This window comes from Mustela putorius, unplaced genomic scaffold (genome assembly GCF_011764305.1).
Source record: "Mustela putorius furo isolate JIRA1106 unplaced genomic scaffold, ASM1176430v1.1 tig00003914_pilon_pilon_pilon, whole genome shotgun sequence".
Classification (NCBI taxonomy): domain Eukaryota; kingdom Metazoa; phylum Chordata; class Mammalia; order Carnivora; family Mustelidae; genus Mustela; species Mustela putorius.
In genome coordinates, this window is record NW_025422061.1 from 63,597 (window position 1) to 135,685 (window position 72,089).

Consider the following 72,089-nt stretch of genomic DNA (forward strand, 5'->3'; position numbering starts at 1 on the left):
TTTCTGCCTGCTGGGGACCTGCGGCTAGTTGGTTCCTTCCTTTGGCTCTCACTGTGAGTGATTCTGGATCTTGGGAGAGAGTATCTTTGCACCCCCTTAGGGAACCCATCTTATACCCAAGTGCGGTCATTCCATAGTGCCAAAAATCCATAAAATTAAAATTTTTCACCCAGATGGAAGGAAGCAAATTGAAACTCTTATGCTGGATAGGTTGGATCAACATAGGATTTCATTTCATGTAAATACAAGTCTGTGAGTCATTGAGAGCAACTTTCCTCACAAATCTGAACAGAACTGTAAATGCAGATCTTTCAGCAATTCAACCTTCCCCTATTCCTTTTCCCAATCTCACAACTTCTCCTGCTTATCAAAGGGGGATTATAAAAGATTGACTTTTTTTCTCATTAAAGTTATGCATCTTATTGTATCTTTGAAATATAAAACCAACCTACAGATGCCCAAGCCTGAGGGAAAATTAGAAATTTTATTTTATTTTTTTTTAAGATTATTTATTTATTTATTTGACAGAGATAAATCACAAGTAGATGTAGAGGCAGGCAGAGAGAGAGAGAGAGAGAGAGAGAGAGAGAAGCAGGATCCTTGCCGAGCAGAGAGCCCGATGCAGGACTCGATCCCAGGACCCTGAGATCATGACCTGAGCTGAAGGCAGCGGCTTAACCCACTGAGCCACCCAGGTGCCCCAAAATTAGAAATTTTAGATAAAGTCTTAGTCTTCCAAATATTTTTGGTAAACTAAAACTTTAATGTTTTAGCGAGTTAGGTCAATGGTTAAATGAAATTACTTTCATTAAATATCTAGATCTTTACTAGTAAGATAATACTAAGTTATTAGTACATGAACATGAGTTTATCTCCTTATTGCAAAGAACCTGGGCTTGTTTATAAATTCATTGTGTGCTTTCCTGAAAGATTGTTTAATAAAGAAACACATATTTCAGCAAATTATGGAATGCATTCATAAATTTCAAAACCTAAATAATACTTGTTCACAGTGCACAACTGCTTTAAGAATGAATGTTTCCAAGAGTTAAGAATTATAAGTAATGTAATGAAGGCTACTGAAAATAATAAGAAAAAACAACTCAGAATGCAAAGACGGTAAGATGTGTGTTTTTCATAAGTAAATGAATGAGAAATGGGATTGTTTCCCCCCTAAGGGAAAAAAGAAAGAAATTTTGTTTTACAGCAAAGCTGGTTACCTAAAGAGGGTAAACTCAGGACACAAATCTGGATGTAAAAGAAAAAGTTGTAAAGCCTTCTAAAAAAGGAATGTTTGGAAAGGAATGATATGAGTGGTCAGAATGGTCTAAGATTGGAATGAAGAATTTTTCAATTAAAAGTAATCTGGTAAAATAGCAGAATTTGGGCTGCCTGGATGCTCTGTGGCTTAAGTCTCTACCTTCAGCTTGGGTCGTGATCTCAAGGTCCTGGGATTAAGACGCACATCGGGCTCCCTGCTGTACGGGAAGCCTGCTTCCTCCTCCATCTCTCTCTCTCTCCCTTTCTGCCTGCTTGTGATCTCTCTCTGTCAAATAAATAAAATCTTAAAAAATCAGAATTTGGTTTTCCTTCCTGAAGAGAATGAAGGATTTTGTGTTTTGTTTTGTTTTTAATTTTCTTTGGAGTATTAGCCCTCTTAAGTCTCTTTGACCTGGAACATCCTAAAGGATTTGCTAAATTAATTTAGCTTATTTGATATGTTAAATTACATGGGAACCACTATTAAATAAAACTTCCTACTAAGTTTTTTTTTTTTTTTCTATTATAGTTGTAAGATTGTGGCACATGTAAATAAGGTCCATTCCAGTTCAACAAAACATGGCTCCTCATTGCCAGACGCAGGCCATCCTGATGTCCTTGTAACATGGCACCTGTTTCCTTCTGAATCAGAGAGAAGAAGGTGGGTAAATAATGGGAGTGTTTTAAAGAAAGAGTCAGGTTAAGGGAAAACCAAGACAACAACTTGGTTCTTCCCAGATACCTGGCAAACCCCATTTTTCTTCTTCTTTTTTTTTCCATTCCTGCACCCACAATTGGGCATTTAAGATGATTCAAATGATAAATGGGCATCAGTGGGAAGCCTTATAAAACAGTAAAAACAAACAAACAAACAAAAGAAAACCTGTTGGGAGACAAGATGGCGGGGGAGAAGGATGAGGTGCCTTTTCAGCCGGTACCCCAAAGTGAGCTGATTACCTACTAAAGAACTCCATTCACCCATGAAATCAGCCTGAGATCATAATTATACACGTATGGATATCTACCAGAACAGAAGACGCCAATGAGCAGGTAGAGCGGAGTGGGAACGGCGGACTGATATTGGAAGAGAAACAAAAGGGGGAGGCAGCCACCAGAGGCGACCGGTTGGAAAGTAATACCCCAATACCAGCAAGAGTGCCCTTCCTCTAGGGACCAGTATTAACTTGGAGACTGGTTGAAAGCACTCCAAAAGAGCAAAGGATCCTGTGTGTGTGGGGGGGGGGGGATTGTGGGAATCAGGGTGGCTAGGGCCAGAGGCTTAAGTCCCCGGTCCCAGGACGGCCTCCCAGGTGCTGAGGCAGAAAGAGTGTGGCAGAGAGAGCAGGTCTTGGTCCCTAAGCAGCCAGCGTGCCCGAGAATGCATGGGTTCTGGCTCCTGTGAGGGGATGGGAGCCACGCAGGTGGGCAGAACATGGGAGCCCTACTACAAAGCCTGAGATAAGCGGGCACGTCCCTCATGCTCCCCTGAGAGTTACAAAGGCCCGGTCGGCGCTCTTTGACCCGTGCTATTTTTTCCAAAGCCTAAGCCGCACACCCCAAACTCTCCCATGACAGAGGTGCGCAAAAGCCCAGCCTGGTGCTCTCGGACCTGCACCCTGTTCTCAGTGCCTAAGACGGTGTGTGACCCATAGCTGCCCCTGAAAGAGGCGCATGCAAGCCGGGCACTCTTAGACCCAGCAACACCAGGCATTCCCAGCCTGGACCAGCGGGAAAATCTCAGTGTGCAATTGCTGCTTGGAACCTCTCTGGCAGTCGGGAGTTCCCAGACAGCCGCCACTGCTTGGCTTTGAGTACAAGCAAAAGATCCTGCGTCCCCAGGAACTGTGACTTGGAACCTGCTCTGCCAGCGTCCAAGGGGGAACTTATTTAGGCTCTGCACCCAGACTGAGGCTTTTCTCTGAGAGGGAGATCAGGGCGTGGTTTGTTTTCCTCTAAAACTACAAAAATCATCAAAGGTGGTCAAGGTGAGAGAAAAAAAAAGTGAAAAAACAGAAAAACTGCCAGAGAACAAAAGCCTGAAAAAAACCAGTTTCCTCAGAGCCCACCCCCTTGAGGGGGGTGGGAGGATTTAACTCAGAAAACTTCATTGACTGACCACCTACATAGCAGGCCCCTCCCCCAGAAAACAAACCAAGAAAAAAAAAAAAAAAAAGAGAGAAAAAGAAAAGACTACAAGAGAACAACTGCTACTTCATAGGAAAATTTTATTGCTCACTGTTCCCACTGTTCCGGTTCATTTTTTTTTTTTTTTTTACACATAGGTAATTTTTTTAAACATTTTTACCATCACAGCGAGCTGTCCAGTACATCAAATTCCATAATACCCTTCTAACCTGAACTTTTTGATTCATACAACTAGGTTTTCCTTTTGCATTTTTATATTTTGAATTCCTTTTTTTTTAATTTTAGTTTAGCTTAGACTAGTTTATTCCTTTTTATTTTTATCCTCTACTATTCATATAGAGTTAAACTTCAAAGTAATCCCCTTTCCCCAATAAATACTATCCCTATAGGTAAACCAATTTTTAATCCCCTTTATCTTAGGAAAGTTGAGTCCTTTAACAAAGATATCAAGATACATCCAGGAAGAATCAAAACAAACTTCCTCGCACACACTGAGAATTTATAACCACTCTCCCATCTCCTTCTTCCACCAGTGTTTCTGTATTTTTGTATTTGTCCTGATGGAATATGAATCTTACACTTGCGGTTCTTTTTGACGAGGTTTTCTTTAATTTGCATATATATATATTTTTTTTTCTCTCTTGTCATATACTTGTATCAATCTTTTTGTCTCTTTTTGTTTGTCTACTTCATAAATCTTACCTTGTGGCCCATCTGGGCTGAACCTTCTATTTCATCTTCCCTTTCTATCCTGTCTCTTTCTCTCCTTTTTTTTTTCTCTTTTTCTTTTTCTTTTCTTTTGTCTCTAGTTTGGGTGGGGAATCCTGATTGCTCAGAAGTTTTGCAGGGTGCACCTTGACTGCACCTTGACCAAAATGACTAGGAGGAGGAATTCCCAACAGAAAAAAATACAGAGGATGGAAATTCTGCAACAGAGTTAACGGCTATCAACACAGACAATATGTCGGTAAGAGAATTCAGGCTAACAATTATCCAGGCAATAGCTAGGTTGGAGAAAGCCATGGATGACCAAACGCAATTAATTAGGGCCAAGCTGAAAGTGACCAGACAGGATATTCACAATGTTATGGCAGAGCTGAAAGCTACCAGGGAGGAGGTTCACAATGCTCTCAATGAGTTCCACTCTAATCTAAACTCTCTCAAAGCTAGGGTAACTGAGACAGAAGATAGAATTAGTGATCTGGAGGACAAACAGATAGAGAGAAAGGACCAGGAGGAAGCCTGGAACAAACAGCTTAGAAACCACGAAAACAGAATCAGGGAAATAAATGATGCCATGAGGCATTCCAACATCAGAATTATTTGAATCCCTGAAGGGGAGGAGAAAGAAAGAAGCCTAGAAGATAGAGTGGAACAAGACATTCATGAAAATTTTCCCAATCTCGTGAATGGGAAAATCGCGTTCATGTACTAGAGGCTGAACAGTCTCCACCCAAGATTATACATTCCAAAAAAACTTCATGACACCTGATAGTCAAATTGAGGAATTATAATTGTAGATATAATCTCTTGAAAGCTGCCAGGGCATAGAGGTTCCTTACTTACAGAAAAAATCCCATCAGAATAACTTCAGACCTGTCCACAGAGACCTGGAAAGCCAGAAAAGGCTGGCAAGATATATTCAGGGCACTAAATGAGAAGAACATGCAGCCAATAATACTTTATCCAGCAAGACTGACGTTCAAAATGGATGGAGAGATAAAGAGTTTTTAAGACCGGCAAGGCTTAAAAGACTATGCAACCACAAAGCCGACACTGCAGGAAACATTAAGGGGGGTTCTATAAAAGAGGAAAAATCCCAAGAATAGCATTGAACAGAAATATAGAGACTGTCTACAGAAAGACTTCAAAGGTAACTCGATGTCAATAAAAACGTATCTATCAAGAATCACGCTCAATGTGAATGGCCTAAATGCACCATAAAATGGCACAGGGTTGCAGACTGGATAAAACAACAGGACCCATCCATATGTTGTCTACAAGAGACCCATTTTCAACCTAAAGATACACCCATACTGGAAGGGAAGGGATGGAAAAGCATCTTTCATGTCAATGGACCTCAAAAGAAGACTGGGGTAGCAATACTAATATCAGATAAATTAGATTTTAAACTAAAGACTATAGTCAGAGATACAGAAGGACACTAAATAATCCTTAAATAGATTATCCACCAAGTTATCTAACAATTGTAAATATCTATGCTCCCAATATGGGAGCAGCCAATTACTTAAAATAAACTGTTTATCAAGATAAAGATTCATATTGACATTAATACACTAATCATAGGAGATCTTAACACGCCTCTCTCAGATATAGACAGATCATCAAAGCAGAAAATCAATAACGAAACAAGAGCATTGACTGACACATTGGACCAGATGGACCTCATAGATATATACAGAACATTCCACCCTAACACAACACAATACTCATTTTTCTTAAGTGCACACGGAACCTTCTCCAGAATAGACCACATACTGGGTCACAAATCAGGACTCAACTGAGACGAAAAGACTGAGATTATTCCCTGCATATTCTCAGATCACAATGCTTTGAAACTGGAGCTTAATCACCAGGAAAAGTTCAGAAGGAACGCAAACACCTGGAAGCTAAAGACCACCTTGCTTAAGAATGCTTGGATCAACCAGAAGATCAAAGTAGAACTGAAAAAATTCAGCGAAACCAATGAGAATGAAGACACTTTGGTCCAAAACCTAAGGGATACAGCAAAGGCGGTCCTAAGGGGGAAATAGATAGCCATTCAAGCCTCCCTCAAAAAAAAAAGGAAAAATCCAGACTTCACCAGATGTCTCTACACCTTAAAGAACTGGAGAATCAAGAACAAATCAAACCAACTCCAAACATAAGAAGGGAAATCATCAAGATTAGAGTTGAGATCAATGAGATAGAAACCAGAGATACAGTAGAATGTATGAATGAAACTAGAAGCTGTTTTTTTGAAAGAATCAATAAGATCGATAAAGCACTGGCCACAGTAATCCAAAGGAAAAGAGAGAAACCCAAATCCATAAAATTATGAATGAAAGGGGGGATCACAACTAACACCAGGGAAGTAGAAACAATAAACAGAAGTTATTATCAACACTAATATGCCAATAAGCTTAGAAACCTTGATGAAATGGATGCATTCCTGGAAAACTATATACTCCCAAAATTGAACCAGGAAGCAATCGACAACCTGAATAGACCGATATCTAGAAACGACATTGAAGCAGTGATCAAAAACCTCCCAAAAAACAAGAGCCCAGGACCTGACGGATTCCCTGGGGAATTCTACCAAACTTTCAAAGAAGAAATAACACCTATTCTCCTGAAAATTTTTCAAAAAACTGAAGCAGAAGGAAAACTTCCAGACTCTTTCTATGAAGCCGGCATTACCCTGATCCCCAAATCAGGCAAAGACCCTACCAAAAAGGAGATTTTCAGACCAATATCAATGATGAATATGGATGCTACGATTCTCAACAAGATCCTAGCCAACAGGATTCAATAGCACATTAAAAAGATTATCCACCATGATCAGGTGGTATTCATCCCTGGGATACAAGGATGGTTCAACATTCACAAATCAATCAGTGTGATACAAGGAATTTATATGAGAAGAGAGAAGAACCACATGATACTCTCAATTGATGCAGAAAAAGCATTTGACAAAATCCAGCATCCGTTCTTGATTAAAACGCTTCAAAGTATAGGGATGGAGGGAACATTCCTGAACTTCATCAAATATATCTATGAAAGACCCACAGCAAATATCATCCTCAATAGGTAAAAGCTTGCAGCCTTCCGTTGAGATCAGGAACAAGACAGGGATGCCCACTTTCACCACTCTTGTTCAACATAGTATTAGAAATCCTAGCAACAGCAATCAGACAATAAAGAGAAATAAAAGGTATCCAAATTGGCAATGAAGAAGTCAAACTCTCTCTCTTCCCAGATGACATGATTCTTTATATGGAAAACCCAAAAGACTCCACCCCCAAACTACTAGAACTCATACAGCAATTCAGCAATGTGGCAGGATACAAAGTCAATGTGCAGAAGTCAGTGGCTTTCTTATACACTAACAATGAAAATAGAGAAATGGAAATTAGAGAATCGATTCCATTTACTATAGCACCAAGAACCATAAGATACCTGGGAATAAACCTCACCAAAGAGGTAACCACAGAGGTGTCTGTACTTGAGGAACTACAGAACACTCATGAAAGAAATTGAAGAAGACACAAAAAGATGGAAGACCATTCCATGCTCTTGGATCAGAAGAATAAACATTGTTCAAATGTCTATACTGCCTAGAGCAATCTATACTTTTAATGCCATTCTGATCAAAATTCCACGGTTTTCTTCAAAGAGCTGGAACAAATAATCCAAAAATTTGTATGGAATCAGAAGAGACCCCGAATCGCTAAGGAAATGTTGAAAAACAAAAATAAAGCTGGGGGAATCACGTTACCTGATTTCAAGCTTTATTACAAAACTGTAGTCACCAAGACAGCATGGTACTGGCATAAAAACAGACACATAGACCAGTGGAACAGAGTAGAGAGCCCAGATATGGACCCTCAACTCTATGGGCAAATAATCTTCGACAAAACAGGAAAAAAAAATATACAATGGAAAAAAGACAGTCTCTTCAATAAATGGTGCTGGGAAAACTGGACAGGTATACGTAGAAGAATGAAACTCGACCATTGTCTTACACAATACACAAAGATAAAATCAAAATGGATAAAAGACCTCAACATGAGACAGGAATCTATCAGAATCCTAGAGGAGAACATAGGCAGTAATCTCTTCGATATCAGCCACAGCGACTTCTTTCAAGATATGTCTCCAAAGGCAAAGGAAACAAAAGTGAAAATAAACTTTTGGGACTTCATCAAAATCAAAAGTTTCTGCACAGCAAAGGAAACAGTCAAAGAAACAAAGAAGCAACCCATGGAATGGAGAAGATATTTCAAATGACAGTACAGACAAAAGGTTGATATCCAGGATCTATAATGAACTGCTCAAACTCAACACACACGAAACAGGCAAACATAACAAAAAATGGGCAGAAGATATGAACAGACACTTCTCCAGTGAAGACGTACAAATGGCTATCAGACACATGAAAACGTGTTCATCATCACTAGCCCTCAGGGAGATTCAAATTAAGACCACATTGAGATGTCGCCTTACACCAGTTAGAATGGCCAAAATTAACAAAATATGAAACAACATGTGTTGGAGAGGATGTGGAGAAAGGGGAACCCTCTTCCACTGTTGGTGGGAATGCAAGTTGGTGCAGTCTTTTTGGAGAACAGTGTGGAGATTCCTCAAGAAATTAAAAATAGAACTTCCCTATGACCCTGCCATTGCACTCCTGGGTATTATCCCCAAAGATACAGATGTCATGAAAAGAAGGGCCATCTGTACCCCAATGTTTATAGCAGCTATGGCCACAGTCGCCAAACTATGGAAAGAACCAAGATGCCCTTCAATGGATGAATGGATAAGGAAAATGTGGTCCATATACACTATGGAGTATTACGCCTCCATCAGAAAGGAAGAATACCCAACTTTTTTGTAGCAACATGGACGGGACTGGAAGAGATTATGCTGAGTGAAATAAGTCAAGAAAAGAGAGTCAATTATATGGTTTCACTTATTTGTGGAGCATAACAAATATCATGGAGGACAAGGGGTGTTAGAGAGGAGAAGAGAGTTGGGATAAATTGGAAGGGGAGGTGAACCATTAGAGACTATGGATTCTGAAAACAATCTGAGGGGTTTGAATTTGCGGGGGGAGTGAGAGGTCGGGGTACCAGGTAGTGGGTATTATAGAGGGCACGCATTTCATGGAGCACTGGGTGTGGTGAAAAAATAATCAATACTGTTTTTCTGAAAATAAATTAATTAATTAAAAAAAGAATGAAAACTTGTTTACCCATGGTGTCTAACTTGTCAGGTCCATAATCCTGAACAACCTTTTGTCTCCAGAGTTTTCAGGTCTCATTCCTGTGGACTCCTTGAACACCTGCAGCTGGGTTTATTCCACTGCCTCTTAGTAGGTTATTTCATATACCCTTGTTGCTGTTTCTGTATTTTCTGCATCAGTTAAAGCATTTCCCTGCCAAGAGGCTGATGATTGGACTATGGCAAAGACCCTGTTAAAAAAGGATTTCTCACTTGAGGCACACTTACTGTGATCTCAGGTAACCAGGGCACATATTTCACTGGGCAAATCACAGGAGCCTTTAGGAAATCCTTGCAGACTTAATTGAATTGTTTTGGTGTACAAACTTTTACTGATCCATTGTGTTGCATGCTGGTCTATCCAACTACTGTAAGTCTGCGATGTCCATTGCTCAAGCCTGTCATCAAGAGATTATGGAAGACTTCCTAGATAACAATTAAAAAGATAACAATTAAAAAAAGACTCTCCATCACAGTTTACATCCTGGTGATTAAGTATTTGAGACACATCATTAGAGGAAGACAGTCCTTGAAATCCAGTCAAAGAGGGAATTTAACTAAATCTCCTTCTGTAAAACTCAAAGGTATTGAGCTTCCAGTGCACATCCCATAGCTACAGAAGTCTCCACCTGACATCTGGTCCTACACAGACACTTGGTATATCTGAATCTACTTGGAAGAAAGTGAAATAGCTGACATCTAGGTAGACCATGCTCACCCAAGACAATGGATCAAGACTCCAAGCTTTGAACAAACATTTGATACTTTATCTCTCTTCTCTTTTCTTTTATTCTGCAAATGGCCTGGAAAGGTAACACACTCATATTTATTGTCCAGTTTATTACTACAGCAGTATCCTCTGGAATTTAGAGCAACCTTTTATTCCAGGCTACCAGAAAACTCAACCCTGGTTTGAAAATTACTCAGGCTAAATAAGACATCTCATTGGTTAACTTTCCTACATTCATGATCTGAGTTAGAAGGGAACCAGCAGGAAAAATTGTGTTCCAATATTCATGCCTTTGGCTGGCCTTACTTCCCAGGTTAGGGATAAATGTAGATGGAGTATGATCAAGACCTTTTCCTTCATTCTTTAAATTTTTGAAGAACCCTTTACCAAAGCAATGTCTGCCTAATAAGAATCCTTACACTCTGGCCAAAGGAGTTCTTGAAAAAAAGACAGCCCTTAGTTATCTCTTAGCTGAGAAATGCTGGGTCTGTACTGCAGACAACAGTATGTGCTAAACCCTAATGTACAGTTCCGGGGGAAGTTGAAGCCCAATAACATCAGGTTACTGAGGAAGCCACGTGGCTTAAAAGAGTGATTCCTTCAGCAGGGTCTTTCTTACTCATTTGTTTTTAATTGCTTTGAGTCTTGGAGCACATAGCCTCAAATTTCACTCCAAACATTGGGAATTATCTTGTTTATTTTAATCAATATAATCTGTGGGGTGCTTTATGTTTTATCAAAAGCTCTAAATACAAATACAGAGACACTAACCTGAACACTAATGATCTTTCTAAGACTGGAACATCAGAAAACCAAACAAACAAATGAAAATAAGATCATAACCAGCTCAAAAATTGTAAGACTGCAGTGGTGACCTGTGAGCATCACAAGGATTAATCAGAAAGGTCAAGAACTCTGAATAGTACACTATGGAACAACAAGTACTGTGAGCACTTCAGAGCAGTTGCTGAGAGTGATGTTAAAGCCTTCAATTTTGAGCCCATGTCTCAGTTAATTTGAGAATCTGATCAAAAGTTGGGGTTGTTCAAAAGGAAAGCCACAGGCTCAAAATGCCCTCACATGGCTTAAGGCCCTAAGTTGGTGAGCCAAGTCTTAATAATGACCCAGCTGCAGTTGCAACATCCAGAACTACATAACTTTAGCCAGCCCAGGTGGGAATTTCCTGGTCAGCGCTAGGAAGTCTACTTATTGGCTCCGTATGTTTCCCTTAGGAGGGTGATCTTGCCTAAAACAATGAATTCTTAGCTGATTATGTTTTGTTTTATCCATTGATGTCTTATTTATAAGATTAATTTATTTGCGGGAGGGGTCAGAGGGAGAGGGAGAGTGAAACACAAACAGGCTCTGTGCTGAGCACAGATCCATGTGAAGGGCTGGATCCCAAGACCCTGAGGACAGGACCTGAGCCAAAACCAAGAGTGTGACACTTAGCTGACTTCACAACCCATGTACTCCATCTCACAGGCTATCTTGGAAGTCTTTTCTTTCTTGTGGCCATTTGCAGAGCCCTTCTATCTACTGGATAGGATACTATCCAATTCATTGGTGGATCAATTAATACAGCTTATTAGGTCTTAAAACTTACTGGACTGCATTTGTCTTATTTCACAGATTCTTATTTTGTGCATTTACCTTTGCTTTCCTTTTATATACCATAAACATTTACCTTGGCTTTCACCTGGACTGTGATGAAGATCCCATGAAATTATGTCAGTGAAAATGCTTGCTGTGGAAAACATAACGAGGGTGAATTTGTTCATATACTTAAATTAATGTACATCTTATCCTAAAAGTAACACATCTATGATCACAGAGTCAGCCCCAAGGTTTCAGTTCTACCACTCAGAGAGAGCAAAGCATAAATTTAATATAACCACTGGGCTATGTGTGTTGTTAAGTTTTTATTTTTCTGGTGATCAGAGAAAAATAAAATGGAGTGTTAAGTTCCCCAGTGAACATTATGGTAAGGGAGAAGTTCTGGTTTATGATGAATTTCACTTGACACTTATTTCTGAAATGAGTATCTCCCAAGGTCTTCTAATCAACAAAGCTAATGAGGGCATTTCTGTTCATGCAATTCTACAATGGACATCTAGTGTGGGTTCTTGGGAGCTTTTTTTTTTTTTTTTTTTTTTTTTTTTTAGTTTAGTTTTTGAGAAAAACTTGTTCATATGTATGTACACTATACATGAAAACCCAGAACAGTGAGTGCTTCTGAAGAGAAATAAAACTCATCTTTTCCATGATTTTGACCAGTCTTTGTTGAGAAAGATCACCCAGACACATATACACATTTTATTATGCAAACTGTTCCCTTAATGTCTGTATGTCAATCAATGCATAATGTTAAAACGTTTGTATTCATCTTTCTTTCTTAAAAAGTTTTAATTTTCACTCCAGTTAGTTAACTTGAGATTATATTATTTTCAGGTGCACATTATGATGAATAAAGTCACTGTATGGAAAAGAAGGATACATTAAAAGCACTTTACTTTAGCTCTTTAGGCTATTTTAACACTAAATATAATTATGCTAACATTTTCCTTCTTGGGATTTAACCCCATGCCTATACCTCCAACCCACTTCCAGAACACACCTGCCACCAGTCCATATGCAGAAATTCTCTTAGGGCTGCTCTCCCACTGATGATGTCCAGGGTATGCCAGTGATGTCAGAAAAGGCAGGCAGCCCCTGGGCAGCAGTAGGGTGGTACAGAGGGCCTGCATGGGGGACGCAACAGTGGTGGGGTGGGGGAAGCAGCAGCGGGGAGGGGAGGCAGAAAGCAGAGGGGTGCAGTGAGGCAGCAGGGGCAACGGGGGGGAGCAGCGGGGAAGCAATGTCACTGGGTCATAGGCACAGTGGCATCATGGAGGTGCAGTGGGGTCGCAGTGTTGTTGGCAGGGCACAGTGGGTCAGCAGCAGAGGGGGTGGGTGAAGCAGGACAGTCCTGGAGTGGGGGTTAATGGTGGGAGGGGAAGGACCAGCAGGGCGGCGGTCTCATGGTAGTGGGGCAAGGCAGCAGCAGCAGGGCAACCAAGGAAGGAACAGTTGCCTTGTAATCACTGGCAGCAGCACCAGGGTAGCGGGTTTTGGGTTGGGGAGGGGGGCTGGGTCAGGGTGGTAAGAAGAGGTGAGGTGGAGAGTAGTTGGGGACGTCTGCAGTGGCAATCGGGGGGATATGCAGCGGGACAGCAAGACCCTGCGGTGTGGTAGCTGTGGGGGGTGGCAGCGAAAATCAAGGGCAACTCAGTGGGGCAATCGGGCCATAATGGCATGGGGTAGTAGGCAGGGTCGTGGGACTGCCCAGGCGGGAGGAGGTGGCAGCCAGGTGATGACCCTATGGTAGAGGAGCGGGACCCATATGGGAAATATCAGGGGTCACCAGAGGCAGGTGAGGGACAGCCAGGCGGTAATGGCACAGGGAGCAGTGGAGGGCCCATGATGCGGGAGCTGTGTGACAGCCAAGTGGGGCAGCCCTGCAGTGACTGTTGGGGGTGGGTGGAATCTAGGCAGCAGTAACCAGGAGTGGAGGTGGGACCAGCCTGAAGGTAGCAGCTGTGCATCAGTAGCAGCGGGGCAGGTGTGGAGGGCGGGCCCAGAGTGCACTCCTGGGGGCTAGGCAGCAGCATTTAAGAGGGTGTGGTGGGCGGGCCCAAAGTGCACGTCATGGTGGCGGGGCAGCAGCTGTTAGGAGGGCGTGGTGAGCGGGCCGTCCTGCACTTCAAGGGGGTGGGGCGCCGAAACACTGCAGAGACAGGGGGCACAGGGCAGCGGCAGAGCCACAGCAGCTGAGGTAAGGCAGGCAGGTGGTGTGAGGGGTACAGCAGGGTGGCAGGGGTACATGTGGCAGTAGCAATGTGAGCTGCGTGGGGAAGGGGGGGCAGATATTCAGGGTGGAAGTAGCGTGATAATGCACTTGGCAGTGGGGAGGCAATGGAGCAGGGGGAGGGGAAAGCCGTTAGGCAGTCGTGGCTTGTGGGGGGAGGCGGGACCAGCCAGGCATCAGTGGGACATCAACCTTATGGCACGGTGGGCAGGGCTGCATGGATCTGAGGAGTTGGCAGCCAGGAGACAACACTGAGGAAGGGGTTTGGGATCACAAGGGAGGGGGCAGGATTCATCAGAGGCAGGGATGGGGGCAGGCAGTAGTGGCACTGGGAGGAGCGGGAGCTCTGTGGCACCTGTGGAGGATAGGTGGAATCTAGGCGGCCGCAGAGGGGGTGAGAAGGTGGGAGCAGCCCCAGGCAGCAGTGCAGCAGTAGTTAGGATGCCATGGTGGGCGGGCCCATGGTTCACGTCAAGGGGGCGGAGCAACAGCAGCAGGGAGAGTGTGGTTGGGCGGGCCCATCGTACACGTCAAGGGGGGGGGGCGGGGCGGCAACAGTGAGGCGTGATGGGGGGGCGCATAGTGCACGTCAAGGGGGTGGGGCAGCAGCGGCGGGGTGGGCGTGGTGGGCGCGTCCATCTTGCAGGTCAAGGGGGGGCAGCAACAGTTAGGAGGTTGTTGGTGGGCAGGCCTGTCGTGCACATCAAGGGGACGGGGCATCAAAGTGAGGAGGACTAGGTGGGTGGGCCCATCCTTCAGGTCAAGGGGGCTGGTCAGCAACAGTTAGGAGCCCGTGGTGGGTGGCCCATCCTGCACGTCAATGAGTCGGGGTAGCAGTAGTTAGGAGGGCGGGGTGCATGGGTCCATAATACATATAAAGGGGATGGGCAGCATCAGTGGGGCAGGTGTGGTAGGCGGGCCCATAGTAAACGTAAAGTGGGCAGGGCAGCATCAGTGGGGCAGGCGTGGGGGGCAGGCCCTTTGTGCACGTCAAGGGGGCGGGGCACCAAAGCACAGTAGAGGCTGGGACACAGGGCAACAGTGGAGCCACAGCAGCAGTGGTAAAGAGGGTTGTGTGGGGCATATAGCAGGGTGGCAAGGGTACATGTGTCGGGCAGCAAGATGGTGGCAGCGTGAGGGGGCCAAGGGGATGGGCGTGCAAAGCAGTAATGCGTGTGGCCGGTGAGGCAATGGAACAGGGGGGGGGGGGGGGGGAAGCAGCTACTTGGTCGTGGTGGGTGGAGGAGAGGGACCAGCCTGGCATCAGTGGGGCATCAGTGTCATGGTCTGGTGGGCAAGGCTGCTAAACTCCATGGGGGCAAGGAGGTGGCAGAGAGGCTAGTACAGTCTAACGGTTCTAACTGGCGGGGCCAGTGGGGCAGGGAGTGGGGGTGTCATCAGGCAGCACTGGTACAGGGAGGGGAAGCTTCTTGTGGTAAGGGGAAGCTGCATGACACCCGAGTAGGGCAGCCGTGTGGCACCTGTGGGGGGATGGAATATAGGCGGCAGGGCGGCATAGGGAGTGTGGGACCAGCCCTGAGGCAGCAGCACAGCGACAGCTTGGCTGGTTTATTGGGCCTGCTCATAGTGCATGCCAACAAGGTGGGGCAGTGAAGCACAGCAGAGGCTGTGGGCACAGGACAGAAGTGGCCCAGCAGTAAGGGGGCCTGGGAGGGCACAGCAGGGTGGCAGGGGTGCATTTTTGGGGGGCAGGAAGCTGGCAGTAGCGTGGGGTGTGCTGTACATACTGGGCAGCCAGGAGGCATTGGAGTGGGGGAGGGGAGTAGCTAGGCGGTAGTGTCGCTTGGGCCTGGGCAGGACTAGCTGGATATAAACGGACACCAATATCATGGTGTGGTGGGTCAGGCAGCGAGCAAGGGCCACGCTTTGCTGGGCTTGGTGCATGTCTACAGGGTGGCACCACTGATAGCAGATGCAGCGGGGACCCAGGATAGCAGTGGAAAGGAAATGGTGGTGGTTGTAAGTGGGGGCACTGTGGACGGGGTTGCAGCGTGGTGGGAGCGACTCATGTTGTGGGGGCAGCCTGGTGGTACCAGTGTGGGGAAGGTGGAGTGGGACTCATGGGATGGCAGCAGCGCGGGAACAGGGGTAGAAAATCACGAAGGCTCTGGAGTGGGGGGCAGGGTTCGCACTAGGTAGTAGCTGCAGGAAGGGGTGGCTAGAACAGCACGGGGGCAGCGTGGCAGGTGAGGCAGGCATGCAAGTCAAAGGGCAGGGCTGCATAGGGCTGGGATACGAAGACCAGCAGCAACAGGACACAGGGCAGCAGCAGGACATAGGGCAAGAGTGGGACACAGGATGGCAGCAGATAAGAAGCAGGGTGGCGGTAAGGGGGCAATGATAGTGAAGGCATGGTTTTGGTAGTGGGGGTGTGGGGCACCCAGCAGGGTAGAGGTGCGGGGAGAGCACAGAGGGATGGTAGCAGCAATGTGGTGGGGCAGCAGGACAGTAATGAGCATGCTGGTGGGCAGGATGGGACAGTGTGGCTGCACAGGTGCATGCGGGGTGGCAGGCAGGTGGTGGCGTGGGGAGAAGGGGGGATGGAACCAACTGGGAGGCAGTGGCACAGCAACTGCACAGGAAGGGCATGAAGGGCGGGGTAGGGCCTTAATGCATGTCAGTGGGGACTGGACAGTGAAGGTCAGCAGTGGCCTGGGGCACAGGGCAGAAGCTTAGCAACAGCAGCGGTGGTGATGTGGGCAGAATGAGGGGTGTGCTGCAGACGGCAGGGTCATGAGGCAGGGGCACCCAGGAAGTAGCACTGGGAGAAGGCTGGGATGAGTGGGGGGGCAGCAGCAGGTCAACGGGGAGGGAATCTGGAGGCACTGGAGCAGGGATGGGGGGCCAACAGGCGTTAACATTTCGGGGGTGTTTGGTGGGACTAGCAGGGCAAGAGCATCAGGTTAATATCTGTGTGGGCAGGGCAGGGGCTATCCACAGTTGCGGCAGCAAGGGGACAGTATGCAGTGAAGAAATGGCAGTGGGGGGCAGTGAGACAGCAGTGACTTGAGAAAGGCAGTGACTTAAGGAAGTGCAGTTGGATGGCAGCCAATATGGAGGTGAAGCGGGGAGGGATTTGCCCGGATGTGGTTGGGAGGGACCAGCAGGACAGCAGCTGCCTGGCAATGGCATGGCATGGCTTGGGGGCAGGGGGCGGGGTGGTGGAGATGGGCAGGAACAGCTGGGTGACCACAGTAGCAGTGGTGTTGTTGTTGGAAACACTGGCACCAGACCAGTAGAAGCACTGGAGAGTGGTGCAGCAGGGTGGCAGAGTTCTGGGAGTGCACAAGGGAGTGGTAGGGGCACTGGGGGTGACAGAGCAGGGAATCAGTTGCAGCACACAGGGCAGCAGGGCAGCTATGGTGAGGGTTAGCTGTTGTGTTACAAAGGGGCACTGCTGTGGAGTAGCAGAGTGGAGGGTGGCAGCACTGGTGGCAGTGGCCTGTCAGCCATGGGGGGTGGAAGGGATGGAGGTGGGTGTGTGAGGTGCAGCAGGGTGGCAGTGGGGGGATGGCACAGGGGGGTGGCCATGGTTTGGGGTGTGGGGACCAGCCAGGCAGCAGAAGCACAGATGGGGGGGGCAGTGATTTGGTAGCAGCACTATCAAATGCTTTTTCTCCATATATTGAGATGGTCCTATGATGTTGATCCTTCATTTTGTGAATGCGGCACATTAGTATGATATGTGTGATGATTTTTTTAAAACTTGATACCAGATTTATTTTAAGCTATTAACAAGAAATAATGAATATTTCAGAGGTTATATCTCAAATCTTTGAAAATCATATGAGAGAATAAGTGTGAATAACAGCCTCTTCTCTGTATGGCTTTGTAACACCAATTGCCCCTTCATTTTTTAAAAAATTAAATTAATTTATTTATTTTCAGAAAAACAGTATTCATTATTTTTTCACCACACCCAGTGCTCCATGCAATGCAATCCGTGCCCTCTGTAATACCCACAGCCTAGTACCCCAACCTCCCACCCCCACCACTTCAAACCCCTCAGATTGTTTTACAGAGTCCATGTGTGATGATTTTTATGTCTATGTTCATGAGAGATACTTGTCTGACATTTTCTTGGGGCACACTGGGATGTTTTGATAAGGGCCATGCTGGACTCATAAAATGAGGCAGGGAGCATTCCTTCCTCTTGTTTTTCTGGCAGAGTTGGAGAAGGATTGGTATTTTTTTTTTTTTTTTTCCTGTGGATGATTCATAGAATTCACTGGTGAAACCATGGGGTCCTGGAATTTGCTTGTTGGAAGTTTTTGGTTTCTTATTTAATCTCCCTACTGGTCATTGGTTTGTTCAGAATTTCTGTTTCTTCAAGATTCAGTCTTGGAAAGTTGTATGTTTCTGGGAATGTATCCTTTTCTTTTGGATTATCCAGCTTGTTGGGTTGTAATTGTTCATAAGACTTTCTTATGAGCCTTTACATATCTATGGTATCAGGGAATATCTCTTTCATTTCTGAGGATGAGTCCTCTTTCTTTTTTCTTAGCTTGAGTCTGGCTGGGACTCTGTCAGCTTTGTTCTTTTCAAAGAACCAGCTCTTTGTTGATCTTTCTTCCTTCCTTTCTTTCTTTCTTTCTTTCTTAATATTTCTGTTGACTTTTTAGTCTGTATTTCACTTATTTCAGTTCTGATGTGTTCCTTCCTTTGTTCTACAAACATTGGACTTCATTTGTGCTTTTTATGTTTCCTTGAGTTATCAAGTTAGGTTGTTTATTTGAGATGTTTCTTGTTTCTTGAGTTAGGCCTGTATTATAAACTTCCCTCTTCGAACCACTTTTTTTTTTTTTTTTTAAGTTAGCTCTAAGGGGTGCCTGTGTTAGGGTGTTAGGGCTGCCTGTTAGGCATTGGACTTTGGCTTAGGTCATGAATTTAGGGTCCTGGAATTGAGCACTGCATCAGCTCTCTGGTTAGCATGGGGAGCCACTTTCACCCTCTTCTGCTGCCTGCTACTCCTTCCACTTTGCTCAGTCTCTCTCTCTTTCCCTCTGTGTCAAATAAATAAATGACGTCTTCAAAAACTTAAAACAATCTTTATGCCCAGTGTGGGGTTGAAACTCAAAACCACAAGATCAAGAGTCACAGTGCTTCACTGACTAATCGGGTGCCCCATTTTAGAACCTGTGTTTTACTGCATTCCATAACTTTTGTTTGATTGTATTATTTTTTCATTTCCCTCAAAGTATTTCTGTGTTCCTATTTCAGTTTGCCCATGAATTCAATTGGTTGTTCAGTAGCATGTTGTTTAGTCTCTGTGTTTATGAATTTCCAGTTTTCTTCTTGTAATTGATTTTTCTAGTTCTATGCCACTGTGTTTGGAAAAAATGGTCGATTTGGTTTTCACTCATCATTTGGGAAAATCTTAGGCTTCTGGAGTTTATTGACTTGTCTTGTGGCCTCACATATGACCTATGGTGGAGAATGTTCTAGGTTCACTTGAGAGGAGTGCATTCCATGTGCTGCTTTTGGATGGAGGGTTCTGTGTGTATCTGTCAAGTCCATCTAAGTAACAGGTTGTCTGAGGCTAATGTTTCCTTTGTGATCTTCTGTCTGGATGGTGTATCATTGAGAGAAGTGTGAGGTATTAAAGTTCCCTATGGTATTAGTGCTGATTACTTCTCGTAGGTCTGTTCATATATGCTCTACATATTTAGTTGTTCCACTGCTGGGTGGGTAAATATTTTAAAATATTGCATCATCTTACTGCATTGATTCCATTATCAGTTTCTAGTGCCCTTCATTGGCTCTTGTTACAGTGTCTGGATTTTTTTTTTTCTTTCTCCATTGGACTGAAAAACAGAAGATCATCTGTTAGCTCTGCAGTCATGAGCATAGCACAGCCCTGCTCTAAGTCTGGTTTTCTTTATTTTCCTATATAAATAAAACAATAAATTCTTCTCCCAGGACCATATCCTGACTCCAATAAGAAAGTATGTATAAAAGTGCTTTGTAGACTAGGAGATACTGCCCAATAATGAAAATGATTATGCAACCACCAAATGTTCAAGATTAGACTTTTTAAGACATATTTATTTATTGTAGAGACAGAAAGAGATTGCATGCACAAGCATATGCTAGAGAGAGGAGGGTCAGAGGGAGAGAGGGAATCCTCCAGCAGCGTACCCATTGAGTGTGGAGCCTGGTGTGGGGCTCTCTCCTAGAAGTTGGGAACTTGATTTGAGCCCAAATCAAGAGTCAGCTGCTTAATGACCGTGCCACCCAGATACCCCCAGAATAAGATTTTTAAAAACATTTTTGAGGGCCTACTCTCATATGTATTATTCTAAGTGACCTCTATTTCATTCAAATCTAAAAACTGTTATTAAATTAAAAATAGAAGCTGTTCTAAAAGCAAATATTCATAATATCCTCAGAGGTGGGGAAACAGGCAGAAAATAGGTTAAGAAGGACACTGGGGTGGTTTAGTTGTTGAAGCTTGCCGTTGACTCAGGACATAATCCCAGGTTCCTGGGATCAAACCCCAGTTCAGACTCCCTGCTCAGTGGGGAGTCTTCTTCTCCATCTCCCTCTGTCCCTCCCCCTGCTTATATCCCCCCCTTTCTGTCTCTCAAATAAATAATTAAATTAAAAAGGCAAGTTATTTTCTCAGTGTCATGATAAATATTAGAACTAGATACAGTCCTGAATGTGTTACCCTGAAGAATGTGTTCTTTCTTTTGTACATTTACCAAAAAATACCTAGCCCTCAAAATACCATAGATTAAATTAGTTTCCCCTTTCTCCATACACTGAGTATCGGAAGATGTGACAATTGCAGGACCCTGGCTGTCAGGGTTGGTGGAGTGTGTGACTCTTGATCTCCAGGTTACAAGTTTGAGTCATATTGGGGGTACAGATTACTTAATTGAAAAAAAAAAAAGATGCTAAATTTGGATTTGTTTTCTTTTTTCCTTTTGACACCTTCACCCATTTCTCCCAGCTCCAACCCCAAACTTCTGCCAGACCCCATCTGTTCTGTCTGTGAGCTCACATTTTTGGTTTGGTTTTGTTTTAAAGTTCTACATGTAAGTGATTTCTAGTATTTGTCTTTCTGTCTGGCCTGTTTTATTTAGCATAATGCCTTCAAGGGCCACCATGTTGTAAATCAAAAGATTGCATACTTTATTATGGCTGAGTAGGATTCCACTCAGTTTATCGACCACAGTTTCTTTATTCATTCATCCACTGATGGCATTTAGGTTGTTTCTTTATTTTCACTGTTGTAAATAATCCTGCAGTGTACACAGGGGTGAATATACCTTTGTGAATTAGTAATTTCATTCCCTTCATATAAATACTCAGAAAGGGAAATGCTGGTTCCTTTGGTTGCTCTATTTCCAATTTTTTTGAGGAACTTCCATACTGTTTTCCATAATGGCCATACCCATTTATAGTCCCCATAATGATGGACTAGAGTTTTCCTCTACACCACATCTTTGCCAAAACTTGCTATTTCTCCTGTTTTTGATAGCAGCCCTTCTGACAGGTATGAAGTAGGGCCTCATTATGGTTTGATTTGCATTTCCCTGATGATTAATTATGAGCATCTTTCCATGTTCAAGTAGAACATCTATATGTCTTCTTTAGGATAATGTCTATTTGGAACTTCTCCTGATGCACTAGATAACTTGTGGTGTTTTTGATGTTTTTGGTGCTTTTGTGTGCTTTGTTTTCTTTTGTTTTGTTGTTGAGTGGCATGAGTTCTTTATATTTTGAATAGTAACCCCTTACCCGATATATAATTTACAAATGTTTTACCTTAAGTTACCATTTTATTTTGTTGATGGTTTCCTTTGTTGTTTGGATGTTTTATAGTTACATGTAGGCCCACACTTTGCCTCTTTGTTTATTTTTACTTTTGTGTCCGCTTAAAAGCACCACTACTAAGACCTTTCATCAAGGACCATTCCAAACCCTGGGTTTTCTGCTACAAGTTTTATAGTTCCAGGACTTATATTCAATTGTTTGACACATTTTGAGTTAATTTTTGTGTATGGTGTAAGAGAATGGGGTAGTTTTGTTCTTTTGCATGTGGCTCTCCAGTGTTCCCAGCACCATTGATGAAAGAGACACTTTTCCCCCCCTTGTTTATTCTTAGCTCCTTTGTCATAAGTTCCCAGAACATAGATGTGTGTGTTTAATTTTGGGCTCTCTCCTGTCACCTGGTGATGTGTTTGTCTGTTATTATGACAATGATAGTTTGTTTTGATTACTCTAGCTTTGTCATTAGTCTGAAATGAGCAAGCACGATGCCTTTAGTGTGGTTCTTCTTTCTCTAGATTGTTCTGGTACTCAGAGTCTTTTGTGGAATCATACAAATGTTTAGAAACTTTCTTCTCTTTCTGTGAAAAATGTCCTTAGAATTTTGACATGAATTGTAATGAAACTGTAGATGGCTTAGAGAAGTATGTACATTTTACCATTATTAATTTTTCTCACCCATGAATATGCGGTGTCTCTTGGTTTATGTGTGTTGCCTTCAGTTTCTTTCCTTCCCGTCTTGTCGTTTTCATCATACAAGATTTTACATCTTGGTGAAGTATATTCCTGGGTGTTTCATTCTTTTTCATGTAACTTCAGGTGGGATGATCTTCCTAATTTATTTTCTGATGATTCGTTATTAGCATATAGAAACAGCAGATTTTGGGGTAGTGATATTTTATCCTCCCCCTTTACTGAATTTAGTCATAGTTTGAACAATTTTTCACTGGCTTCTTTTAGGTTTTCCTTATATTCTATATTATCTGCAAATAGTGACCATTTTACTTCTTTCTTTCCACTTTTGATGCCTTCTGATTAACTTCTTGCAAAATTGTTCTACCTTGGATTTTCAATATTGTGTTCAACAAGAGTGGCAAGGAAAGATCGGCAATGTTCTAACTTAGGTGATCTTAGACGAAATAGAAAGAGCAAAAACTTTTCACTATCGGATGTTACATAATCTGTGTGGTTGTCATATATGGCCTTTTAAAAAAAGATTTATTTTATTTTATTTTATTGATTTGATTTAATTTAATTTAATTTTTATTTATTTGATTTATTTATTATTTATTTATTTTAAATTTTTAAAATTAAATTAATTTATTTATTTTCAGAAAAACGGTATTCATTATTTTTGCACCACACCCAGTGCTCCATGCAATCCATGCCCTCTATAATACCACCCCCTGGTACCCCCCACCTCCCACCCTCCTGCCACTTCAAACCCCTCAGTTGTGTTCCAGAGTCCATAGTCTTTCATGATTCACCTCCCCTTCCAATTACCCCAACTCCCTTCTCCTCTCTAACACCCCTTGTCCTCCATGATATTTGTTATGCTCCACAAATAAGTGAAACCATATGATAGTTGACTCTCTCTGCTTGACTTATTTCACTCAGCATAATCTCTTCCAGTCCCGTCCCTGTGATAATCCAGGACCCTGGGATAATGACCTGAGTTTAAGGCAGAGGCTTTAACCCCCTGAGCCACCCAGGCACCCCATATATTTCCTTTTCGGTATTGAGGTATATTCCTGCTCTACACACTGATGATAATTTTGATTGCAAACGGATATTAAAGTATGTCAAATTCTTTCCTGGATCCCAAGATAATCACATCATTTTTATTCTTTATTTTCTTAATATGCTTTGAAAAATGTGTACCTGTAAACCATCATTGCATTCCTGCAAGATCCCACTTGATCATAGTATATGATTTTCTCAGCATATTGGTGAACTTGAGTTGCTAGTATTTTGTTGAACATTTTTGCATCTATGGTCATCAGGGATATTGGACTGTAAGACTCTTGTCTGGGGGGGGTCCTCATTTATTTTTGCATTAGGGTTATGTTTGCCTCAGCAAATGAGTTTAGAAGCTTTCTCTTCTAGTTTTTGGAAAAGTGGGGAACAGAATGATATGAATCCTTCCCTGAATGGCAGAATTTAGCACGAAATGCATCTGGTTCTGGAAGTTGGTTTTTTGGGAGGTTTTAGATTGCTGATATGATGAGTATTTGGTGTTTTATGTAAGTATTGGATCACTAAAGATGAAACTGTTTTCCACATCTTGGTGGTGGAATGGATGGAAGGGAATGAGAGTCATGGGGGCCCAGCACTCAGAGGCTCCATCTGCCACTGTGGCTGTGCCATTCCTCTCAGATGCTGGCAGAGGAGGAGGACATGGCAGAAACACGGCAGCGTGGTGGTGGCAGGGTGGTGGGAATGTTGGGTTCAAGGGGATGATGAGACTGATGCATGGTCCTCCTGTCCCACCCACAGGATATCAGATCATCTACTGCCTAGCCAACAGCAACTCCAGCATGTTCACCACAGTGGAGATGGGTGCCATGGTGGGGCAATACACGGCCACTGAGCTGGCCCCAGAGTCAGCATACATCTTCAGACTGATGATCAAGATGAGGCAGGGCTTGGGGAGCCCCTAGAGGCCAACATCATCACCACTGACAAGCGTGGTAAGGCCACAGGCCCAGGTCCACTGTCCTGGTGACATGGGGGGAGGACAGCTGGGCCCAACTGGGAGCCACAAACTTGCTGGATCCACAGCTTCCTGGGGCAGAGCTTACAGGGGGTGGTGTGTCTACACACCACGATATTTACCATACTGGCAGGAATGTCCCTGGAGAGGAGGTTGTGTAACTGGATCAGGGTGGCTCTGAGTCACCATGTTGGAGGGAGGCTCCCTGAAGCCAGGTGATTTTTCTCTGATGATCAAAATGACATGACCAGCTGAGCCAGGGGTTCCAAAACACGTTTTCTACCAAGCAGTGCTAGGGAGATATGTCTTCATGGATGCTGCTTCTGTTCCAAGCACTGGTGAGGTGCTTATTGTTCATTGTCTTGGTTTCTCCTCACAAAATTATGGGGGATAAAAGGCTGTGAGGCCCAGTTTTATAGAAGATGTGGGGCATAAACAGATTCAGTCATTTTACCAGGGACACAGCTGTTGAGGCAGTGTCTGTGAAGACCCTCCACAGACACTGGCTCCCTGTTCCCACAGCAATCTGCTGTGGATTCCCATATCTGTGAGCCCCTGCTATGTCTTCCAACCTCATTCTGGGATCTGCATCAGTGGGTTCCCTTTCCAGGGCCACCCCAACCACTCTAGGTCTTTTTATGCCACCTGACCTTGGAGGGACCACAGGGATTCCAGCTTAGGCCTGAGTCAGGAAAAATCAGGGACAATATGGAGTGCATAGCAGGCACTGAACCCCCTCTCTGAGGCTGCCAGGAGCCTGGGTGGCTTTCAGGACAGTGTGATGCCTGCCAGTTTCTGTGACACAACCTGCCCTCATGCCTAGATCCCTTAGAGTTCTGGCTTCAGAATGTGTGGTTCAGGGACTGCATCCCTGTTCTCTCCACATCCAGAGAGCAGGCTGTGCATTGGTCTTGCTGATGTCACAGGGTAGCACACACAGGAAGTAGCTTGACCAGGCCTAACACAGGAGTGGAGTTGAGGGGAATATATGGCTCATTTATGTCCTGTGCTCTTGAATGGAGAGCACCATCCATGCCCCAGAGGTATCTTCCTGGACTTTGGAGAAAAATCAAAACAACAAAATGAAAGGATCCATGATACCTTTGGGCCTACTTACCTGCAGAGGTACTCTTGGTCTGTGGCTTGCTCATCAGTGTCAGAGCAGGGCTCTTACTGTAGCACAGGTAGGCTGACAACCAGGCTGACTACAGGGTGTCTGGAAATGTTGCCATCCTGGGAGAAACACATTTTATCACTACTCAAGTGTTGTTTGTGCTGTTGTGCTTAATCCTTCTCTGATTCAACTGCGTACCATGAGAGGCTGAGTGATATGCAAAGCCTGGACTGTAGATTGTGTTGGCTTCCCTATACATCTGTCCCTAGGGGTTATTTGGCTGCTGGGGAGGGGGCTGGGAGCAGGTATTTGGGTCTGATGTGCCTTGCTTCAGAAGTGCCCCCTGAGGTTGAGCAGTAAGGTGGGGGCTGTGGTCCTATCTGTCACTTGGGTCCACATTGGTCACCATGATGGTTGGGTTTATGGGAGTACAGTTCCAGCAAGCCAGAGTCTGTGGATCCTCAACTGCCTATTGACGATCTGTAACCAGGGCCTGGGGCACCAGAGCAGAGCCAGAGTTGCAGGGCCCAGGCATATGCTCATAGGAAAGGACTGGAGTCAGGGAGGGAGGTGGTCAGGCCCATGCAGCCACATCAGACAGCCAGATCACAGGGGGGCTGAAGACTGGCTCTGTACTCTGTGACACATTGGAGCGTTGGCATGTCTCAGGGCAAAAAGCACAAAGCGGGAATTCTGCCATCTCCACAATGCTGAAGTAGAATGTGTGGTGTGGAGCACAGTCAGGCACCTGGGTACAGTGTGTGTGTCTCCTAATCCAGTCTCCTTTTGAATGCCTCGGTCAGCACTTGGGTGTTGGGTGAAGGGAAGCTAGCTAGGGTACAGGAGTTCTTTCTGTGGAGGCTGGCAGGTGGAATGCTGCCTCGTGGCTTGGGTGGGCAGTGGGGATATAGACCAAAATATCCTGATAAGCAGTAAGGCTCAGGCTCTGTGCAAGGGGATTCTTGGAAGCTCCACAGAAGAAGAACCCCATCTGCATGTCCCTTCAGCTCTGCTCCCCCTGCACAAACCTTGGATGGGTGCAAGGAGGGAGTAAGGGTGGGAAGGAGTATATTTGCTCCTTCCACGCCTATGCAGGTTAACATCTTCCAAAGAGACCCATCAATGACATGGATCACAGAGGCTGAGTGGCATGGTGGAGACCAGGAGAGGGTGTGCTGCTCATCCAGGGGAGAAAGGGCTACACCTGCCTGACCATGATGGATACAAAGTGGGCACTGAACAGTTTTGTGGGCCTCAGGCAAGGCGGTGGGATGCATGGTGTCACCATCATCCAGGAAGCCTCCATGAACACTGTTGCAAATCCTTTACAACTCCTCTGGGTTTTTTCCTTGGGAGAAAATTCTAGAAGCAGAACTCTTAGCTCAGAATATATGAGTATGTTTGGCTTGAAGATACAGAAACTCATGGACAGGCCATGCCCTAGGGACTAGGATGCGTGTCTTGTGGCCTCTCTGCTTCCATGCTGATGTCTTGCCTTCAATGTTCAGTGAAAATATATCTCATTAAGCGTGTGTCCACAGGCCTTTCATTACTACTCTACCACTAAATACCTGTGACTTTACACGGTGATGTGTCTCATGAGGTCTTAGTGTCTGATCGTGAAAATCCTCAAACTCAACTGGGTACAGATTTACAGAACTTATGGAAAAGCTGCATTCAAGCCAAACAAGAATTAATAAGGGGGGGGACAGAGTGAGTTGAGGAAGATGAGCCTACCTTTGTTACTCTTCTTTGAAACATTGCTGGTTCTTTAATCTTTCTTCTTCCAGATTGAGGAAAATTGTATCTGAAAGTATCCATGATCTACAGAAATGTGATGAAATATTTCTGTGTGAACAAATGGGAGCATTTAACTTCTCTCCCTCTCTGAACCCTCCATCATTCAGAAACTCTCAGGGAGAATTCTTTCTTCCAAGGTACTTAGGATTATTAGCATAGGTTCATCACAAGTGCCTTTTTCTTGTAACAGGACACCACTGGAAACATTGGTTATTTTACCAGAGGATTGGGTGAAATGTCCAATTTGAGAGTAACGTGTATAAACTCAGATAATGACCAGACAATTTTCAGGAATTTAAGGGTGGCTTTGTGGAGCCCATTGACAATAGAGGCTTCACACCTTGATGTGAAGTTCACACAGTGCCCAGGAGCCTTGCCAGATGAGTTGGAAAAGTTACTTGTTGGCAGCTATAGGAATCTCAGGATATTTGGGGGACCTCACAAAGATAAATCAATCCAAATCGACAGGCATTGCAGTCATGTCTGATGAGAGCATCGTGCTTGGCTTTGGCTTGGACACACTACTGAAAGTTCACTCTAGAGATTCCTCATGAAAAGTTCCAGCACAGCAGGGTTTCAAAATCTGTATGGAATGATCCATCACTATGCCTGCCAGGCTGAGTTAGAATAGATGCTAATAAACCAAGTGTGCTTGCGGCTGCCTTCTTTCATCTAAAAAACCATCCCAAATCCGTTGAATTGAAATCCATCACCTATGTGGACTGGCACCCACTGTCACCACCGCCAGGCATTTCTGTGCCTCACAATGTGTCCTGTGAAGCTCTGAATCTATTTAATTCCCAATCGGGTTTGGGGACCTTACCTTGGAGGCTGGCAGTGTATTCTGTTTGGTAAAATCCTATCTGAACTATAGCCCAAATCCTCCCAGAATCCTCTAGAAGCTGGCTGTTGGAGGGCATGCCTGTTGGGTCAGTAGCATAAACACTGGTTAGGAGTGAAATAATTTTCAATCTCTTAGGTATACTTTACATTCATTTTGGATGGTGATTAGTTGTTGGTTTTTTATTTCTTTTTTTGAGTTCCAGGGTCCATGAGAGGCATGTCTTAGAAATGAAAGACCAGAGGCTCATTTCAGCCAAGTAGAGTTGTGAAAAAAGAAAGACTAACAGAGTCACTCATGTAGAGTAGAAAAGACACTGAGAAGGTAGAGTATATGCATATCTCCTATGGGAGTTCTGTGTCATTGAAGTTACGGGGTAGATTAATGAGAACGCTTGTCAAAAGTGAAAGAAGTTTCAAGGAGAAGTAAGCAACCCTAGGATGGTCATGCAAAATGGAGTTGAAATAGGGTTTCTACAGATCTCCTGTTCGGGTTCTTGGTGAATCAGGAACTTTACTTAGACTCTCGTCACTAGTTGGAAATGGTGAGAGACCTCTGGGCCATCACCTGGCAAACATCCTCCTGCTTGGGACTGGCATCGATATCATGGAACTCCTGGTAGCCAATTTACCATGCATGTATTATTTGAAGGTCTGCCAGAAGCAATGCTAAGTCTTTCACCAATTTCAGGTTCCTGTGGTTTTAGCATATCTGAGCTTGTGCTTTCAGTTGGAAGGGAGGAGCATGCTTTCAGTTTTGTATGACATTGTATCTTCTGGAGTATGGGTCCTGAGACCTCAGCTAAATGCTCTCTCTGTTTTTCACAGGTGGTGCTTCAAGGCTCAGGTGACTTGGCCTCCTTGGCAGCGTCCAATGTATCCAGCCTCTGTCTCTTCAGTGCAGATTCAAGTGCAGCACGTACAGGAGTGTGACCCCTGTCATCTCCCTGATGGAAGTGCATCACAGCAGTAAGTTGTCCTGGTTCTGAAATTTCAGCCTGGGTTGAGGTTCAGGGCTTGACTTGGGTGCCTCTTTTGCTGGCTTCTATCTTTCTTCTGGAGGCAAAGATACCATCTTCTTTTTGATTAAATTGAAGATGTACCCTTAACCAGAATATCTAGAGTTTCTTGCTTGGGGAAAATTATTTAGTGGCACATATGGAGAAGGTTCTGCAAGTCCCTTCTCCAAACAAAACATCTGAACTACAGGTTGCTTCTGTTAGCAGAATCCTGAGTTATTGCAGGGTTATCTTATAAATAGACATTCTCTCCAAAATAAATGTTTTCTGTCAACACATTCTTTTTAGGGCCAGTAAACTAGACTAAAAAATATTGGGCATTTTTACAAATGGATATCTGAGTGGATATGCTTTTTTTTTTTGAGGGGGAGGGGGGAGAGAGAGAGGGAGACACTGAGCAGGCACCGCACGCTTTGTAGAGCATGACACAGGGCTCAATCTCACAACGCTGGGATCATCATCTCAGCAAAAATCAAGAGGGTCAGTGAGAAGGTCACTCACATAGAGTAGAGAAGACATGAGGAGGTAGAGTGTTTGCACATCTCCTGTAGGAATTCCATATCACTGAAGATTCAGGGTAGATGAATTAGAACATATGTATTTTTTTCTCATGTTTTTTTTTTTTTTTTGTTTTGTTTTGTTTTTAATTTATTTTTTTTTATTTTCAGCATAACAGTATTCATTATTTTTGCACCACACCCAGTGCTCCATGCAATCCATGCCCTCTATAATACCCACCATCTGGTACCCCGACCTAAACCCTGCCCCTTCAAAACCCTCGGATTCTTTTTCAGAGTCCAAAGTCTCACATAGTTCAACTCCCCTTCCAATTTCCCCCAACTCACTTCTCCTCTCTATCTCCCGATGTCCTCCATGCTATTTGTTATGCTCCACAAATAAGTGAAACCATATGATAGTTGACTTTCTCTGCTTGACTTTTTTCACTCAACATAAAATCTTCCAGTGCCGTCCATGTTGCTACAAAAGTTGGGTATTCATCCTTTCTGATGGAGGCTCAATACTCCATAGTGGATATTGACCACATCTTCCTTATCCATTCGTCTGTTGAAGGGCATCTTGGTTCTTTTCACAGTTTGGCGACCATGCCCATTGGTGCTATAAACATTGGGGTACAGATGGTTCTTCTTTTCACACTACATCTGTATCTTTGGGGCAAATACCCATTAGTGCATTGGCAGGGTTATAGGGAAGTTCTATTTTTAATTTCCACACTGTTCTCCAAAGAGGCTGCACCAACTTGCATTCCCACCAACAGTGTAAGAGGGTTCCTTCCCCTTTCTCCATATCCCCTCCAAAATATGTTGTTTCCTGTCTTGCTAATTTTGACCATTCTAACTGGTGTAAGGTGAAATCTCAAGGTACTTTTAATTTGAATCTTCCTGATGGCTAGTGATGATGAACATTTTTTCATGTGTCTGATAGTCATTTGTATGTCTTCATTGGAGAAGTGTCTGTTCATACCTTCTACCTATTTTTTAATATGATTGTCTGTTTTTTGTGTGTGTTGAATTTGAGGAGTTCATTATAGATCCTGGATATCAACCTTTTTTCTGTACTGTCATTTTCAAATATCTTCTCCCATTTCATGGGGTGCCTCTTTGTTTTCTTGACTGTTTCCTTTGCTGTGCAGAAGCTTTTGATATTGATGATGTCCAGAAAGTTCAACTTTGCTTTTGTTTCCTTTGCCTTTGGAGACAAATCTTGGGAAAGAAGTTGCTGTGGCTGATATCGAAGAGATTACTGCCTATGTTCTCCTCTAGGATTATGATGGATTCCTTTCTCACTTTGAGGTCTTTTTTCCATTTTTTGAGTTTATCTTTGTGTATGGTGTAAGAGAGTGGTCAAAATTCATTCTTCTACATATAGCTGTCCAGTTTTCCCAGCACCACTTATTGAAGAGACTATTTTCCATGGTATATTTTTTACTGTTTTGTCAAAGATTATTTGCCCATAGACTTGAGGGTCCACATCTGGGCTCTCTACTCTGTTCCACTGGTCTATGTGTCTGTTTTTATGGCAGTACCATGCTGTCTTGCTGACCACAGCTTTGTAATAAAGCTTGAAATCAGGTAACGTGATGCCTCCAGTTTTATTTCTGTTTTTCAACATTTCCTTGGAGATTTGGGGTCTCTTCTGATTCCATACAAATTTCTGGATTATTTGCTCCAGCTCTTGGAAGAATACTGGTGGAATTTTGATCAGAATGGCATTAAAAGTATAGATTGCTCTAAGCAGTATAGACATTTTAACAATGTTTATTCTTCCAATCTAAGAGCATAGAATGGTCTTCCATCTTTTTGTGTCTTCTTCGATTTCCTTCAAAAGTGTTCTGTAGTTCCTCAAGTACAGATCCTTTAACTCTGTGGTTAGGTGTATTCCCAGGTATCTTATGGTTCTTGGTGCTATAGTAAATTGAATCAATTCTCTAATTTCCATTTCTGTATTTTCATTGTTAGTGTATAAGAAAGCCACTGATTACTGCTCATTGACTTTGTATCCTGCCACATTGCTGAATTGCTGTATGAGCTCTAGTAGTTTGGGGGTGGAGTCTTTTGGGTTTTCCATATAAAGAATCATGTCATCTGCGAATAGAGAGAGTTTGACTTCTTCATTGCCAATTTGGATACCTTTTTTTCTCTTTTGTTGTCTGACTGCTGTTGTTAGGACTTCTAATACTATGTTGAACAAGAGTGGTGAATGTGGGCATCCTTGTCGTGTTCTTGATCTCAACAGGAATGCTGCAAGCTTTTTCCCATGGAGGATGATATTTGCTGTGGCTTTTCATAGATATATTTGATGAAGTTCAGGAATGTTCCCTCTATCCCTATACTTTGAAGTGTGTTTTTAATCAGGAATGGATGCTTTTTTTTTCTGCATCAGTTGAGAGGACCATATGGTTCTTCTCTCTTCTCATATTAATTTGTTGTATCACACTGATTGATTTGTGAATGTTGAACCATCCTTGTAGCCCAAGGATGAATCCCACGTGGTCATGGTGGATAATCTTTATAATGTCTTGTTGGATCCTGTTGGCTAGGATATTGTGGAGAATCTTAGCATCCATAGTTATCAGTGATATTGGTCTGAAATTCTCCTTTTTGGTAGGGTCTTTGCCTGGTTTGGGGATCAGGGTAATGCTGGCTTCATAGAAAGAGTCTGGAAGTTTTCCTTCTGCTTCAATTTTTTGAAACAGCTTCAGGAGAATAGGTTTTATTTCTTCTTTGAAAGTTTGGTAGAATTCCCCAGGGAAATCCATCAGGTCCTGAGCTCTTTTTTGGGGGGGGGGGGTGTTTGATCACTGTTTCCATCTCGTTACTAGATATCGGTCTGTTCAGGTTGTCGATTGCTTCCTGGTTCAATTTTGGGAGTTTATAGTTTTCTAGGAATGCATCAATTTCATCTAGGTTGCTAAGCTTTTTGGCATATAATTGTTGATAATAACACCTGATGATTGTTTCTACTTCCTTTGGTGTTGTGATCTCTCCCTTTTCATATAATTTTATGAATTTGGGCTTTCTCTCTTTTCTTTTGTAATAGTGTGGCCAGTGGCTTATTGATCTTTTTGATTCTTTCAAAAAACCAGCTTCTAGTTTCATTGGTACGTATTACTGTATCTCTGGTTTCTACCTCATTGATTGATCTCAGCTCTAATCTTGATTATTCCCCTTCTTATGTGTGGAGTTGCTTTGATTTGTTGTTGATTTTCCAGCTCTTTAAGCTGTAGAGAAATCTTCTGTGTTCTGGATTTTTCAGTTTCTTTGAGGGAGGCTTGGATGGCTATGTATTTCCCCCTTAGGACAGCCTTTGTTGTATCCCATAGGTTTTGGACCGATGTGTCCTCATTCTCATTGGTTTCCATGAATTGTTTCACTTCTTCTTTGATCTCCTGGTTGATCCAATCATTCTTAAGCAAGGTGGACTTTAGTTTCCAGGTTTTTGAGTTCCTTCTGAACTTTTCCTTGTGATTAACTCCAGTTTCAAAACATTGTGATCTGAGAATATGCAGGGAATAATCTAAGTCATTTGGTATCATTTGAGTCCTGATTTGTGACCCAGAATGTGGTCTATTCTGGAGAAGGTTCCATTTGAACTTGATATCAATGAGTATTGTGTTGTTTTAGGGTGGAATATTCTGTATATATCTATGAGGTCCATCTGTCCCAATGTGTCATTCAACACTCTTGTGTCTTTATTGATTTTCTGCTTCGATGATCTGTCTATATCTGAGAGAGGCGTGTTAAGATCTCCTACGATTAGGTATTCATGTCAATATGACTCTTTTTCTTGATTAACAGTATTCTTATGTAATTGGCTGCTCCCATATTGGGGGTATAGATATTTATGATTGTTAGATCATGTTGGTGGATATTCCCTTTAAGGATTATGTAGTGTCCTTCTGTATCTCTGACTAGTCTTTCGTTTAAAATCTAATTTATCAGATATGAGAATGGCTACCCCAGCCTTCTTTTGAGGCCCATTGGCATGAAAGATCCTTCTCCATCCCTTTACGTTCAGTCTGGGTATATCTTTAGGTTAAAAATGGGTCTCTTATAGACAACATATGGTTGGGTCCTGTCGTTTTATCCAATCTGCAGCCCTGTGCCATTTCATGGCGCATTTAAGCCATTCACATTGAGAGTGATTATTGATAGATACGTTTTTAATGAAATCGAGTTACCTTTGACGTCTTTCTTTCTGTAGATCATCTCTATATTTCTATTCAATGCTATTCTTAGGATTTTTTCCTCTTTTATATAACCCCCTTTAATATTTCCTGCAGTGTCGGCTTGGTGGTTGCATAGTCTTTTAATCCTTGCCGGTCTTGGAAACTCTTTATCTCTCCATCCATTTTGAATGTGAGTCTTGCTGGATAAAGTATTCTTGGCTGCATGTTCTTCTCATTTAGTGCTCTGAATATATCTTTCCAGGGTTTTCTGGCTTGCCAGGTCTCTGTGGACAGGTCTGACGTTATTATGATGGGCTTTCCTCTGTAAGTAAGGAGCCTCTTTGCTCTAGCAGCTTTTAAGAGATTATACCTACAATTATATTTCCTCAATTTGACTATCAGTTGTTGTGATGATTTTTTTTGGAATGTATAATCTTGGGTGGAGACTGTTCAGCCTCTAGTACATGAACGCTGGTTCCATTCATGAGATTGGGAAAATTTTCATGTAGAACTTGTTCCATTTTATCTTCTAGAATTCTTTCTTTCTCCTCCCCTTCAGGTATTCCAATAATTCTGATGTTGGAATGTTTCATGGCATCATTTATTTCCCTGATTCTGCTTTCATTGTTTCTAAGCTGTTTGCTCCAGGCTTCCTCCTGATCCTTTCTCTCTACCTGTTTGTCCTCCACATCACTAATTCTATCTTCTGTCTAGGTACCCTAGCTTTGAGAGAGTTTAGATTAGATTGGAACTCATTGAAAGCATTGTGAACCTCCTCCCTGGTAGCTTTAAGCTCTGCTCTAACATTGGGAACATCGTGTCTGGTCGCTTTCATCTTGGCCCTAATCAATTCTGTTTGGTCATCCATGGCTTTCTCCAACCTAGCTATTGCCTGGATAATTGTTAGCTTGAATTCTCTTTCTGACATATTGTCTATGTTGATAGCTATTAGGTCTGCTGCAGAATGTCCATCCTCTGTATTTTTCTTCTGTTGGGCATTCCTCCTCCTAGTCATTTTGGTGGGAGATGACTGAACAGATGTAGATGGATGTATTAACCGTGGTGCTGTCACGGTCCACCCTGGAACACTTCTGAGCAATCAGGATTCCCTACCCAAACGAGAGACAAGGGGAAAGAAAAAGAAAAAAAAAAAGAAAAAATAATATAGAGAGAGAGACTGGAAAGAAAGGGAAGACGAAAGAGAAGGTTCAGCCCAAATGGGCCCCAAGGTAAGATTTATGAAGTAGACAAACAGAAACAGACAAACAAAAAGACTGATAAAATTATATGACAAGAGAAAGAAAATATAAGAGCAAATAAAGGAAGAACCTCATCAAAAAGAACCCCACATGTAAGATTTATATACTAACAGAACAAACACAAAAACACAGAAAAACTTGTGGAAGAAAAGATGGGAGAGTGGTTATAAATTCTCAGTGTGTGCGAGGAAGGTTGTTTTGGTTCTTCCTGGATGTATCTTGATATCTTTGTTAAAGGACTCAACTTTCCTAAGATTAAGGGGGGGGATAAAAATTAGTTTTCCTATAGGGTAGTATTGATTGGAGAAAGGGGATTACTTTGAAGTTTAACTCTATATGTATATTAGAAGTTAAATATAGAAAAGGAATAAACTAGACTAAACTAAACTATTTTTTTTTAAAAAAAGAAGGAATTCAAAAAATAGAAAAAAAATAGGTGTATGTATAAAAAATTCGTGTTAGAAGGTTATTATGAAATTTGATGTACTGGACAGCTCGCTGTGATGGTTATTAGGTTAAACAAATTACCTATATATATAAAAAAAATGAACCAGAATAGTGGGAATAAATGAGAAATAAAAGTTTTCCTATGAAGTAGTGGTTGTTCTCTTGCAGTCCTTTTTTTTTTTTTTTTTTTTTTTTTTTTTTTTTTTTTTTTTTTTTTTTTCCTGAGGGAGGGGCCTGTCTCATCGGTTTTCAGTCAATGATGTTCCCGACTTAAGTCCTCCCACCCCCATCAAGGGGGTGGGCTCTGAGGAAACTGTTTTGTTTTTTTTTTTTTTTTTTTTAATCAGGCTATTGTTCTCTGGTGGTTTTTATGTTCACTTTTTTTTTTTTATCACTTTGACCACTTTTGATGATTTTTATAGTTTTAGAGGAAAACAAACTGCACTCTGATCTCCCTCTCAGAGAGAAGCCTCAGTCTTTCTGCAGAGCTTAAACAAGTTCCTCCTTGGCTGCTGGCAGAGCAGGTTCTGTCCTGAGGATACAGGATCTTTTGCTTGTACCCAAAGCCAAGGCAGTGGCGGCTGTCTGGGAAGCTCCAGACAGCTAGAGAGGTTCCATGCAGCAATCACACACTGAGATTTTCCCGCTGGCCCGGGCTGGGAGTGCCTAATCTTTCTGGGTCTAAGAGTGCCCAGCTTGCGTGCACCAATTTCAGGGGAGGCTGAGGTTCGAGCGTGGGTCTCAAGCTCTGAGAATGGGGCTCAGGTCTGAGAGCACCAGGCTGGGCCTTTGTGCACCTCTCTGGAAGGGGGGGGGTGGTGGTGGGGGGAGCCTGAATCAATGGCGCATATCAAAGGGCACCTGCTGGGCCTTTATACCTCTCTCAGGGGAGTAACTCAGGTTCTATAACAGGGCTCTTGCATTCTGCTGTCCTGAGTGGCTCCCATCCCCTCACAGCAAATGGACCCCACGTGTTCTCAGGCATGCTGGCAGCTTATGGACCAATAACAGGTTTCTCCAAGGCACTCTCTATGCCTCAGCACCACGGGAGGCTGTCCTGGGACTGTGGACTTAAGCTCCTGTCCCTAGCTGTCCTGATTCCCACAATCCCCCCCCCCCCCGAGATACTTTGCTCTTTTGGAGTGCTTTCAACCGGTCTCCAAGTTAATGCTGGTCCCCAGACGCAGGGCACTCTCACTCATGGGTTATTACTTTCCAACTGGTTGCCTCTGGTGGCTCCCTGCTCCTTTTGTTTATCTTCCAATATCAGTCTGCTATTCCCATGCCACTTTACCTGCCCACTGGCGTCTTCTCCCCCTGTAGAGATCCAGACATGTATAATTCTGATCTCAGGCTGATTTCATGGGTGATTGGAGTTCTTTGGTAGGTAATCAGTTCACTTTGGGGTACAAGTTGAAAAGGCGCCTCCTCCTACTTCCACGCCATCTTGTCCCCTCCTTCCTCGATGGGAAATTTGAGATGTTCCAAACGGCTAGAATTCCTTTTGCAGGACAATTGAAACATGTTGGATGGCTTAAGGACGTCCCATATGGGACAACTCCAGAACAGTGTACTCAAATTTGATGCCTGGGAAGCTCTTCATATTTCATATTCATATTTCAATCATCTCCTTGGGATAGGAGAATTTCAATCTGCTGACTCTGGGTGAGCAACCAAGGGGGGTGTGTTGAAATGGGTCATAATATGGGCTTGTGTCCATGGAGACTGTTGGGCTGGCAGGAAGGGCTACCAAAGATGGCGAAAATTCCCGCCACAAGACCTGAACTCGGACAGGAGAACAAAGGACCAAGATGGCAAAAGTTCCCGCCACACCACCTGAGCTTGGACAGGAGAACAAAGGACCAAGATGGCGAAAGTTCCCGCCACACCACCTGAGCTCGGACAGGAGAACAAAGGCCCAAGCAGGAACCTGAGACCCCCCGCCCTGGGCTCCTGTGGACCAATGGGATCCCGATGAGCAGGAGGGATATCCAAATAAGGGAAACTTGCCAAAAGACCCCTGAGCTTTCCCCAAGACCCTTTAAAGCCCCCCCTCCTCCCTGCCTTGGGCGCGACTTCCCCCACTCTGCTTTCCAGAGTTGCGGAACCTCGCCCGAGGGTGCCCACCTCCTCCCGGTGCATCTTTCTCGGCTCCCCTTCACCTGGGCCCTGAAACTTCACCGGAGAGAACCTTTAATAAACCTTGCCTTACACTCACTTTGCCTGGTGTTGTGTTTATCTCGTCGGAAAAACCTTACATTTGGCGCCGAAACCCGGGAGGAGATTGAGCCCCCACCCCAGTGGGGAGGCTCTCTCCTTTCCCTAGCCGGACTGGACCTGCCTTTCCGAACGCCACTTCTGAAGCTGTGGTGAGTTTCCCCGATTCTGCGCCCCCTTCCGGAAAGCCCTGCCTTAATCGCGGCCGCGTCAGGGCGGACCCCGCCGGTCACCAGGTGACCTCCGTGACTCCGAGAGCCTGGGAGACGTCCCTACCTCTACGGCAGTCGATACAGTTTTTCCTCAACCCAGTGGTGGACGAGGGGACGCCTTCCTCCAGCCCTCGGGTTGCCTGGCAACGAATCATGGGGACCTCCCAATCCAAATTCTATTCTAAAACACCCCTAGGGTGCCTGTAGGCCAATCTTAAGACCCTGGAACTGGACCAGGACTTGCGTAGGCGACGTCTCATACATTATTGTACCGTCGCTTGGCCGCAATACCAATTAGACAATCGGTCCCAGTGGCCTCCGGAAGGCACATTTGACTATCAGATTCTCATGGACCTAGGCAACTTCTGCAAACGCCAGTGCAAATGGGTCGAGGTCCCTTATGTCCAGGCTTTCTGGACCCTGCGCTCTCGCCCCTCCCTCTGCTCTCACTGCTCCACCTCTCAGGTCCTCCTGGCCCGCTCCCCTCCCCCTACCCTGCCACCCACTGCTCCTAAAGACCTGGACCTCTCCTCCCCGTCTCTCCTCTCTGATTCTCCCCTCTCTGAACCTCCGGAGAGCTTTACCCACCCGCCGACGAGAGGGGCCCCGGCTCCTCTGCCTCCTCCTCCTTATCGCGATCCCCCACCCCAAGGCCCCTCTCTCCCTACGCCCCCTAATCCTCCCGCCGCTCCAATCACCCCCCTTTCGGTCCCTTCCACCCCCTCCACCCTTTCCACCCCTTCCACCTCGACTCCCATCTCATCCCCTCAACCCCCAAAACCTGAGTCTGCTCCTGATGCGGCCCCCCCGGAACCTTCCCCTACATCCCCTCCAGCCTCCCCTCCCATCTCCACCCGCACTAGGGCTCGAAAACCCTCCCCTGAGTTAGTCTGCCCCCTAAGGGAGGTTGCTGGAGCTGAGGGAGTTGTTCAAGTTCATGCGCCCTTCTCTCTACAGGACCTTTCCCAAATTGAGAAGCGTTTGGGCTCCTTTTCGGCCAGTCCTGATAACTATATTAAAGAATTCCAATATCTGGCCCAAGCCTATGACCTCACCTGGCATGATTTACATGTGGTCCAGACCACCACCCTCACCACAGAGGAGAGGGAACGCATCCAGGCTGCTGCCCGGGAGCACGCAGACCAGGTCCATCTCACTGATGCTGCCATGCCAGTTGGGGCCCAGGCAGTCCCAGCCGTAGAACCAGGTTGGGATTATCAGGATGGCCAAGATGGCCGCCGGCGCCGCGACCGCATGGTCCAATGTCTCATAGCTGGCATGCGGGCAGCTTCTAATAAGGCCGTTAATTATTACAAGATCAGGGAGATTGTCCAGGCCCCTGACGAAAACCCCGCTATGTTTCTTAACCGATTGACTGAGGCCTTAACCCAGTACACTCGCTTGGATCCTGCCTCCCCTGCGGGGGCCACGGTACTGGCTACTCATTTTATTTCTCAATCGGCGCCGGATATACGGAAAAAGTTAAAGAAGGCTGAGGAGGGCCCTCAGACCCCCATTTCTGACTTGGTGAAAATGGCATTTAAGGTTTTTAATTCCCGTGAGGAGGCGGCTGAGCTTAAACGACAAGCCAGACTCCAGCAAAAGGTTCAGTTGCAGACCCAAGCCTTGGTAGCAGCCCTGCGGCCGGCCGGCTCTGGGAGCCAGCAGAGAGGGGCAACCAACCGCACCCCCCCCGGGGACCTGTTTCAAATGCGGGGCCGAGGGACACTGGGCTCGCCAGTGCCCCAATCCAAAGCCGCCAACTCGGCCTTGCCCTCAATGCCATTTGATGGGCCACTGGAAATCCGACTGCCCTAACCTCGGGGTATCTTCGGCGCCTCAACGTGGGGGACCCCCCGAGACAGTAAGTCCGGCCTTTCAACTGCTTGGATTGGAGGACGACTGACGAAGCCCAGACTCGGCCACCCCTCTCACCCAGGCCGAGCCCAGGGTTACGCTCCAGGTAGCGGGTAAGTCCATCTCTTTTTTGCTGGACACGGGGGCTACCTACTCTGTTCTGCCTTCCTACTCGGGACTTACTCGAACCTCACCAATTACTGTTATGGGGATCGATGGGACCTCCTCCAACCCTAGGGTGACCCTTCCCCTTACCTGTAGCCTGGATGGGTTCCCTTTCTCCCACTCGTTCCTAGTCATTCCTTCCTGCCCGGTCCCTCTACTGGGTAGGGACATTCTCCGGAAACTGAGGGCAACTATCTGTCTCTCACCTTCTTCTCCTCCCTCCACCTCAACCCGTCTCATCTTACACCTCTCCACTCCCTCGACCCCCGCTCCAGATGACCTACCTACTGTAGACCCTCAGGTGTGGGACATCTCTGAGCCCATCATCGCTTCCCACCTTACCCCGGTTAAAGTACAGCTTAAGGATAACTCTAAGTTTCCCTCTCGAGCTCAGTTTCCTATTTCCTTAGCCCACCGCCGGGGCCGGAAACCTATCATAGAACGGCTTAAACGTCAGGGACTCCTGATCCCCATCAGTTCTCCCTGTAACACGCCTATCCTCCCAGTACGCAAGCCCTCAGGGGCTTATCGACTGGTGCAAGACCTTAGGCTTATTAATGAGGCTGTGGTCCCCCTCCACCCAGTTGTTCCTAACCCCTACACCCTATTGTCTCGCGTTCCTCCAAACACCTCTCACTTCACTGTACTGGACCTAAAAGATGCCTTTTTCACTATCCCCCTGCACCCTGATTCTTACTTTCTCTTTGCCTTCACCTGGGAGGATCCCGACACACACGTTTCTGGACAACTAACTTGGACTGTCCTACCCCAGGGGTTCAGGGATAGCCCCCCACATTTTCGGCCAGGCCTTGACTACAGATTTACAGCAGTGCGCCCTTAAGGCCAGCACTCTACTACAGTATGTGGATGACCTCCTCCTCTGTAGCCCCTCCCTCTCGGTCTCCCAAGACGACACTTCCACCCTACTTAATTTCCTGGGGGCCAAGGGATATCGAGTCACCCCCTCTAAAGCCCAATTGTGTGCCCCTTCGGTTACCTATCTGGGCATACTCCTGACTCCCACTTCTAAGTCCCTTACTGGGGACCGCATAAGACTCCTCCAAGAACTCCAACCTCCCCAAACGGCGGATGAGATACTATCTTTTCTTGGGTTGGTCGGGTTCTTTAGACATTGGATTCCAAATTTCTCTATCCTGGCCCGTCCTCTGTACCAGGCAGCTAAAGAGACCCCCCAGGGTCCCCTGACTGATCCCACTTCAATCCGTCAGTCATTCCTTAAGCTGAGAGACCGCCTTACCACCAGGCCAGTTTTAGCCCTACCTGATATCTCTCTAAAAACCGTTCCATCTCTACACCGATGAGCGCTCCGGCTCTGCCACCGGCCTCCTAACACAACAGGTGGGACCTACGCATAGGGCTATAGCCTACCTATCCAAGCAACTGGATGCCACCGCCCGGGGATGGCAACCTTGCCTCAGAGCTCTAGCGGCAGCCGCTTCTCTTACAAAGGAGGCCCTTAAACTTACCTTAGGGCAGCCTATCACGGTCTACTCTCCCCACCGACTCACAGACCTCCTTAGCCACCGATCTCTGGCCCATCTGACTCCTTCCCGTCTTCAACTATTCCATCTGCTATTTCTAGAAAACTCTTATATCTCTCTCTCTACCTCCCCCCGCTTAAACCCCGCGACTTTACTACCTATACCCTCACCCACCCCGGAACCTGTTCACTCCTGCCTACAACTTATAGAAGACCTCACTCCTCCCCATCCCGGTCTCTCTGATCAACCACTATCCAACCCTGACCGCGTGCTCTTCGTAGATGGCAGCTCCCTCCTGGCCTCAGATGGCCAGAGGCACGCTGCTTATGCTGTAGTCACTATGGATGCGGTATTAGAGACAGCTCCCCTCCCAATCGGAACCACTTCCCAGAAGGCTGAACTCGTAGCTCTCACCAGGGCATTACACCTGTCGAAGGGACAACGAGTCACCATTTACACTGACTCTAAATATGCCTACCTCATGACTCACACACACTCTGCTCTTTGGCAAGAACGGGGGTTCCTAACTACCAAGGGCACCCCTATAGCTAATGGACCCCTCATTGCCAAGTTGCTTGAGGCCCTTAGTCTGCCCACTGAGGTAGCAATTGTCCACTGCCGAGGCCACCAAACAACCAGGGATCTGGTCTCCCTAGGCAACAACAGGGCAGACTCAGTGGCCAGACAAACGGCCCTAAGTACCCCTGTGTCTCCTATCCTCTTTCTTAACACCCCTCACCAGCCTTCCTACTCTACAGAGGAAACACAAGCCCTCCAGGCACGGGGGGGAGGAAAAAATTGGAGATAAAGGGTGGATCTACATTCAGGACAGGATTGCCCTGCCAGGCAATCTGGCGCACACCCTAATTACTGACATCCACCGATCCCTCCATATTGGCCCAAAGGCTCTCCACCAATTTCTTCAGCCATTGTTCTATCATCCTTCCTTATCTAAAGTAATTGAAGTTGTCCACAGGGCTTGCAAAACCTGTTCCGCTGTGAATTCACAAGGAGGAATCCGCAGACCCGGGCCTAACCATCAGCTCCGAGGGCATCAGCCCGGGGAAGACTGGCAACTGGACTTCACTCATATGCCTCGCCATAAAACCTTTCGCTACCTATTAACCTTGGTTGATACGTTCACAGGTTGGATCGAGGCATACCCTACGGCTCGAGAAACAGCAGATGTAGTGGCTACAATACTCATCGAGCACATCATCCCGAGGTTTGGATTGCCCCGGACCCTCCAGTCAGACAACGGACCTGCCTTCATCTCCAGTGTAACCCAGCAGGTAGCGGAGAGCCTCAACATAACCTGGAAACTTCACATCCCATACCACCCACAGTCATCGGGTAAGGTAGAAAGGGCCAACGGGCTGCTGAAAGCCCAACTCACCAAACTTACCCTAGAGACCCGTCTTTCCTGGTCCACACTTCTGCCCCTGGCTCTCACCAGACTCCGAGCTACGCCCCGCGGGCCTTCGGGCTTAAGCCCATTCGAATTACTATACGGGCCGGCCCTTTCTTATAAATCATAGCCTTCTGGCCATCTCCCCACCTCTTTTATCCTATTTACCTTATCTTACTCTCCTCCGAGCTCTCTTAAGGGCTCACGCTGACACTGTCATTCCAGCCCCTAGCAACCATGCTTCTGAAGGGGGTATACGAGATCTATCCCCTGGGGACCAGGTCCTCCTCAAAAGCTTGCGGCCAGACTCCTTACAAACTCCGTGGACTGGGCCTTATACAGTTGTCCTTACCACCCCAACTGCTGCAAAACTGTTGGGGGCACTCTGCATGGGTACATATCAACAATCTCAAGCGGGCACCCACAGAGACTAATTGGACCTCCCAGATGGCAGGCCCCACCAAACTCCGCTTGGTTAGGGCCCCCTTCTCATATTCCTTCTAATCCAGACAAGCCAGGCGGAATCATGTGAGTCTAGCTGCATGAGGGGTTCAGGTACTTCTCGCCATTTTTCAGCCTTTACTTATATGCCTGCAACCTGCTACCGGGGAAAGGAACCGACAACCTGTACGTATGACCAGAAAACCTATTGGGTCTCCGACCTTGTGACAGCCAAACGAGGTATTGCCCCCTGCAACATCTACCCCAGGTCTGGAAAAGTGTGCTGGACCTATCTGGGTCAGGTCGGCCTCTCCGATGGGGGCGGGGTCCAGGACCAGGCTAGCCGTGAGCACATTAAAACAGCAGTCAGGGACATGACTAAACGACTCCAACCCCCCAACGACCTGGTCTATAAGGGCATTAATCTCGGTAGCATCCAAAAATCCCCTACCACTGAACAACTGACAGTGGCCCTCCTGAACTCTAGTTACAGCCTATGGCGTAATGTGTCGAAAAACGGTGACAGTGACTGCTGGATCTGTTTCCCTTTTTCAACACGTTCTAACATTGTAGGGATACCCCTCCCTATGGATTGGCCACTCCCCAACTCCACGACCACAAATAGCACGGTTCATATTGGCCCCATTGGGGAAAACATACCTATTATTAATGTGTCCGCCCCCCTCACCACGGCAGCTGCCAACATCACTAACTCCTCCCTCCCGTATTGTACTCCCTCGGGAATATTTCTCTCGTGCCCTCAGGGAATCTATCGCTGTCTGACCACTAACGACTCCCTGGGCTGTATATTCATCCTACTATCTCCTTCTACCACCATTTACTCTGAATCCCAGCTGCTATCCATCCATCCTATTCCCCCAACACCGTGAAGAAAGGGCCGTCTTCCTCCCATTCATAATAGGGGCAGGGGTAGCCATAGGGGTGGCAACTGGGACAGCAAGGATAGGAACCTCCATAGACTTTTATTACAAACTCTCCCAAGCTCTGAATGATGATATGGAACGGGTTGCTGACTCCCTCACAGCCCTACAGACCCAGGTCACCAGCCTGGCAGCCTTAGCTCTACAGAACCGACGGGCCTTAGACCTTCTGACCGCCGAAAAAGGGGGGACCTGCCTATTCTTAAATGAAGAATGTTGTTACTTTGTTAACCAGTCAGGTATAGTTATTTCCAAGATCAAAGAACTCAGGGATCGGATCCAAGCACGGCGGCGAGACACGTCCTCTTGGGGCCTGGACCCCTACAACTGGGTAACCTGGCTGCTCCCTCTGGCGGGACCTGTATGCGTAATCCTCCTTCTAATCTCAGTTGCTCCCTGTCTTTTCCGGTACTTGCAGGGTCGCCTACAAGAACTTGCCCGAGTATCCGTCAATCAACTCCTCCTCCAGCCCTACTCTCGCCTGCCCACTTCCGACTACCCTTATGACGACGCCCCCTGTCAGCAGGAAGTAGCCAGAACCGAGTCGAAGCCCCTGACACCATTATATTAAGCAAAAGGTCGGAATGTTGGGCTGGCAGGAAGGGCTACCAAAGATGGCGAAAATTCCCGCCACAAGACCTGAACTCGGACAGGAGAACAAAGGACCAAGATGGCGAAAGTTCCCGCCACACCACCTGAGCTCGGACAGGAGAACAAAGGCCCAAGCAGGAACCTGAGACCCCCGCCCTGGGCTCCTGTGGACCAATGGGATCCCGATGAGCAGGAGGGATATCCAAATAAGGGAAACTTGCCAAAAGACCCCTGAGCTTTCCCCAAGACCCCTTAAAAGCCCCCTCCTCCCTGCCTTGGGCGCGACTTCCCCCACTCTGCTTTCCAGAGTTGCGGAACCTCGCCCGAGGGTGCCCACCTCCTCCCGGTGCAACTTTCTCGGCTCCCCTTCACCTGGGCCCTGAAACTTCACCGGAGAGAACCTTTAATAAACCTTGCCTTACACTCACTTTGCCTGGTGTTGTGTTTATCTCGTCAGAAAAACCTTACAGAGACCTTGGAATGGGGCCATGGCAATGGGACCCTGAAGGCTTCTCCTAGCCGGAGGTTTTGACAGAGCTCCAAAGAGTATATTTCCTATGTGGAGACGAGATGTGTTCTGGTCGGTGCCTCAGGAATCCCCTGTATGCTGGTATTGGAAACTAGTTCTCTGTAGAGACATGTCTGGAAAAAAAAAATGGATCCGATTAGGGCCTATGGGCCTGTCCAGTTCAATCTTCATGGGGGAACATCTGTCTCCACGTCTGAGTGGAGGTAGTTGCTTAGCTAGTGTCAGATCAACCCTGTTTGTCCTGGGGGGGCGAAACTTTTGGGATAGCCTCAGGCACTTTGGAGGTTTCTCCTAATTTGGGCGGTTGCTGCCAATGGAATGGGCAGAATACCCTTGGAGAAGGCATGCACAGTCCTGAGGTGTCACTCCAGGGACCCCATCCTGGAGGGAGTGTGGGCCAGGGCTGTGGGGACGAAGTCTGAAAACACAAACTTGGCTTAAGTTTGGGGACGTAGGTATGGTAGGTCGAATCTAAAGACCGTGAGGAGAACTCTTTGGGATATGAACAAAGGGCGAGATTGAGGTGCTTGCTCAGGCTTTTGTCTCTGGATTTTGAGTCACTGATGGCCGTGGAATGTCGAGGTGGCTTCATGGCTCCCTCTCTGGGGATTTGGTCCGATCTCAAGATGATTTTTGAGGTGATTCTGTGGGATGGGAGGAGTCTCATCTGTTTATTTTACCTCAGGTGTCCCACCAAAAGAGGGATTCCAGAGCATAGCCCTGGGGGGAGGGGCGAATGGACAAAACAACCTCTGATTAAGAATGTCATGCCCCAGCCCCATATGCAGGCTCTTGGTCCAGCCACAGAAAAGCCTTACTTGAGGACAGGACTCATGCTGAGGGTCACAATGCGTGTTTGTGCCCAATGCAGCACTCAAGAATGGGTGGGGGCTCATGGGCCATGCTGATTTCTCCTACACTGAACGTTGGAAAACATGCCAACCACAAGGATTCTTGCCACGGGGAAAGTGGAGTTCTGATTTCTGCATCACTTTCACCATTGAGTCTTGATTGGAGTTAAGGTCTAGGTTGTGAAGCCTGAAAAACGAGGTAGGGAAGAGATGACGAGCTAAGGCCATGGCGGGTCGGATGTGCTCAGTGTGCGGCCAGCTGTCTGGTCGGGAGGTCTGGGCTCAGGCTGTGTCAGACAGGGCATTAGTGCTCAGGGTAGACTGTATAATTAGGGTACAGTAGAGTTGTGTGCAGGTTGATCCTCATTTAGTGTCTCTGGGTAGCCCCATAGGGCAACATTTATCTTCTGGAGCACAGGAAGAGTGCTGCATTGTGGCTCCGGAATTGCCACCCTGAGGGCTTGTGGGCCAAGAGTTTGAGGATGGAAGTCTAAGAACACAAGCTAGGCATAGGTTTCGGGGGGAGGGCATGGCAGGCACACTCTACAGAGCTGAATCAAGATCTCGTGTATCTGAAGTCAAGGCGAGGATCAGACGTTGGCTCAGGATGGAGTTCCTGTCCATGATGGCTCCTTTATGAAGGGGGCGGGGCATCACCAAGCCATGGAGGTTTTCCCACAATGAGAGTTGTGAGATTCTCCAAACCACAAGGATTCTTTCTGTGGGACAATTGAGACCTGTTGGATGGCTCCAGGACATCCCATAGGGATGACTCCAGAGCACTGTTCTAAGGATGGATGCCTGGGCTGCCCACTTAGCATTCCAGTTGTCTCCTTGTGATAATACAGGTTAGATCTGCTGGGTCTGGGGTAGAAACCAAGGGTGCTGAGCTGAAATGGACTCTCCTTTGCATGGGTCATAAGGTGGGCTTGTGTCCTTGGGTACCTTGGAATGGGGCGGTGGCAATAGGGTCCAGAAGGTTTCTACTAACCAGAGGTTTTGACACAGCTTCCATGTGCAAGTTTCCCATATGGAGACGATATTTCTTCTGATGGTACCTCAGGAAACCCCATATGTGCCTATTGGAAACCAGGCCTCTGAAGAGAGATGGCTGGAAAGCAAAGCAATGGATCTGATGAGGTCCAAGGGGCCTGTCTGGTTCAATCTTCTTCTCTTGGGACATATGTCTCCGGGTCTGAGTGGAGGTAGTTGCTCAGCTGATGGCAGATAGTCCCTGTTTGACCCTGGCAGCCTACTCTCTTAGGATAGCCTTGGGGACGTTGGAGGTTTCTCCTAATTTTTTCTGATTGGTGCCCCCCCGACATTTCATGGCCATCGTTGATACAAAATCCAGACAAAAGCCTCAGCAAGTGCCTCACACTCACTCTTTGTTCATATACCAAAGAGTTCTCCTCATAGTCTGTAGATCGGGCCTGCCATACCTCCATCCCCAAACCTAATCTGAGTTTGTGTTTTCAGGCGTCTTCTGTCACAACCCTGGCCCACACACCCTCCAGGCTGGGGTCTCTGGAGCCACAAATCAGGACAGTGACTGCCCGCTCCAATGGAATTCAGCCCATTCCATCGGCCACAACCGTACAAATTAGAGGAACCTCCAAATTCCCCAAAGTTATCCCAATGATGTAGGCCCCCTGGGACAAAGAGGCGATCTGCCACCAGCTGATCAACTACCTCCATTCAGAACTGTAGGCAGATATCCCCAGAGAAAAACATTGAGAAAAAAAACAATCAGACCCATTGCTTTGATTTCCAGTCATCTCTCCCCAGAGGCCTGGTTTCCAATACCAGCATATGGGGTTTCTTGAGGCACTGATCAGAACAAATGTCGTCTCCACATGTTAATCGTGCTCTTTGGAGCTGTGTCAAAACCTCCAGTTAGGAAAATCTTTCAGGGCCCCGCTGCCACCGCCCCATTCTAAGGTCTCCATGGACACAAACCCATATTATGACCCATCCGCAGGAGAGTCCATTTCAAATCAACCTCCTCTGTTGCTCCCCCAGAGCCAGCAGAATGAACCTGCCTTGTTGCTATGGAACAATTGGAATGCGAGTTGGGCTGCCCAGGCCTCCATCATTAGAACACTGCTCTGCAGAAAATCCTCATGGGATGTCCTGGATCCATCAAACAGGTCTCGACTGTCCCACAGAAGGAACCCTTGCGGTTTGGAGCATCACACAATCCCACCATGGGAAATCCTCCATGGCCTCATAATGCACCCCCACCTTCATGAAGGGGTTATCATGGATAGAAACTCCATCCTGAGCCAACGTCTGATCCTTGCCCAGACTTCAGATGCACAAAATATTGATTCAGCTCTGCAGAGTGTGCGTGCCGTGCCCTCATCCCGAAACCTAAGCCTAGCTTGTGTTCTCAGATCTGTACTCACACTCCAGGCCCACAAGCCCTCCAGTTGGGAATTCTGGAGACACAATGCAGCACTCTGCCTGCCCTGCAGAGAAAAAAAAACGTTGCCTATGGGGCTACCCAGAAATGCCAAATGAGGATCGACCTGCTCACCACTTGACTGTACCCCAATTATACAGTCTAGCCTGGGCACTGAAGACTTGTCTGACACAGCCTTAGCCCAGACCTCCTGACCGACACCCAGACAGCTGGCTGTACACTGAGCACATCAGACCCACCATGGCCTTAGGTCGTCATCTCTTCCCAACCTCCGTTTTCAGGCTTCAGAACCTAGACCTTACCTCCACTCACCTCCCAGGGGTGAACGTGATGCAAAAATGAGAACTCCTCTGTCCCCATGCCCAGAATCCTTGTGGTTGGCATGTTGTCCAATGGTCACTGTAGGAGAAACCAGCGTGCCCAGGTGGCTGCACCCATGCTTAAGGGCCACGTTGGTCACAAACACACATTGTGACCCTCAGCGTGTGCCTTATCCTCAAGTAAGGCCTCTTAGTGGCTGGAACAACAAGAGCCTGCATATGGGGCTTGCCATTTTCCCTAGTCCCCCAATCTTAACCAGAGGTCAACATGTCTAGTCAACCCTACTCAGGGTTCTGCTCCGTAATCCCGCTATGGTGGGACACCTGAGCAAAAAAAAAAAACCAAAAAAAAAAAAAAAAAAAAAAAAAAAAAAAAAAAAAAACTCCTCCCATTCACAGAATGACCCAAACACTTGGAATCGGGCCAAATCCACAGAGAGAAAGAAGCGTCCATGGCCCATGAGGCCACATCAACATTCTACGGCCACGGTTGACACAAAATCCAGAGAGAAAAGCCTGTGCAAGCGCCTCACATTGGCCCTTTGTTCGTAGCCCGAAAAATTCTTCTCACAGTCTGTAGATCGGGCCTGCCATAACTCCGTTCCAAAACCTAATCTGAGTTTGTGTTTTCAGACTTCTGTCACCATAGCCCTGGCCCACACACCCTCCAGGCTGGGGGCCCTGGAGCCACATGCCAGGACTGTGCCTGCCCTCTCCAAGGGAATTCTGCCCATTCCATTGACCACAACCGTACAAATTAGAGGAACCTCTAAAACCCGGAAGCTATCCCAATGCTGTAGGTCGCCTGGGACAAACAGGGGCGATCTGCTACCAGCTGAGCAACTACCTCCACTCAGACATGTAGGCAGATGTCCCCAGAAAAAACACTGAACCTGACAGGCCTCTAGGCCCTAATAAGACAAATTGCTTTGGTTTCCAGTCATTTCTCGCCAAGCCCCGGTTTCCAATATCAGCATATGGGGTTTCCTGAGGCACCAATCAGAACAAATGTCGTCTCTGCATGGGAAAGTTGCTTGTTGGAGCTGTATCAAAACCTCAGGTTAGGAGAATCCTTCAGGGCTCCAGTGCCACCACCCCATTCCAAGGTCTCCATGGACATAAACCCACATTAGGTCCCATCTGAAAGAGAGTTTAATTCAACTCAGCCCCCTTGGTTGCTCCCCCTGAGCCAGCAATCAAACCTGTCTTCTCGCTAGGAGGCAACTTGAATGCGAGGCATTCTGCCCAGGCATCCATTCTTAGAACCCTGCTCTGGAGTCGTTTCCTATGGGACATCCTGGACCAATCCAACAGGTCTCAATTGTACTGCAGAAGCACTCCTTGCTGTTTGGAGCATCTCAAAATTCCCATTATGAGAAATACTCAATAGCCCCTGATGCCTTGCCCCCCTTCATGAAGGGGCCATCATGGACAGAAATTCCAACGTGAGCCAACGTCTGATACTCGCCCTGAGTTCAAATGCATGATTCAGCTCGATTCAGCTCAATTCATATCTGGAGAGTGTACCTGCACTGCCCTCTCCCCTCCCCTAAACCTAAGACTAGCCTGTGCTCTCATATTTATTTCCTCACACTCCTGGCCAACTAGCCCCCAGTTTGGGAATTCTGGAGACACAATTCAGCACTCTGCGTGCCTTCCAGAAGTAAATCTTTGCCCTATGGGGCTACCCAGAAATCCCAAAAGAGGATCAACCTGCATGCAACTCGACTTCATCCCATTTATACAGTCTACCCTGGGCCCTAATGAACTGTCTGACACAGCCTGAACCCGGACCTCCCAACCAACGCACAGACAGTGGGCCCCACACTGAGCACTCAGAACCACCATGGCCTTGGATTGTCATCTTTTCCCAACCTCGTTTTTCAGGCTTCAGAACCTAGACCTTATCTCCAATCAATGCCCAGTGGTGGACGTGATGCAGAAATCAGAACTCCTCCTTCCCTGTGCCCAGAACCCTTGTGGTTGGCATGTTGTCCAATGTTCAGTGTAGAAGAAACCAGTGTGCCCAGGTGGTCCCGCCCATGTTTGAGGCCCGCTTTGGGCACAAACATGCATTGTGACCCTCAGAATGTGCCCTGTCCTCAAGTAAAGCCTGTCAGTGGTTGTACCAAGAGCCCACACATGGGTCTTGCCATGCCCCTAGGCCCCCATTCTTAATCAAACGTCGGTTTGTCCATTCGCCCCTCCCCAGGGCTTGGCTCTGGAATCCCTCTTTTGGTGGGACACCTGAGGGGGGGAAAAAACAGAAAGGACTCCACCATCCCCCAGAATGAACCCAAATTCTTGGAGTCTGGCCAAATACCTGAAAGGGATTCTCGTTCATGGCCCATGAGGCCAACCCATCATTCCACAGCCATCGTTGACACAAAATCCAGTGACAAAAGCCTGAGCAAGCGCCTCACACTCGCCCTTTGTTCATTTCCCAAAGAGGTCTCCTCAAGGTCTGTAGACCATGCCTGCCATACCTACGTCCCTTAATCTAAGCCGAGTTTCTGTTTTCAGACTTCTGTACCCACAGCCCTGGCCCACACACCCTCCAGGCTGGGACCCCTGGAGCCACAACTCAGGACTGTGCCTGCTCTCTCCAAGGGAATTCTGCCCATTCCATTGTCTACAACCATACAGATTAGGAGAAACCTCCAAAGACCCCGAGGACTTCCCAATAGTGTAGGCCATCTGACACAAACAGGTGCGATGTGACACAAGCTGAGCAACTACCTCCAATAAGACCCGTAGACTGATGTACCCAGAGAATCAGATTGAACCAGACAGGTCCCTAGGTCCTAATCAGATACATTGCTTTAGTTTCCAGACATCTCTCCTCAAGGCCTGGTTTCCAATACCAACATATGGGGGATTCCTGAAGCACTCATCAGAACAAATCTCGACTCCATAGTGGAAATGTAATCTTTGGAGCTCTGTCAAAACCTCCGGTTAGGAGAATACTTCAGGGCCCCAGATCCACCGCCCCATTCCAAGGTCTTCATAGACACAAATGGACAATATGACCCATTCTTAGGAGAGTCCATTTCAACTAAGCCCCCTCTGTTGCTCCCCAAGAGTCAACAGACTGAACCTGCCTTGTCACTAGGAAATAATTGGAATGTGAGGCAGGCACACCACACATCCATCCTTAGAATCATGCTCTTTCATCAAAATCAAAAGTTTCTGCACAGCAAAGGAAACAGTCAAAAAAACAAAGAGGCAACCCACGGAATGTGAGAAGATATTTGCAAATGACAGTACAGACAAAAGGTTGATATCCAGGATCTATATATATATATATATATATATATATATATATATATATATATATATATATATAAAATGGGCAGAAGATATGAACAGAGACTTCTCCAATGAAGACATACAAATGGCTATCAGACACATGAAAAAATATTCATCATCACTAGCCCTCTGGAGTCATTCCATATGGGACCTCTGGAAGCCATCCAACTGTTCTCGAGGATCCTACAGAAGGAATCCTTGTGGTTTGGAGCACCACACAACTCCCATCGTGGGAATACTTACATGGCCTCTTGAGACCCTCCTCCTTCATGAAGGGGCCATCATGGACAGAAAATCCAACCTGAGCCAAAGTCAGATGCTGGCCCTGAGTTCAGATGTACAGGATCTCTATTCAGCTCTGCAGACTGTGCCTGCCATGCCCTCGCCCCAAAACCTAAGCCTAGCTTCTTTTCTCAGACTTCCGTCCTTACACTCCTGTCCCACAAGCCCTCTAGATTGGCAATTCCAGACCACAATGCAGCAATATGCCTGTGCTGCAGAAGAAAAACGTTGCCCTATGGGGCTACACAGAAACCTCAAATGAGGATCACCCTGCACGCCAATCGACTATACCCCAATTATACAGTCTAAACTGGGCACTAATGCCCTCTCTGACACAACCTGAGTCCGGACCCCACGACCGACACCCAGACAGCTGGCCGCACACTGAGCGCACCTGACCTGCCATGGCCTTAGGTCGTCATCTATTCCCACCCTCGGTTTTCAGACTTTAGAACCTAAACCTTATCTCCAATCACAGGCCAGGTTTTAACAAAATGCAGAAACCAGAACTCCTCCTTCCACATGGCAAGAAACCATGTGGTTGGCATGTTGTAGAACGTTCAGAGTAGGAGAAACCAGCTTGGATCATGAGGCTGCACCCATGCTTGAGGGCCAGATTTGGCACAAGCTTGCATTGTGATACTTAGTGTGAGCCCTGTCCTCAAGTAAGACCTCTCAGTGGCTGGAGCAGGAGCCAGCATATGGTGCTTGCCATGCCCCCAGGCCCCCATTCTAAACCAGAGGTCGGGTTGTCCAGTCGCCTCTCCCCAGCGCTCTTCTCTGGAATGAGTCTTTTGGTGGGACACTTGAGGTAAAAAAACAGAAAGGATACCTCCCATACCAAAGAATGACCCCAAAGTCTTGGAATTGGTCTAAATCCCCAGAGAGGGATACTCGTCCATGCCTGATGAAGCCACCTCAACATTCAACGGCTATCTTTGAAGCAAAATCCAGAGACAAAAGCTTGAGGAAGCACTTCACATTTGCCCTTTGTTCATATCATGAAGAGTTCTCCTCACCATCTGTAGATCGTGCCTGCCATACCTATGTCCCCAAACCTAAGCCAAGTTTGTGTTTTCAGACTTCTGTCCCCACAGCCCTAGTCCACACACCCTCCAGGATGGTGCCCCTGGAGCCCACTTCACGACTGTGCCTACCCTCTCCATGGGAATTCTGCCCATTTAATTGGCCCCAACACTACAGATTTGGAGAAACCTCCAAAGACTCCTAGGCCATCCCAATACTGGGGGCCTCCCGGGACAAACATGCGCGATATGAAACCATCTGTGCAGCTACCTCCACTCAGACCCGTAGACAGATGTCCCCAGAACAGAAGATTCACCTGAACACGCTCCTAGGTCCTAATATGATCCATTGTTTTGTTTCCAGACATCTCTCCTCAGAGTCCTGGATTCCAATACCAGAATATGAGGGTTTCCTGAGGCACTGATCATAAAATATCTCATCACCACATGGGAAACTTGATCGATGGAGATGTGTAAAAACATCTGGTTAGGAGATTCCTTCAGTGCCCCGGTGCCACCGCCCCATTCCAAGGTCTCCATGAACAAAAACCCACATTATGACTGATTCTAAGGAGAGTCCATTTCAACTCAGCCCCGTTGGTTGCTCCCCCAGAGCCAGCAGATCGAACCTGTCTTGTCGAGAGGATACAATTCAAATGTGAGGCGGGCTGCCCAGGCATCCATCCTTAGAACCCTGCTCTGGAGTCATTCCCGATAGGAGGTCCTTGAGCCATCCAACTGGTCTCAATTGTCCCACGGAAGGAATCCTTGCAGTTTGGAATGTCACAACTCCCATCGAAGGAAAAACTCCATGGCCACATGATGCGCATCCCCCCTTCATGAAGGGGCCATCATGGACAGAAACTCCAACCTGAGCCAACGTCTGATCCTCGCCCTGATTTCAGATGCACGAGATCTCGATTTAGCTCTGCAGAGCATGCCTGCAATGCTGTCACCCCGAAAACCTGGCTTAGCTTGTGTTCTCAGACTTACGTCCTCACACTCCTGGGCTACAAGCCCTCCAGTTTGGGAATTCCAGAGCCACAATGCAGCACTCTGACTGCCCTCCAGAAGAAAATCGTTGCCCTATGGAGCTACCCAGAAACCCCAAATGAGGATCAACCTGCAGGCCACTCGACTGTACCCCAATTATACAGCCTAGCAAGAGCACTAAAGCCCTGTCTGACACAGCCTGAGCCTGGATCTCCCGACCGAAATGAAGACAGCTGGGGCAACACTTCAGGACTGTTCCTGCCATTTCCAAGAAAATTCTGCCCATTCCATTGGCTACAACCGTACAGATTAGGAGAAACCTCCAAAGGCCTTGAGACCATCCCAATAGTGTGGCCACCCAGGACAAATGGGGCGATACACCAGCTGAGCAACGACCTCCACTCAGAACCATAGAGAGATGTTCCCAGAGAAGAAGAATGAAGTGGACAGGCCCCTAGGACCTAACAAAATCCACTGCTTTGGTTTCCAGGCATCTGTCCTCAGAAGCCTGGTTTTCAATACCATCTTATTGGGGTTCCTGAGGAATGAATCAGAACAAACCTCAACTCCTTAGGGGAAACTGGTGCTTTGGAGCTGTCTCAAAACCTCTGGTTAGAAGATTCTTTCAGGGCGCTGGCGCCACCTCCCCATTCCAAGGTCTCCAGGGACACAAACCCACAATATGACCGATCCTCAGGAGAGTCCATTTCAATTCAGCCCCCTCGGTTGCTCCCCCAGAGCCAGTAGATCGAACCTGCCTTTTCGCTAGGAGACAATTGTAATGCGAGTTGGGCTGCCCAGGCATCCATCATTAGAACCCTGCTCTGCAGAAGGTCCTTATGGGGCAACCTGGATCCATCTGACAGGTCTCGACCGTCCCGCAGAAGGAATCCTTGCGGTTTGGAGTATCACACAATCCCAACGTGGGTATACCTCCATAATCTCGTGATGCCCCCCACCTTCATTAAGGGGCCAACATGGATAGAAACTCCATCCTGAGCCAACGTCTGATCCTTGCCCTGACTTCAGTTGCACGAGATCTCGATTCAGCTCTGCAGAGTGTGCTTGCCGTGCCCTGGTCCCTAAACCTAGGCCTAGCTTGTGTTCTCAGACTTCCATCCTCACACTTCTGGCCCACAAGCCCTCAAGTTGGGAATTCTGGAGACACAATGCAGCACTCTGCCTGCCCTCCAGAATAAAAACTTTGCCTTATGAAGCTACCCAGAAATGCCAAATGAGGATCAACCTGCATTCCACTTGACTGTACCCCAACTATACAGGCTAGTCTGGGCACTAAATCCCTGTATGACACAGCCTGAGCCCAGAACTCCCGACCGAAACCCAGACAGCTGACCGTACACTGTGCACATTGGACAGGCCATGGCCTTAGGTGGTCATCTCTTCCCAAACTCGGTTTTCAGGCTTCAGAACCTAGAACTTATCTCCCCTCACTACCCAGGGGTGAACGTGATACAAAAATCAGAACTCCTCCTTCCCCAAGGCAAGAAAAATTGTGATTAGCATGTTGTACAAAATTCAGTGTAGGAGAATCCAGTGTGGCCCAAGAGGCCAGCCCATGCTTGAGGCCGCAATGGGCACAAACACACATTGTGACCCTCAGTGTGAGCCCTGTCCTCAAGGAAATCATCTCAGTGGCAAGACCAAGAGCATGCATATGGAGCTTGCCATGCCCCTAGTCCCCCAATCTTAACCAGAGGTTGAGATGTCTAGTCATCACTACTCAGGTCTGCTCTGGAATCCTTCTCTGGTGGGACACCTGAGGTAAAAAATATACCGAAAGGACTCCTCCCATCCACAGAATAACCACAAACACTTGGGATCTGCCCAAATCCACAGAGAGAAAGACTCATCGATAGCCCATGAGGCCATCCCGACATTCCATGGCCATCGTTGACACAAAATCCAGAGACAAAAATCTGGGCAAGTGCCTCACGTTTGCCCTTTGTTCATAGAACGAAAAATTCTCCTCAAGGTCTATAGATTGGGCGTGTCATACATATGTCCCCAAACCTAAGTTAAGTTCGGGTTTTCAGACTTCTGTCCCCACAGTACTAACCCACACACCTTCCAGGCTGGGGCCCCTGGAGCCACACCTCAGGACTGTGCCTGGATACAACCCTACAGATTAGGAGAAACCTCCAAAGTCCCCGAGGCCATCCCAATAGTGTCGGCCGCCCAGGACAAACAGGGGCGATTTATCCCAAGCTGAGCAACTACCTCAACTCAGACCCGTAGACAGATATCCCCAGAGAAGAAGATTGAACCAGACAGGCACCAAGGCCCTAATCAGATCCATTGCTTTGGTTTCCAGGCATCATTCCTCAGAGGCTTGGTTTCCAATACCAGCATATGGGTTCTTCCAGAGGTACCAATCAGAACAAATCTCGTCTACACATGGAAACATGCTTTTTGGAGCTGTGTCAAAACCTCAAGTTAGTAGAAGCCTTCAGGTCCCTGGAGCCACCGCCCCATTCCAAGATTTCCATGGACACAAACCCACATTATGCCCTATTCTCAGGAGAGTCCATTTCAACACAGCCCCATTGGTTGCTCCCCCAGAGGAAGCAGATCAATCCTGCCTTGTCTCTAGGAGACAATAGGAATGCGAGTTGGACTCTCCAGGCATCCATCCTTAGAACCCTGCTCTGGCGTCATTCTGTATGGGACATCTTGGAGCCATCTGACTGGTCTCGACTATCCTGTAAAAGGAATCCTTGCCAATTGGAGCATCTTATAACTTCCATCGTGGGAGAGCCTCCATGGCCCCATGATGCCCCCCACCTTCATGAAGAGGCCATCCTGAACACAAACTCCAGCCTATGCCTACATCAGATCCTCGCCCTGACTTCAGATGCACGAGATCTCGATTTAGCTCTGAGAGTGTGCCTGCCATGCCCTCGCCACGAAACCAAAGCCTAGCTTGTGTTCTCAGACTTCATTCCTCACACTTCTGGCCCACACACCCTCCAGTTTGGGAATTCCGGAGCCACAAGGCAGCATTCTTCCAGCCCTCCAGAAGAAAAACGTTGCCCCTGGGCCTACCCAGAAACGCCAAATGAGGATCAATCTGCACGCCACTCAACTGTACTCCAATTATACAGTCTACCTTGGGCACTAATACCCTTTCTGACACAGCCTGAGCCCGGACCTCCGACAGACACCCAGACAGCTTGGGCTACACCTAAGGACTGTGCCAGCCCTCTCCAAGGGATTTCTGCCCATTTCACTTGCGACAACCCTACAGATTAGGAGAAACCTCCAAAGTCCCCAAGACCATCTTAATAGTGTTGGCCTTCCTGGACAAACAGGTGCTATCTGATACAATCTGGGTGATGACCTTTATTCTGAATCATAGATAGAGGCTCTGCAAGGAGAAAATTGAAGCAGAAAGGCCCCTGGGTCTTAATCGGATCCATTGCTTTGGTTTCCAGGCATCTCTCCTCAGATGCTTGGTTTCCAATATCAGCTTATGGGGGTTCCTGAGGCACCGATCAGGACAAATCTCATCTCCACATGGGAAACTTGTTCTTTGGAGCTGTCTCAAAACCTCCGGTAAGGAGAATTGAGGGCACTGGAGCCACTGCCCCATTCCAAGGTCTCAATGGACACAAACCCACATTATGACCGATCCTCAGGAGAGTCCATTTAAATTCAGCCCACTCCTGCCTTGTTACTAGGAGACAACTGGAATGCGAGTTGGGCTGCCTAGGCATCCACCATTAGAACCTTGTTCTGGAGAAGTTTCCTATGGGACGTCCTTGATCCATGCAACAGGTCTCAACTGTCCCGCAGAAGGAATTCTTGTGGTTTGGAGCAGCATCACACACGCACACAGTGGGAAAACTCTCAAGGCTTCCTGATGCCCCCCCCCAACTTCATGTTGGGGAAATCATGGACAGAATCTCCAACCTAAGCCAACGTCTGATCCTCACCCTTACTTCAGATGCATGAGATATCGATTCAGCTTTGCAGAGTGTGCCTGCTGTGTCACCAATGGGAAACCTAAGCCTAACTTGTGTTCTCAGACTTCCGTCCTGAAACTCCTGGCCTACAAGCCCTCAAGTTGGGAATTCTGGAGTCACAACCTCCAGTTACGAGAAACCTTCAGGTACATGGAGGCACTGCCCCATTCCAAGGTCTCAATGGACACACAAACCCACATTATGACCCATCCTCAGGAGAGCCAATTTCAACTCAGCCCCCTCGGTTGCTCCCCCAGAGCCATCGAACGTGCCTTATTGCAAGTAGATAATTGGAATGCAAGGCGGGCTGCCCAGGATTCCATCCTTAGAACCCTGCCCTGGTGTCATTCCGTAATGGACATCCTGGAGCCATCCAACAGGTCTCGACTGTCCCTCAGAAGGAATCCTTGGGGATTGGAGCATCTCACTACTCCCATCTTGGGAAAACCACCATGGCCTCATGATGTGTCCCCAACTTCGTGAATGGGGGAAATGGACAGAAACTCCAACCAGAGCCAAGGTCTGATCCTTGTGTAACTTCATATGCACGAGATATCGATTCAGCTCAGCAGAGTGTGCCTGTGGTGCCCTCAGTCCAAAACCTACGCCTAGCTTGTGTTCTCAGACTTCCGTCATCACACTCCTGGGCCACAAGCCTTCCAGTTTGGGAATTCTGGAGCCACAATGCAGCACTATGCCTGCCCTCCAGAAGAGAAACTTTGCCCTATGGGCCTACCCAGAAACCGCAAAAGAGGATCAACCTGAACGCCACTCGACTGTACCCCAATTATATGGTCTAGCCGAGGCACTAAAGCCCTGTCTGACACAGCCTGAGCCTGGACCTTCTGACCGACACCCAGACAGCTGGCCGCACACTGAGCACATTGGACCTGTCAGGGCCTTAGGTCATCATATCTTCCCAAACTCGGTTTTTAGGCTTTAGAACCTAGACCTTATCTCCACTCACTGCCAAACAGTGTATGTGATGCAGAAATAAGGTCTCCTCTTTCCTCATGGCCAGAAACTATGTGGTTGGCATGTTGTCCAATGTCCAGTGTAGGAGAAACCAGCATGGCCCATGAGGCCCCGCCCATGAAATCTCCAAAGACCCCGAGATCATCCCAATAGTGTAGACCTCCCAGGAGAACAGGGGCGATCTGATAAAAGCTGAGCAACGCCCGCCAAATCAGGACCATAGACAGATGACCACAGAGAAGAAGATTGAAGGGGACAGGCCCCTAGGCCCTACTCGGATCCATTGCTTTGGTTTCCAGGCATCTCTCCCCTGAGGCCAGGTTTCCAATACCTGCTTATGGGGGTTCCTGAGGCAATCAGAACAAATTTCGTCTCCACATGGGAAACTTGCTCTTTGGAGCTGTGCCAATAACTCTGGCTAGAAGAATCCTTCAGGGCGCCGGCACCACTGTCCCAACCAAGATCTCCATGGACACAAACCCACATAATGACCGATCCCCAGGAGAGTCCATTTCATCTCATTTCAACTCATTACCACAGAAGGAATTCTTCCTGTTTGAAGCATCAGACAATCCCACCATGAGAAAACCTCCATTGCTTCGTAATGCCCCACCACTTTTATTAAGGGGCCATGATGGACAGAAATTCCAACCTGAGCCAGTGTCTGATACCGCCCTGACTTCAGATTCATGTTATCTCGATTCAGCTCTGCCGAGTGTACCTGCCGTGCCCACGCCTCGAACCCTAAGCCTAGCTTGTGTTCTCAGACTTCTGTCCTCATAGTCCTGCTCCACAAGCCCTCCAGCTTGGCATTCCAGAGACACAATGCAGCACTCTGCCTGCCCTCCACAAGAAAAATGTTGCCCTAAATGCCAAATGAAGATCAACCTGCATGCCACTTGACTGTACCCCAATTATACACTCTAGCCTGGGCACTGAACCACAGTCTGACAGCCTGAGGCCAAACCTTTCAAACGACACCCAGACAGTTGGCCGCACACTGAGCACATAGGACCTGCCATGGCCTTAGGTCGTCATCTCTTCCCAACCTCGGTTTTCAGGCTTCAGAACCTAGATCTTGTCTCCACTCACTGAGAAGTGTTGAACTTGATGCAGAAATCAGAACTCCTCCTTCCCCATTCCAGAAACCTTGTGGTTGGCATGTTGTCCAACATTCAGTGTGGGAGAAACCAGTGTGGCAAATGAGGCCCCCGCCCATGCTTGAGGGCTGCCATGGGCACAAACAAACATTGGGACACTCAGCGTGAGCCTTGTCCCCAAGTAAAGCCTCTGAGTGACTGGACCAAGAGCTTGCATATGGGCAATACCATTCCCCTAGTCCCCCAATCTTAACCAGAGTTCGAGATGTCTACTCACCCCTAATCATGACTGCTCTGGAATCCCTCTTTGGTGGGACACCTGAGTTAAAAAAAAAAAAAAAAAAAAATGTCTCCTCCCATCCACAGAATGACCACAAACACGGGATCGGGCCAAATGCACAGAAAGAAAGATTTGTCCATGGCCCATGAGGCCACCTCAGCATTCCACTGCCACCGTTGACACAAAATCCAGAGACAAAAGCCTGAGAAAATGCCTCACACTCTCCCTTTGTTCATAGCCTGAAAAATACTCCTCACGGTCTGTAGATCGGGCCTTTCATACATACGTCCCCACCTAAGACGAGTTTGTGCTTTCAGACTAATGTCCCCACAGTCCTGGCCCACAAACCCTCCAGGCTGGTGCCCTGCAGCCACACATCAGGACTGTGCCTGCGTTCTCCAAGGGAATGCTGCCCATTCCATTGGCCACAACTCTACAGATTAGGAGAAGCCTAAAAAGTCCCTGAGACCATCCAAATAGTGTTAGCCGCCCAAGACAAACCGGAGATCTGTCAAAAGCTGAGCAACGACCTCCACTCAGACCCGTACATAGATATACCCAGAGAAGAAGATTGAACCAGACAGGCACCTACACCCTAAGCGGATCCATTGCTTTTGTTTCCAGGTATCTCTCCTCAGAGGCCTGGTTTCCAATACCAGCATATGGGGGTTTCCAGAGGTAGCAATCAGTACAAATCTCATCTCCACAAGGGAAACTTGCTCTTTGGAGCCGTGTCAAAACCTCTAGTTAGGAGAAATCTTCAGGTCCCTGGAGCCACCGCCCCATTCCAAGGTCTCAATGGACACAAACCCACATTAAGACCCATCCTCAGGAGAGTCCATTTCAACTCAGCCCCCTCGGTGGCTCCCCCAGAGCCAGCAGATCGAACCTGCCTTGTTGCAAGGAGACAATTGGAATGTGAGGCGGTCTGCCCAAGATTCCATCCATGGAACCCTGCTCTGGCATCATTCTGTATGGGGACGTCGTGAGCCATTCGATATGTCTAGACTGTCCTGCAGAAGAAATCCTTGCAGATTGTAGCATCTCACAAATCCCATCTCGGAAACACCACCATGGCCTTATGATGCCACTGCCTTTGTGAAGGGGGATCATTGACAGAAACTCCAACCTGGCCAAAGTCTGATCCTCGCCCTGACTTCAGAGATCTAGACTCAGCTCTGCAGAGTGTGCCTACTGGGCTTTTGCCTCTAAACCTAAGGCTAGCTTGTGTTCTCACACTTCTGCCTTCACTCTCCTTGGCCACATGCCCTCCAGTTTGGAAATTCTGGAGCCATGATACTTCACTCTGTCTGCCCTCCAGAAGAAAAAAAAAGATGCCCTATGGGGCTACCCAGAAACCCCAAATGAGGATCAACCTGCATGCCACTTGACTGTAACCCAATGGTAAAATCTACCCTGGGCACTCTGGGCTGTCTGACACAGACTGAGGCCAGACTTCCCGATCGACTCCCAGACACCTGGCTGCACACTGAGCACATCAGACACGCCATGGCCTTAGGTCATCATCTCTTCCCAACCTCTGTTTTCAGGATTCAAAACCTAGACCTTATTTCCACTCACTGCCAAGCGGTGTACATGATTCTGAAATCAGAACTCCTCCTTCCCATGACCAGAAACCTTGTGGTTGGCATGTTGTCCAACATTGGTGTAGGAGAAACCAACGTGGCCCATGAGGCCCCAGCTATGCTTGAGGGCCTGGATGGGCACAAACACACATTGGTACCCTCAACGTGAGCCCTGTCCTCAGGTAAAGCCTCTCAGGGGCTGGACCAAGAGCATGCATATGGGGCTTGCCATGCCCCAAGTCCTGCAATCTTAAACAGAGCTCGAGAAGTCTAGTCACCCCTACTCCAAGCTCTTCTCTGGAATCCCTCTTTGGTGAAACACATGAGGTTAAAAAAAAAATAGAGAAAGGACACTTACCATCCAAAGAATGACCACAAACACTTGGAATTGGGCCAAATCCCCAGAGAGAAAAACTCGTCGATGGCTGATGAGGCCAGCCCGACATTCCATGGCCATGGTTAACTCAAAATCTGGAGACAAAAGCCTGAAAAATCGCCTCACACTCGCCATTTGATCATAGCCCAAAAAATTTTCCTCAAGGTCCATATAGGGCCTGTCATACATATGTCCCCACCTAAGACGAGTTTGTGTTTTCAGACTTCTGTCCCCACAGTCCTGGCCCACACACCTTCCAGGCTGGGGCCCCTGGAGCCACACCTCAGGACTATGCCTGCCCTCTCCAAGGGAATTCTTCTCATTCTTTGCACACACACAACCCGACAGATTAGGAGAAACCTCCAATGTTCCCAAGGCCATCCCAATAGCATCGGCCACCCAGGACAAAGAGGGGTGATCTGTCACAAACTACACAACTACCCCCACTCAGACCCCCACTCAGACCCATAGACAGATATCCACAGAGAAGAAGATTGAACTGGACAGGCACCTAGGCCAGAGTAGGATCCATTGCTGTTGTATCCAGGCATGTCTCATCAGAAGGCTGGTTTCCAATAAAAGCATATGTGGGTTCCCAGAGGTATCAATTAGTACAAATCTCGTCTCCACATGGGAAACTTGCTCCTTGGAGCTGTGTCAAAACCTCCAGTTACGAGAAACCTTCAGGTACATGGAGGCACTGCCCCATTCCAAGGTCTCAATGGACACAAACCCACATTATGACCCATCCTCAGGAGAGCCAATTTCAACTCAGCCCCCTCGGTTACTCCCCCAGATCCATCAAACGTGCCTTATTGCAAGTAGATAATTGGAATGCAAGGCGGGCTGCCCAGGATTCCATCCTTAGAACCCTGCCCTGGTGTCATTCCGTAATGGACATCCTGGAACCATCCAACAGGTCTCGACTGTCCCTCAGAAGGAATCCTTGGGGATTGGAGCATCTCACTACTCCCATCTTGGGAAAACCACCATGGCCTCATGATGTGTCCCCAACTTCGTGAATGGGGGAAATGGACAGAAACTCCAACCAGAGCCAAGGTCTGATCCTTGTGTGACTTCATATGCATGAGATATCGATTCAGCTCAGCAGAGTGTGCCTATGGTGCCCTCAGTCCAAAACCTACGCCTAGCTTGTGTTCTCAAGACTTCCGTCATCACACTCCTGGGCCACAAGCCTTCCAGTTTGGGAATTCTGGAGCCACAATGCAGCACTATGCTTGTCCTCCAGAAGAATAATGTTGCCCTATGGTGCTACCCAGAAAGTCCAAATGAGGATAAACTTGCATGCCACTCGACTGTACCCCAATTGCACAGTGTACCCTGGGCACTAATGTGCTGTCTGACACAGCCTGAGCCCAGAACTCCCGACCGACACCCAGACAGCTGGGGCCACACCTCAGGACTATGCATGCCCCCTCCAAGGGAATTCTGCCCATTCCATGGGCCACAGCCCTACAGATTACGAGAAATCTCCAAAGACCCTGAGACCATCCCAATAATATAGGCCTCCCGGGAGAAACAGGAGTGATCTGATGCAAGATGAGCAACGACCTCCACTCAGAACCGTAGACAGATGTCCCCAGAGAAGAAGATTGAAGCAGACAGGCCCCTAAGCCATAATTGGATCCATTACTTTGGTTTCCAGGCATCTCTCCTCATAGGCCTGGTTTTCAATACCTGCTTATGGGGTTTCCTGAGGTAATATCAGAACAAATCTCATCACATGGGAAACTTGCTCTTTGGAGATGTGTCATTACCTCCGGTTAGGAGAATCCTTCAGGGCGCTGGTGCCACTGCCCCATTCCAAGGTCTCCATGAACACACAAACTCACAATAAGACCGTTACTCAGGAGAGTCCATTTCAACTCAAGCCCTTCTGTTGCTCCCTGACAGCCAGAAGACCGAACCTGCCTTGTTGCTATGATACAATTGGAATGCGAGTTGGGCTTCCCAGGCATCCATCAATAGAACCCTGCTCTTGAGAAGTTCCTTATGGTACATCCTGGATCCAACCAACAGGTCTCGACTGTCCCACAGAAGGAATCCTTGCAGTTTGTAGCATCAGACAATCCCACTGTAGGAAAACATCCGTTGCCTCGTGATGCCCCCCCACTTTCATTAAGAGGCCATCATGGACAGAAACCCAACCTGAGACAACGTCTGATTTTGCCCAGACTTCAGATCCATGAGATCCCGATTCAGCTTTTCAGAGTGTGCCTGCTGTGCCCTCACCTCAAACCTAAGCCTAGCTTGTGTTCTCAGACTTCCATCCTCACACTCCTGGCCCACAAACCCTCCAGTTTGGGAACTCCAGAGCGACAATGCAGCACTCTGCCTTCCCTCCAGAAGAAAAACATTGCCCTATAGGGCTACCCAGAAACCCCAAATGAGGATCAACCAGCACACCACTCGACTGTACCCCAATTATACAGTCTAGCCTGGTAATAATGCCTTGTCTGACACAGCCTGAGCCCCGAATTTGCGACCTACACAAGACAACTGGCAGCACACTGAGCACATAGGACATGCCATGGCCTTAGGTCATCATCTCTTCCCAACCTCGGTTTTCAAGCTTCAGAACCTAGACCTTATCTCCAATCACTGCCCAGCGCTGAACGTGATTCAGAAATCAGAACTCCTCCTTCCCCATGGCCAGAAACCTGGTGGTTGGCATGTTTTCCAATGTTCAGTGTAGGAGAAAACAGCTTGGCCCATGAGGACCCGCCCGTGCTTGAGGGCCGCCATGGGCACAAACACACATTTTGATTCTTACCGTCAGCCCTATCCTCAAGTAAAGCTTCTTAGTGACTGGACCAAGAGCTCGGATATGGGACTTGCCATGCCCCTAGTCCCCCCATCTTAACCAGAGCTCAAAATGTCAGGTCACCCCTACTCAGGGCTCTGCTCTGGAATCCCTCTTCGGTGGGACACCTGAGGTAAAAAAAAATACAGAAAGGACTCCTCCCATCCACAGACTGACCTCAAACACTTGGGATTGGGCCAAATATCCAGAGAGAAAGACTTGTCAATGGCCCATGAGGCCAGCCCGACATTACTCAGCCACCATTGACACAAAATCAAAGACAAAAGCCTGAGAAAGCACCTCACACTCACCCTTTGTTCATAGCCTGAAAAATTTTCCTCACAGCTGGTAGATTAGACCTGTCATAGATACATATACAAACCTAATCCGAGGTTGTGTTTTCAGACTTCTGTCCCCACAGTCCTGGCCCACATAGCCTCCATGCTGGAGCCCCTGGAGCCACACCTCAGGACTGTGCCTGCCCTCTCCAGGGAAATTCTGCCCATTCCATTGGCCACAACTCTACAGATTAGGAGAAACCTAAACTGTCCCCAAAACTATCCCAATATTGTGTGCCGCCCAGGACAAACAGGGGTGACCTATCAGTAGCTGAGCAACCTTCTCCATTCAGACACATAGACAGATATCCCCCAGAGAAGAAGATTGGAACTGACAGGGACCTAGGCCCTAATTGGATCCATTGCTTTTGTTTCCAGGCATCTCTCCTCAGGGACCTGGTTTCCAATACCAGCATATAGGTTTTTCCAGAGGTACCAATCAGAGTAAATCTTGTCTCCACAGGAGAAACTTGCTCTTTGGAGCTGTATGAAAACCTCCAGTTAAGAGAAAACTTCAGGTTCCCGGAACCATCTCCCCATTCCAATGTCTCCTTGGACACAAACCCACATTATGACCCATCCTCCGGAGAGTCCATTTCAACACACCCTCCTCGGTTGCTCCCCAAGAGTCTGCAGATCGAACCTGCCTTGTCACAAAGAGACAATAGGAATGCGAGCCGGGCTCTCCAGGCATCCACCCTTAGAACCCTGCTCTGTCGTCGTTCTGTATGGGGCGTCCTGGAGACATCTGACAGGTCTCGACTGTCCCCCAGAAGGAATCCTTGTGATTGGAACATCTCACAACTCCCATCGTGGGAAAACTTCCCAGGCAACATGATGCCCCCAATCTTCATGAAGGCGGATCATGGGCAGAAACTCCAACCTGAGCCAATGGCTAATCCTCGCCTTGACTTCAGAAGCATAAGATCTCTATTCAGCTCTGCAGAGTGGGCCTGCCATTTCCTCGCACTGAAACCTAAGCCTACCTTGTGTTCTCAGACTTCCGTCCTCACACTCCTGGCCCACAAGCCCTCCAGTTTGGGAATTCTGGAGCCACAATGTAGCATTGTGCCTGTCCTCCAAAAGAAAAACGTTACCTTATGGGACTACACAGAAATCCCAAATGAGGATCAACCTGCAAGCCACTCGACTGTTCCCCAATGATACAGTCTACCTTGGGCACTAATGCCCTGTCTGACACAGCCTGAGCCCGGACGTCCTGACTGACACTCAGACATCTGGCCACACAATGAGCGCATTGGAACTGCCAGGAACTAAAGTCAACTCTTCCCAACCTCGGTTGTCGGGCTTCATAACCTAGACCTTATATCCAATCACTGCCTACCATTGAACATGATGTAGAAATCAGAATTCCTCCTTCCCCATGCCCAGAAACCTTTGGTTCACATGTTGTCCAACGTTCAGGCCATGTTGAGGGCGGCTTTGGAAACAAACACACTTTGTGACCCTCAGCAATTTAACACAAGCTGAGCAACTACCTCCACTTAGACTGTAGACAGATGTCCCCAGAGAAGCAAATTGAACCAGTCGGGACCCTAGGCTTTAGGCTGTCATCTCTTCCCAACCTGGGTTTTCAGACATCTGAACCTAGACATTACATCAAATTCCCACACAGGTGGGTACCTGAAGCACAAATCAGAACTCCTCCTTCCCCATAGCTGTAAAGCTTGCTTTTGGCATGGAGTCCCAACTTCAGGGTAGGAGAAACCTTCATATTCCCTGAGGCCACGCCCAAATGTGAGTGCCGACTTGGGCAAAAACTCGCATTGTGACTTTCAGCATGAGCCTAATGTTGAAGTAAGGCTTCTCAGGGCCTAGACAAAGATCCCACATATGGGGCTTGCCAAGCCCCTCTGCTCCCAATCCTCACCAGAGTTCGAGTTTTCCAGTCACCCATACCTGGGGCTCTGCTCTGGAATCCCTCACTTGGACAGACACCTGAGGCAGAGAGCAGGACTCCACCCTTCCCACAAAATAACCCCAAACACTTGGGAGCCTGGCAAAATACCCACAGAGGGAGACTTGTCCATAGCCCGTGAGGCCACCCTAAAATCCACGGCTATCCTGGACAAAACATCCATAGACAAAAGCCTGAGGGACTGCCTCCCACTCGCCCATCATTCAATAGCAGAGGAGCTCCCCTCACGGTCTGAAGATCTGGCCTGCAATACACTCGGTGCCACACCTAAGCTGAGTTTGTATTTTCAATCTTCTGTCCCCACAGCCTAGACTAACACCCACTTCAGGGAGCGCCTATGGAGACACACTGAAGGACTGTGCGGGCTCTGGCCCCAAAGGAGGGCCTTGCGGAGAGTCTACTTCCATCGACCATAAAGCTGTTTCACAGGTACTTAACTAGAATCCAGTCTATCTGAAGCTCAGGGAGGCCAAGCCTGCTCAACTGGGCCCCCCTGGGACCTCTTTCCCACTAGGCCAAGAATCCGAGGGCCGATAATCCTAGATGATTAGGTTATCCAGAAAAGGGTGTGGCTTGTGAGCAGGATCCATTCCCGCCCTGGGGGTGCTGAGGCCCAGGATACTGACGACCCCGTGGCCACTCACAGAAAGACAAGCCCACTCACACTCAGAAAAATGCTGGGGGCCACATGGAGAGCGCCCCCAAGCCGTGGAAGCACTGACACTTTGCATGACCTCAAGAGAGGTGGCAACTTTTCCGTTTCCCCACTCCTGTCCATGCACCATTTCCACACACACACGGGCACTGCCACCTCACCTTCATGGTCTCCGCTACCATCCCCATTTCGGCTGACACATTCTGTTCTTGTGCAGTCCATCCCTTGCAAGGTCCATACTCTCCCCGTACTGCCCACGCACTGGAACGCGTGGATAAGCCCGACGAGCCCACGTTTCTCCAGGAATGTCTCAGGGGCCACTCTCCCCTGCACATTCAGCAGTTCACAGGCACCCTCCGCAAATGTACCTGAATGCGGGATTCCGGGAGTCCTGTGAGTCTGGCCAGTTATTCTCTGGTGGAAATGCTAGGAAATAGGTTCTTCTCAAAGGCTTGAAGGAGGAGACTGGTTTGGGATGGAGAAATGGCGGTCCGTTTTCTCCTGCCCTCCTTTGGGAAACGTTCGGAAAGGAGAACAGAGTTAGAAAGAAGGGTTGGGAGCCAAGGCACATCATCGTCGTGGAAAGAGAAGTTGGTGTCCGTGTGCCTGTGTGAGTGTGAATGTGTGTGTGTCTGTGTGTGTTTGTGTGTGTGAATGGGAGTGCGTGTGTGTGTGTGTGTTTGCTTCTGCTTTTACATTTTCTTAATATCTTCACCTTCCCTGAGTCCATGAGGTCAGCATGGAGACACCCACATAAGCCAGCCCTTGCCTCTCGAGCCTGAGGTGACCCAAGAAAAGGACACTGTCCTTCTTGGCACTTTCAGGGCAACAAGACTCAAAGCCTTTCAGTCCCAGAAACAACACACCCGCCTAGGAGGCGGTGTAAACACAGTGTCCATCGCTGGAACACGAAAGGCAGCAGCAACAAATTAACGTGGGTTACTTTCCTAAGCCCTCTTGCCAAACCCTTGACAAGCCCATGCAGACCCATTCCTGTGTGAAGGAGAAGCTCCAGAAGAAACGTGTTTGGTAGGCTGGGGACTCAGCTGGATTCTAAGCTGGAGGCTTTTCCTGTCTACACGATGGCCATTCCACTTGGGAGTTTGCAGACCCTAATCGGCTCTGCATGAACTGTCTCGTGCGCTCCTTATGGAACCACACCTAAGTGGCCAAAGAAGAACCGACGGTCAAGCAGCACCTTAACTGGATCTATCTTTATCCGTATCTGTATCTGTATCTGAAAGTACATCATCTACCTCTATCTCTATGTCTATCATCTGGCTGCCTCCGTATCTTCCACTCCTTTGTGTCCCTCATACCTAAAGTCTCAGAGAGTTTTGTGTGGGCCACAGGATAAGTTTGGCAAATGATTTCTAGCGAAAGTCGGCCTGGATGTGTTGACCCTTTGGAGTGCCTGGGCCATGACAACCAGTGGTCCCCATGTTCTCAGACCAAATGACTTGCAATGATGTCAAAGGGCATATAGTCCCCGGGAATGCCCATACAGGAGCCAAAGCATCTGAGCTCCCAGCTGGGCATGGAGATTGACATGCACTGGCTTCAGCCAGATGGTGTCCACAACTTGTGCCCCAGGGAGAATGAAAGAGAAGCTCAAGCCTACCTGGATCCTGAACTCTGGAATGTCTAGCTCTCGGGCAAGTCGTTCTCTGGTGGTGAGGCCAGGGTACCAGTTCTGCTGGAACAAGGCCTGCAGAGCCACTTTCTGCCCCGGCCTCATAAGAAGACGCCTCCGTCGGGATACTGGCGGGAGTGGGCCTGTTGCAGGGAAAATGGCCACTGGATTAGGAATGCTTGCCAAGCCATGCGAACCGGCTGTGCCGCCTCAGCTCTACCCTTTCTGCCCTGTCCACCCGTTCCCAGGCTGTAGGTTATTGTCCTTAGCCACCCACGGAATCATCGGAGAGCCTGCTCGATAGGGGCCCAGGCAGCTTGCAGTCTGCCCGTGGGAACGGGTGATAGCCCAGGATCTCGGGAGATACCAACCTGTCCCGAGCCATGTGATGGCATGCCAACGAATGAGGAGACCCGCGGGGGGAGTGAGGGAGGAAAGCACCTTAGGAGGAGCAAAGAAGACCCACTGCACCTACGAAAAATCACCACATCCAGGAAAAATCCGACAATACATCCGGCTGAGTGCTGCCGCGTTGGAGGTGAAAGTTCCATTTTTGTCTGTGACATCTGAAAGAGATGCCGAACCTCGACCCGATCTCTGCCCCCTGAGATCTAGCTTGCCTATTTTCCCAAGCGGGACTCTTGTTCGGACTCCTAGCCCCGACTTCAGTTTTGCTTCTGACAGCGGCCATGCGCAAGCCTCTGTCGATCCCCTTCCCCCAATCCTCTGTGGATCAGAACCTTCCAGCATGTATTCCGGCTGGCAGGCTGGACCCTCTTAGTGCCCTGAAGCCCGGAAAGTAACAGGGGACTTTGTTGGAAAGCAAGCTGGGAGCCGGGCCTCTGAGGGGAACTTATTCCTTGATGTTCTGGTGGGAGCCATGCCACTGCAGTACCTCGGGTCCCAGAGCACTGGCCGATCGACTGGGCAGGATCCGGGAGCCTGTGACTGAACAAAGTCTAGAATGGCCCACCCCTAATCACTTGGACAGCTCCTGTCGAAGTGAAGCCCTGCCTTCAGTGGTTCAGACCTTTGGCAGAAGAGGTGTTCAGCAGGACTCCGGGACCACCTGAGCCGAGAGCTGCACCTGGGCAGGTGGATGTGACCGCCCCACCCTCCTCTGCATGGAATGTGCTTCTCCCGCTCCCGCCAGCTTGTCTCCAGGATGACAGCCCTGACGTCGACCGGTGCGGTTGAGACTCTGTGGACTGTTAGGGCCGATTTAATGTTCAAACCTGTTTAACTATTAGGGCCTGCTTAGCCAGAGCGACTCCATATTGCCTAGGTAGCCATACTGTTATTTTCATCCACGGACTACATTCCGGGAATCAATGCCCCATTGGTCCCTGGATCGGTTCCGGACATCCATTTCGGCAGTAAACGCCCTAACCACAGAAGCCACTAGACCTGGTGTCTGCGGTTATGCTCTATATAACCAACCTGTGATCTGGGCGGTGTCGCGCTCTCACTCTCCAGAGGAAGCCCTGGCCGGTCAGTCTGACTTCCAATGCTGGACATTGAATAATGCTTTGCTTAACCTTCACTTCGTCTCTGTCTCTTTCCCCTGGTGGTTGGTCTGACTTCTAATGCTCGGAATAGTATAAAGATTTGCATAGCTTTCTCTTTGCCTCAGTCTCGTTCCTTTGATAACGCACCCCATCTCGACACAGG

The 72,089-nt window shown here is 47.4% G+C and overlaps 1 long non-coding RNA gene across 1 annotated transcript; it reads left to right on the forward strand.

The window, feature by feature from the left end:
• The first annotated feature begins 15,068 nt into the window (after nucleotides 1-15,068).
• Nucleotides 15,069-43,111, forward strand: LOC123388867. Its single transcript, XR_006603390.1, has 4 exons — nucleotides 15,069-15,167; nucleotides 24,279-24,472; nucleotides 29,078-29,218; nucleotides 42,761-43,111. It is a non-coding gene; the product is annotated as an uncharacterized LOC123388867 (long non-coding RNA).
• The last annotated feature ends 28,978 nt before the right edge of the window (nucleotides 43,112-72,089 follow it).